The sequence below is a fragment of the Nuphar pumila genome, chromosome 3 (genome assembly GCF_984573655.1).
Source record: "Nuphar pumila chromosome 3, dmNupPumi1.hap1.1, whole genome shotgun sequence".
NCBI classification, from domain to species: domain Eukaryota; kingdom Viridiplantae; phylum Streptophyta; class Magnoliopsida; order Nymphaeales; family Nymphaeaceae; genus Nuphar; species Nuphar pumila.
Window position 1 is genome coordinate 114,111,169 of NC_143251.1, and position 72,089 is coordinate 114,183,257.

At 37.1% G+C, this 72,089-nt stretch overlaps 2 protein-coding genes across 3 annotated transcripts; both read left to right on the top strand.

The window, feature by feature from the left end:
* Window positions 1–2,375: 2,375 nt before the first annotated feature.
* Window positions 2,376–16,476, top strand: LOC149843357 (coiled-coil protein (DUF572)). 2 transcript variants are annotated; one of them, XM_089999741.1, is made up of 9 exons: window positions 2,376–2,491; window positions 2,585–2,832; window positions 2,985–3,134; window positions 3,222–3,356; window positions 3,475–3,540; window positions 3,691–3,744; window positions 3,842–3,919; window positions 15,091–15,187; window positions 15,598–16,476. In XM_089999741.1, exons 2-9 carry the CDS (start codon window positions 2,635–2,637, stop codon window positions 15,918–15,920), a joined length of 1,101 nt encoding a protein of 366 aa, XP_089855867.1. In that variant the 5' UTR covers window positions 2,376–2,491; window positions 2,585–2,634; the 3' UTR covers window positions 15,921–16,476. The 2 variants fall into 2 exon arrangements, with proteins under 2 accessions (XP_089855867.1, XP_089855868.1); XM_089999742.1 differs by having other exon boundaries at window positions 15,601–16,476.
* Window positions 16,477–20,961: 4,485 nt separating this feature from the next.
* Window positions 20,962–57,999, top strand: LOC149843358 (uncharacterized). Its single transcript, XM_089999743.1, has 8 exons — window positions 20,962–21,063; window positions 22,260–22,488; window positions 22,645–22,730; window positions 37,079–37,225; window positions 53,834–53,936; window positions 56,888–57,000; window positions 57,140–57,435; window positions 57,523–57,999. The coding sequence occupies exons 2-7, from the start codon at window positions 22,299–22,301 to the stop codon at window positions 57,230–57,232; spliced, it is 732 nt and encodes a 243-aa protein (XP_089855869.1). The 5' UTR covers window positions 20,962–21,063; window positions 22,260–22,298; the 3' UTR covers window positions 57,233–57,435; window positions 57,523–57,999.
* The last annotated feature ends 14,090 nt before the right edge of the window (window positions 58,000–72,089 follow it).

Genomic DNA, 72,089 nt, shown 5'->3' on the forward strand with positions numbered 1-72,089 from the left:
GGGATCACTGGACTATGCAAGAGCACACTGAGACCCAATTTGCATGTCAGTATGATTAGTCACTTGTGGCCAAAGCATGATTAAAGGAGAAAAGTCCATGTGAAGCCAAGTGTTACTATTTTAAACCAACTTATGAAAAGAAAGGCCTAACGTATAGGAAACTCAAAGGGCAGGTGTTTATGGAAAAATAGTAAAAATCTTTTATCATAAATGATCAATCATTCATTGCCAGCATAAGTCAATCACTTTCGTTTAGCCACTGTGAGTTGACTCCTTAGTGATGTGTTGACTCAAGAAACTTAGAGAGTCAACTCAAACATGCTTTTTAAGTATAGTTTAGCTTGAGGGTAGACTCCTGAACCAGAAGAGTTGACTATTGGGCATTGTTTGTATTATGTTTAGCTCAGAGTCGACTTCGGTGCTTGGGAGAGTCGACTCTTGAGTCGACTATGCGAAAAGTATGTTGGATTATGTGTCATTTTTTGTTGATATGTTTTGGGTTTTAGTAGCACTAGTCTGAAATAATTGTGCATTGGTTGGTTGGACATGTGTTATTGTACATTTTGATATGCACATATGTTTTTCATGGATTTTTCAATTTAACTATGTGTTTTTATCAAGTCTTTGCTGAAGTTACATTTTGAGAATAAAGGAATATGCTCTTGTAGCTATTGAAAATTGTGTATATGTAAATCTCTGTCATTTGCTACTACATCCTTCTGAGAGAACATATACTTGAGGCGCTTATGATAAAAAAATACCTCAAACTTCTCGCCATATAAATAATGGTACCAGATCTTCAAAGCAAACACCACAGTTGCTAACTCCAAGTTATGTGTGAGACAATTTTTCTAATGAACTCTCAACTGTTTGGAGGCATAAGCGATCACTTTTTCATGCTGCATTAACTCACAACCTAACCCAATACTTGAGGCATCACTGTATACAATGAAACCTCCTGCTCTACTAGGTAATGCCAACACAGGTGCATTGGTCAATTTTTTCTTTAATTTTTGGAAGCCCTCTTTACACTGAGGATTCTACACAAACTTAGCTCTCTTTTTCAACAACTTAGTAATAAGGGTTGCAATCCTCACAAAATCTTAGATAAACTGACGATAATGCTCGGTTAATCCCAAGAAACTATGAATATCTAAGATAGTCTTCGGTTATTCCCAAGACAATACTGCCTCAATTTTGATCGAATCTACTTATATGCCATTGCTAGAAATAACATGTCCCAAAAACATAACTCGATCTAGCCAAAACTTATATTTCGAGAACTTGGCATACAACCAATATTTTTTAAGTGTCTCCAACACTATTCATAAGTGAATCATGTGCTTCTTTTCATTTTCTGAATATATCAGTATGTCATCGATCAATATAATGATAAACTGGTTCAAGAAGCTCTTGAAAACATAATTCATTAGATCCACAAAAGCAGTTGGTGTATTGGTGAGTCTAAATAACATTACGAAGAACTCATAATGGTCATATCTGGTCCTGATGTGTCTTCTGAATATCGTTAGCCTTTATACACAACTGATAGTAGCAATATCTCAAATCAATCTTCGAGAATATCTTGACCGACCAAAGTTGATCAAACAAGTCCTCAATCAGAATAGATGACACTCGTTCTTTATCGTTCTACATTCAAATTTTATGGGCATCACTCCCTTGCGCAAGACGAAGCATGGTGACTTTCTAGGGACAAGGAGTAAGCCCACAAAGTTTTATGTTGCAAGACTACAATCATAAATATGGTAGGTGAGCCATCACAGTTAGGTCTCTAATCTTGGGGGCAGTTTCTCCGTGTAAACATAAAAAAAATTCCAAGTGATTATGAACCTGCTGAATACATTATTTAAGCATATTAATAAGGTTGCCATTGATGCAGAAGGATGCATTGGAAACATTTGACAACATTGTAAGCTATGTCATAGTGACACACCCAAATGGGCCCGTGTCGCGGATGACATGCTACATATCGGGCTCTCTGGTTAGGTCAGAGAGAGAGAGAGAGAGAGAGAGAGAGAGAGAGAGTAAAAAGGTAAGTAAACGTGGAGTGTGAGATGACTTGTCATCTTAAAAAATGTGATTCTTAAGAAGAGAAAATATTGTTTGAATGAGAGTAAGCCAAACCTGACTAAGTTGGACTTGGACTTGGATTTGGTAATGCGTAGATCCAACCGGGGGTGGCAGCGGTGGGGAGAACGGACCGCGAGGCCTGGCCTTTCCGAATGTGTGGAAGAGAAGGGGGCACGTGGCAAGATCCGGACGTTGGCTTGGAGGGTCAGGATGCGCATATGATGGGCACTGGGCATATGACCTGATCGCCATCCCGTTATTTTCTTTTTCACGCTCAAAACCTCAGTTTTTAGGGATCGAACACCCCCCTCCTCTGCCATGTCCTAATCTTAAACCCCACTCCGGCGAGCGTTCTCCGGCGACCTGGTCGTTCTCCAGTGGCTCCCCCCCACGAGCAGAAGTAAATCTCTCTCTCTCTCGTTTGGATTTTGTTTCAACTGAATTTTTTCTTTGCCTTCTTCTTAGCTCCGTGTTCTCTTTCTCTTCATCTCAGAAAAAAAAAAAGTTAGAGTAAAAAGCAGCTTCAGCGAGTGAAGGGGGAAGATGGGAGAAAGGAAGGTGCTCAACAAATATTACCCTCCCGATTTCGACCCTTCAAAGATCCCAAGGAGGCGTCAGCCCAAGAACCAACAAATCAAGGTGCGGATGATGCTCCCCATGAGCATCCGCTGCAACACCTGCGGCAATTACATCTACAAAGGCACCAAATTCAACTCCCGGAAGGAAGACGCCGTCGGTGAGGTAGAAGTCATTCCTCTGATCCGCTGCTATTCTCTTTCATCGAAGTTTTTTATTTTGGTTTTCTTCGTTGCTTACTTATTCCTTCCTTCTTCTCACATGCGGAAGCTTTAACTTTATTTGGGGGTTTCTGGTTTCTGGTTTCTTGTTCTTAGACATACCTAGGAATCCAAGTGTTCAGGTTCTACTTCAAGTGCACCAAATGTTCAGCCGAAATTACGTTCAAGACAGACCCCCAAAACTCTGATTATATTGTGGAATCTGGCGCGATGCGAAATTTCGAGCCTTGGCGTGCCGAAGATGAGGTATGGGAGATTCTTGGAGCAGTTTTGAATGTCATTTTGGTGTTATGTATTTTGGGATTCTTACTAGTGTATTGTTTATTTTCGTAGGCTGTGGATAAAGAAAAGAAAAAGAGGGAGTCTGAAGAGATGGGAGATGCCATGAAATCTTTAGAGAATAGGACTTTGGACTCGAAGCGTGAGATGGACATTCTTGCTGCCCTAGATGAGATGAAATCTATGAAGGTACTTCATGATTGCACATTGATGAATAGATTATTCTTGAATTGGATGTTCATTGTAGTTTACTAATTGAGTATTTAATAATGTATTCTGAATTGATCATCTGCTTTGTGTTTTGCAGTCTAGGCATGCGACTGTAAGTGTGGATGCAATGTTGGAAGCGCTGCAGCGTACATCAGAAGAAAGTGTAGGTTGCATCGATTATTATTATTATTATTATTATTATTATTATTATTATTATTATTATTATTATTATTTTGGGGTTGGGGGTGCGGAGGGGAAGATATTATGATGTGTTTTGCAATAACACATTGTAATTTCCATATGTGATTGGCAGGAGAGAAAGCTAGAAGAAGAGGATGAATCTGTCATAAAGTCTATAGTGTTTCATGTAAGTATGAAACTACGCACGATTGTGGCTATCTCATTACTTTCGTCCCTTGGCTTTGAGGTACCAAATCTTGACTAAAATTATGTTTCTGATGTAGAATTCAAAGGATTTTGTGCGGCGAATAGATGATGATGAGGATGAGGATTTTGGTGAAGACTCGAGTGTCAGCCTCAAAGTATGTTTTTCTCTTGTATTATATTAATTGATGTTACTCTATAGAGTCTATACAATAGATTCTTACTTTAGAATGTTGCCTTCTGGAGTCACATTTATGTTTCTTAAACATGATGCCCTTTGAATTATCATTTTCAAAATATTCATCAGTTGAATAAAGAGTAGTTGCAGTTGAACATCTATGTCACATGGATACAGCTGCGGATACTGGGATACCACCATTTTTATGAAGTTTTCAGTATGACTTGTATATAAAGGGATACATAATGGAAATCAAAATGGAGTATCCATGTGACATGAGCATATAGTAAATATGTACATATGATCAGTTTCATGAAAGCATCATTTGCAAAGTTGTTGCATCTGTTGTGTGACCAACCAAAAGAAAAGTTTATTTTCTTATAGTAATTGAAATCCTTTTGTTCTCTTCTTTTATATTTTTTCTTTTGACCAACCAAGTTATAACTGTTGATTATTACTTGTGAACTTTTGATTTTGAGCTAGTAACCACCATTATGTAGTACAAGAAATGTATTTACCATGTTATATAACCAATGTTGTACGTCTCGTTACTATAAGGAATATCGATATGATACACACTCGTATCGCGATATGAGTGTGTATCATACAATACAGACCCGTATCGTGCATCGTACGATATAGGGTCAACATACTTAAAAAAGGGCCGAATTGTAATTTTTCAGTTTTGGGTTTTAAAGACTTCTTGAGGGCTGACTCCCTCATTTGTGTAGAAGCCATTAGACAGGTATCCACACACCCTAGGACTTGTGAGAGTGATTTTGGGGCCAATCTGTGCGCAAGGGAGAGGGCTTTTGCGGTTTGCTAAAGTAAAAGTGCATTTTCAACATTTTTCCACTCGAGAAAATGGGTTAAGGTAAAAAATATTTATTATGAGTATAATTACAAAGCTACCCTCCAAAAAATTTATGCCTCGAGGGGGCGCTGCCCCCTACACTCCCCCGCCAACTTACGATCCACAGAAATTAAAGATTTATATCAAAGTAGAAATCAGGCTCTACACTCCTCCAACAAAGATAGCATCAGATGTTCCAACATGGTAATGGGGCACTCAAGTAATGAGTGAAAACCGATTAAAATCGAGTGCAACTATTGCCATAATATTTTTGTTTATGTAATATGAAAGCATGAGTCTTGTGGTATGTTCTTAATTGCAAGATATTTAATATTTTGCATTGTTCGAGATAGTTGATGTTTGGTGATGTCTTATGCATCTCATTGAGACAAATGCTTCATATGTGATTTTATGGTTGTATTTTGTGCATTTCATCATTGTTTCATATGTATGATTTTTTTAGAATTTTTGCTAGTTTTTTCTGATTTTCATGATTTTTTTGGATTTTTTGAAATTTTTTATTAAAAAATTATGATTTTTTATGATATGATACATATCTTATTTTGGGCCAAACCGATACGGGTAACGATACGATACTTACAACCTTGGTTATAACTTCTTGATGCAGAACATTGTTTTGGTAACAAAAGAATGGACCCTAACATAAAATATTGAAAGGATTCAGTAACTATGACGAGAGCAAAATTTAATCTAATATATGAAAAAAGTCAGTTTCAATTTTCTGATTACTCTGGGAGTCTGGATCATACTATCGATCCTTAGATGTTTTCCTGGGTCCATGCAATAATGGATCCCATGGACTTTTTCAATCTAACAGTAGTTCTTTGAAGCAGATAATCGATTATTTTGTTAACAAAAGTTAGAAACAGAAAAACCGTGACACAAAAGGCAAAAGGGACTCTGCAACTCTGGCAATAGTAGGATGTAATACTATAGAGGACAAAGTTTCATTTTGGGCTGCTTTAATCATCATTGTACCAGCACACGTCATCTATTCTTAGATGTTTTTCTTGGTCCATGTTAAGATAATTCTGCTGTCTTTTATATTCAAAAGATCATATTATTGGCCACCAGTCACGCAATCATATTGTTTGAAGCCCCCCACCATATTGATCTGTTGATGTGAAAATGCCAGGTTGGATGTCTTGAAACTAGAAACCAACTTCAGTGGTTATTATGAAACAAAATAAGCACAATTATTTAGCTCACTTGCAAATGCATTTGCTAGTCCAAGAAAAAGGTTTTTCTTTAATGTATGTTATTTCTTATGAAAGGTTTCTTGTTGCTAAAGGGTTGTCGTTTTTGTGCATAGTGATGTAACTTCATGTTCATGGTGAGGATCTAGTTAGTAGTTGAGGAGTACTTATACAATTTTTTGTATGTAATCTATGTCACATGGGTGCGGGGATTCGGCACTTCCAAAAAACCCGGGTGCGGGGGTCCGGTTGTTCGTTAAATGGGTCCAAATTTGCATTTGGGTTTGGTTGTGAAAAGCTCATAGCAGGTCCGCTTTTTTACATGTAAATGGATTTGAATATCTATCAAATTAGAATATGTATCAGATTCAGTAGCAAAAAATAATAACCATATCCGTCAAATTTGAATATAATGGGATGTCCAAACGCAACTAAATGGAATTGAATTTGGTGTAATGTGGATAAAATCCGATTTATTGGCATCCCCACCTAATAGGATGTGGCCTCTTTCCACCCAAGAGTTGGATCCAGATACAAAACCGTGACCTTGTTACATACACTTTTATATGTATTCAGGTTTTGAGTTGGAATTCAGATTTGGATTAACGGTATGGTATCTAGCCCGTATTTTGTTGGGATCTGGAATGCTTTACTGAATCCAACTAAAAGTTAATCGTGGTTGAATATTTAAATCAACTTGATCCATTGACATCTTGCCTATAGGTTATCAATTATGGGTAAAGGTCTCACTGTTAATTGTATCCCGTTTCTCCTGATACATGAAAATCCAATTCGGGTAGCACCTTTCAAATAAATTGGATCTAGAAGAAGGATACCGAACCCGGATCGAAACAAACCCGAGCTAGTTGCATGTTTACAACAGGTAGGGGTAGTTTAAACCATTTTCTCCTCAGGGTTTTAAGTTTTAACCGTCCTCTTGTGGACCTTTGACCGGCAAGGAGCTCCTCGTGAGGGCCCCACCCGTCCTTCTAGGGTGACGGCATGTCACTTCTCTCAATCGACGTCTGCCACGTTACCGCCTCAGGTATTGTCCGCCCCCAGTGGCCGTACGATCGGGGTGACCCGCTTGCGATCGGACGGTTGGCAGGACGTGGAAGGCGGATCCGACGAAGAGATGCACGGGATTCTAGAGGCTTCGACGGGGGGAGGGAACCTGATCAGTTAACCGCGGTTAATTCTTAACCACTGGTGGAGCCCCCCTCACCCCTTGCTTTCCGTCGAGTTAAGATTCCGAGGAGAGAGAGAGAGAGAGAACGAATGCGAGGGTTTCCTCTTCTTTTCCTCTCCTCCTTCCGCCCTTTCGGGATCGTTGCAGACGGAAGAGATTCTCCTTCTCTCTCTTGGTACTTCCCTCCTTTTGAGAGAGAGAGATCTTGACCGTAGGTCACTCTGAAACGCTGGCAAGATCGATGGCTGAAGAGATGACGAGTTAGCTAACAACGATTTGTTTATCGTTCCTACCCTTCTATTCTTGCGGGTTTCTTCCAGGAGTTCGTAAGATTGGTCTCTCTTCTTGTTTGTTTTCATTGTTTTGGTTTGAGGTTTTGTAGATCTGAGTGCTTTTTCTTCAAATTTATGGACGGAATTGCTATGTTTTGCATTCCGATGGTTTCGCGATGTCCGGTGCTTTTAGTTTTGGGAAGTTCACTCTTACGATTTTTTTTTTAAATTCCGCAGCCCATTTCATAGGGCGAATTTTAAAAAAAAAAATCCAAAAAATGGACCGAAATGACCCTGGGTGCGGTCAATGCACCCGGGATCGGGTTGACCGCACCCGCACCCGCGTTGAGTCGCGTTGACGCGGGTGCGGCACCCTGCTAGCCGAATCCCTGTGACATAGTATGTAATGCATTATACATACAATGAAATTCCATAATTAGGTTGCTTGATCCTTGGATGATCCTCTTTTCAACTCATAGTGATCTTTGTTAGAGGTGTTAGAGCTTGACTGATTATGAAGACATGGTGAGAAGCCCAGCATACCCTGCCTTGCTATTTGGTAAGGAGTGCTCACATCAAATCCAATCTGTCCCTCTTTGTGGAACTAAGCTTGTTGTGTGCTCCTGTCTGAATAAAAGCCAGAAAGGATTTTTTTAGTCTCCTGTAAAGAGAGGAGGGGGTCCTGATTATGAAGAAGAGATGAAAAGAGGAATCAGCAGATTGAGGTGTTGTTGGAGCTGGAGCGGAGTTTACTTTTGAGAAGGAAAAAAAGTCACTATATGGGATAAAAATTTCCCATCATATGAATGACTAAAGAAAATTAAAAGTTCCAGCATTACTGATCAATGCCTCCACTCTGTCTATGATTGATGTCTAAGATGGAGAAGATGGGGGGGGGGGTTAACAAGAAAATTAAGAAAAAGGAAGCGTATATACATGATGATAAGAAGAAAAGACAACAACAGCCTTAGGAGATCTAAAGATGGAAAATTTTCATTCTTTATGTGCAGATGATACAAGGTAAATAATGTGCAACGATAGAGGAAAATGATACTGTTTGGCAATCTCTACTTTCAACCCCTATTATGAGCAGGGCTGGTAAACCAGTTGAATGAGCTTAGGTTACCTTCTTTAGCCATTGCCTGTTTTTCCCTATAGGAGCTTCTGGCCTGTAACAGTTCAAGTTGATTTTCTGTGAGCATGAGCTGACTCATTTGGAACAAAAAAATCTAAAGAGGGGCAGTGGGAAAAGCTGAACTTTAAGACTTGTTTACATGAATTTTTGTTTTTTCAATGATAAAATGAATAAATGACCTCCCAGCCTCCTATAGAGTCATGCCTAGCAACAAGTTATTTTATGCATTATTCTCTCATTCTCTGATACATATAAATATAAAATATATAAATATTGTATACTATGTCACAGGGACTCGACAAACTGGGTGCCGCACCCGCGTCGGCGCGACGCGACACAGGTGCGCGTGCGGGTGCAGCACCCGGTGCGGTCAACTTGGGTCATTTATGTCCAACTTTTGGACTTTATATATATATATATATATATATATATATATATTTGCCGCATCCCCTCACCCAAGTTTTTTGAAAGTGCCGCACCCCCGCACCTGCACCTGCACCTGCACCCGCACCCGCACCCGCACCCGCACCCGCACCCGCACCCGCACCCACATAGATTATATATATGTTATCTGTATAAGCCCACACGAGTGAAGCCAAGCTAAACAGGCCATGTTCAAGCTCGGTAGTCGGTATATTTAGACCCTTTTTTTTAATAAGCTCGGATCATTTATCATAACGAGCTTACATTGATCTAAGAACAAGCTTATTTTACAAGCATAAGCAAGTTCATTACCAAGTCAAACCTTACCAGTCCTAATGTATGCTCCTATTTGGAACAGTGGGAGTAGCCACATCAAACCTCTGGTAAGTCGCCTAAAACCCAAGCCTTGACTCTGATTCTAGTTCTAGGCTCCCAAACCTGTTAAACTCAGCCTCAAGTCTAGCATTATGTTGCTGAGAATTTCAGAATTTGACCTGACTTCACCCTAACGTTTCTCAAAAGATTTAACCATATATTAACCTACTTATCCTTAGTCTACTCACCAAAAAATTCAGATCAAAACTCATTCTCGGTGAGGAGAATAAATCCGACATCGTAACTTATTTTTACCAAATCCCAGTTTATAACCAGTCGAGACCCCAACCCATTTTCTTAGTTCCCTTATTTTTATCTCCCTTACCTTAAAGACCCTGAATCCCAAATTTTAATCGAATCTTCCCTAGCCTATCCTAAGCCTACCTTGATTTTTTCATAATTTTCTAATTGATATTCTGAGAGGAATCAATTAATCTCTTAGGGTCTGTCAGAATCCACACAGAACCCCGTTTCTAGAAAATCCCATAACTTTTAGGAATTTTCTCTCTCAAACGGCAACTCTCAAAATTTTGAAATTTTTACCCAAGCTTTCCTAACGTGTCACAAAAACCCTCCTAAATTTTCAGCATTTTACCTGCTGTGAATTGGGAGAATCAAATTTTTTGCTAATCCCTGTCCAAACCTAAACTGAACCTCAACTTGTTTTAACCTACTCGACCTAATTTAGACTTAGGTTCAAACCCATACCTACTCATGGGCCCCAGGAACATAACAAATCTAGTATCAGAGCAAACCTGGAGCGAACCCGTGCTACATAAGCAAGGTCAAGTCAATCCACCCCCGATGAATTCCAAATTCATCAACAAGTTCGATGAAAGGACTAACACCAAATTCAGTTGTGTTCGCATGGTTGAAGTTGAAGCCAACCTTCAACAAGTCATCAACTTAGTGCAGCAAGTCCAAGTGGACATGCGAGTCGCCCGACATCAGTTACTAGATGCCTGACAACAGTTCAAATCCCTTAGCATAGGAGGAGATGTGTTCGAGAGGTGTGTCGATTTTCCGACATGCGAATCAGCCCCGTTGCCACGGTACAATGACCAATCCTACGAAAGCGGTCTTGTCGTCGTCCCTGATGCGGTTCCCAAAGAATCGATGAGGAAAGCACAACCAACCCTAACAAGATGGTGCTCCACTTCAGCAAGTGGACAAAACTCCTCCCTCTCTTTCGAACTCACATGGTGATGATGTAAACAGGCAAAGTATATGCCTAATGAATTCCCTCAAAAGTAGTTTAGGGTGCATCTTAGAATGCCCCAATGGCGAGAAGTTAGAAGGGAACCAGTGGCACGAAAGATGCCATGGAACGCCCACTAGGGCCAATCCTAAAAAAGAAAGCCTAGAAGGTTGTTTTACAAAGCACGAGAAAAGGGTGGAACGACTAAAACCAAAATTGTATGTATCGTAACCCTTATTGTTCGAGCCCAAAATAAGATGCGTATCGTATCATAAAACATCATAAATTTTGAAAAAAAATTAAAAAATATCGTAAAATATGAGAAAAAAATAGCAAAAATTCTAAGAAATCATAACACACAAAACAATGATGAAATGCATAAAATGCAGTCATAAAATCACATGTGATACATTTATGTCTATGAGCTACATAACACATCATCAATCATCATATCTCACAAGAACAATGCAAAATAGTAATATCTTCAATTAAGAACATGCCACAAGATTCATCGAAAAGCAAAAAAACAAGTTTATGAATACTTAACAGTTACAAATTACAATAAATAACCAAGTTTTTAAGAAGTATACCATCAATAATCATTATCTTCATCTTCTTCTCCTCTTCCTTCAACATTCAAATCATCTCTAATATACTTGGTTTTTTTACCGTAACCCACTTCCTTGAGTGAAAAAATGGTGGAAATGCACTCTTACTTGATGAAATTGCAAAAGCCCTCTCTCTTGCGCACGGATCGGCCCCAAATTGCTCTCACGAGTCATAGGGTGCACAAACATCTAGGGTGCGCAGACACCTCTGTAATGGCCTCTACACAAATGAGGGAATCGACCCTCATGAGGTCTTTAGAACTCAAAAATGGAAAAATTATTTTTCGACCCTTTTTAAGTGCGCCACACTCGTAGATACGGTACAACATGGGCCCATATTGTGTAATACATACGATACGGATACAATACACACTCGTATTGCGATATGAGTGCATATCATATCTTTTTTCTATATAGTAACGATACAAAAAACCTTGACTAAAACCTTCCTATCACATCAGAAGAGTGTATGGACCAAGGGATCCCTTGCAACTTTGAACATCCCACTGTGTCCTACCATGACCATAATGTGGACAAACAAGGCGTCACTGTGGAATCCAAGAAACTGAGGTCATGTCCTCTTGGCCTAAGCCCGAACCCCCTAAGGCCTTGAAAAGGGTCTTTGGAACCCTCGTGAGTGGTCAAGGAGGTGAAGTAAACGATTGAATCTTTGCTTTCCCTTTGAAAGCAAGGTTAGAAGGGGATGCCATCGTTGTAGCGGAAGGAGTCAGACTCACCCTTGTGGCACCCAAGAAAGCTATATGCAAGACTCCCTTGTTCATCGTACCCAAAATCTCTGAAGTGTTCATTGTGGAGACAGAAGGGTCTGACATTGAGAGAAGAGCTCATTCAATGCTAGAAGGCCACTTGATGGCTTTCGAAAACCTTGCCAACCGTGCCAAGGCTTTATCGTTGAACATGAAGAAATTGAATGTCTACAAGTTGACACGTGGGGAAAGAAGATAAGATCCTTGTGGGAGGCACTACGTGAGCTTCCAAAGGCTCACAGATCTGACATGCCTCAACCCCACTACAAATAAATTGGGTCATAGAATTCCTCAACTCATGGGGCATTGTGACTCGAGTTGTTGGACACCAGAGGTCTTAACCAATTAGAAGTGGTGCATACTTGATGCTGCTAATCGGCCAGACCTCGTTCGTTGTGTGCCACACCCGTATATGGCAACCCAACTTCCTTGTGTGCATTGTTTGCCATGGTCGAGTGTTAGGGACTCGTGCCCTGATTGCCGTTATGCCAAAGACCTTAAGGCTATAACTACCACGACAAGGTACTATGGCAAGGTAGTTGAAGTCAGAGTGGCACAACGAAAGGAGAACATAGGTCCTTATATTGTTCCTCGACAGATCGTGTCTCAAAAAATGTGCACTATTGATAATGTTGTTGCAATTGCCTATGCACCACTGAGTTGTCATCTCAAGAAGACGAAGTGCATGGTATCCTTTGTCATGCCTTATCCTGAATTTTTCTCATGGTCAAGTGCTCATCGTGACTTGAGTTTGAATCTCAATGAAAGCACCCTCAACGAGAAAATGCAACTCATAGTGGTTGGATCAAACCTAATCACTATTTTTTATTCGGGTTGAGGCTAACATCAGATCCACCATCAACGAAGTGAGCTTTCCCTTCTCGAGGCTCACAAGTGCAGACAATTCATGTGTTGGAAGGACACATAGGTACCAAGTGGTGTTCAAGACTGGAAGACAATCTGCCAAGTACTATGAAAGATCGCACCAACATTATAGATGGATGACAACCTTCATTAGCGAAACTTTGCCTAGTGGACTAGGCAATTCTCAAGAGGGAGGGGATGATACGATCCAAATTCTAGAGGACCCTGCTCTTGATCCATTGCCTTGTCAAGCAAAGCGGATCCCAGTGTGGAAGACCTGGATTCACCCTCATTGGCCCAAATTGATCTAAGTATGACATACTCAGATCCAAATCCGTTATACCAAGTGATTTGGGTGGATCCAAGCATTACTACAGTGCCAAATGTTGAAGACCCGAATCCAAGCTCTGTGGTCGAAGCAATTGAAGTTGACCCATTTCTTGCAGATCCAGATCCAAGCTTCATCTTGTTGTAGGACCCACTCCTAAGGTGCCACATCAACATTTGCAGTATCCTCAGCCAAGTGAGACATTTGATTTGGGGCATCGCTGCATTCCATATTTAAGACCCGGATCCATTTCGGTGTTAGATGGGTGAAGCAAGAAGGAACCGAACCTGTTTGGATAGACCCGGATCCAATAAGCAATCAAGGGCCAGCCAGCTAGGTGGGCCCCAATTAAGGAGGTCGACCTCCCCTTCTGAAGAGGCATGGATGGGTGTGCCAAGCCATTTATGTGAGGAATTGGGTGTTATCTAAGGCCCTAGAGGCTCTACCTATGTGTCTCTTAGGTTTTAGCATTTGAGTTATTATTTCTTGTTAATTGTAATTTGAGTTTAATGCTTTTGTAAAGCCTACATATAGGGCCGCTGTCTTGTAGGGCAAATATGAGATATGAAATCAGTTGAATGGAGTTGGAAGTTCTTCACTCTCTCTCTAACCCGGCCCCCCTAAGGATGTCCCACTCTCTCTCTCTCCCCTATCTCACTCTCTTCTACCCCCTGCCCCCTAGGCCCTCGTCTATTCTCAAGTAGGCTCCCTCCTTTGAGCGTAGACCTCTTGTAGGTCAACCCCAACCGGTCTTGGTGCAAACTTAAGTCTAGACCGTGCAACATAATAAGTTAACTCGATAGAATCAGCCTGCATCAGCCAAACCAACTTCCCCGGACCATCTGCCGGCCTTGGACCCTTAAAAAAAACCTCTAACCAACCCTTCAAACCTGTGGTATAAAACCCAAGCCTTGACTCAGAGTCTGGTTCTAGGCTCCCAAACCCGTTAAACCCAGCCTCATGTCTAGCATTCCATGGCTGAGAATTGCATAATTTGACCCAACTTCACTCTAACGTTTCTCCCAAACCTGACCTAGTCCAAGCCTGCAAATTTAACCATATATTAACCTATTTGTCCTTAGTCTACCCACCAAAAATCGGATCAAAGCTCATTTCCAGTGAGGAGAAATAAATCTGACACAGTAACCTGTTTTTACCAAATCTCAGTCCAGACCCGAACCTGTTTTTTGTGTTCCTTTATTTTTATCTCCCTGATCTTAAAGACCCTGAACCTCAAATTTTAACTGAACCTACCCTAGCTAGTCCCAAGCCTACTCTGAATTTTTCATAATTTTCTTATCGGTATTCTAAGAAGAATAAATTAATCTCTCAGGGTTTGTCAGAATCCACACAAAACCCTGTCCCCAGAAAATCTCAGAACTTTTAGGAATTTTATCTCCTAAACAATAGCTCCCAAAATCCTGAAAATTTTACCCAAGCTTTCCTAACGTGTCCCGAAGCCCCTCTTAAATTTTCAGCATTTTATCTGTTGTGGATTGGGAGAACCGAATTTTTTACTAAATCCTGTCCAAACCCAAACTGAACCTAAACTTGTTTTAGTCTTCCCGACCTAACCTAGTTCTAGGTTCAAACCCAGACCTACCCATAGGCCTAACGTAATGCAACCTCGTGGCAGTCATCTTGTGGTAGCTTGGTAGTATAAAACTAGTTACAGTTAATGGCAGGAAGATAGATGTATATGAAGAGGTTTCTTTTTTCTACAAGTGTCTCCTCTTTTCCACTTTTGGTTTATTTATGATAAATGCAAACTTTATGCTGACCTTTTGCTTTTTGTTTAGCTTGGTTTTTTCCTATGTTGAAGTAGGTATATTTGTTGTTTTCTGATATTGAATTTAGGACTGAATCTGATTTTTGTTTTTCTTATTTCGAATGTTAGCTAATATTTTACCAATTTCCTGCAGAGGAAGAGAGAAACCGAGCCTTCAACCAGTGGACTTGAGCGAAAACCAACAGACATGTTAACCACGGCTGGTATTGTTGAAAAACCTAGCACTAAAGGTCAGTTACAGTTAAAGTTGGTCCTCAGTAAGAGGCTATTTTAAAGTTTACTTGGGTGGTGGCTACCGGGCATGGTGTTCTTTGTGTGTTTTATGCTGGGAATATTTCTTGTTTGTTCCATTGAGGAGCAGCATAGTTTTGTTGCTTAATTCATTATTTTCATGTCATTTTCCATAGTTAATAAGAATTTGTGAATCACATGTGACTGGATGTAGCGTCCAAGGTCCAGTAGTGCTGGTTTTTGGGCGATAATTCTTCATTGATCGTGAATAGAAGTTGGTCATAATCCTTTGTTGTTTATCATACTCATCTGCTGCTCATTTAGACTTACATTCTGAATCTTACTCGTATGCAATATTTCTTCATTGCTATGTATGCTTGTTCATTTATTTTCTTTTTCTGATTGGCAGCAGTTGACACAAGCAATGGTCTGCGTCAAAATGAGAGATTTGTTTTCAAATCAAAATCTGTGGCTGTTAAAATTGTCAAAAAGCCTCCAGCGCCAGTTGAAAGATCTCAACCCAAGGAAGGAGAAGGGAGTGATGTCACCAAGCATGATGAGTTCGTTGGTGGCGAGGTGGGAGCAAGCAAAGATACCACTAAACATGAACTTGTTACTCGTCAGGAAGGAGCAACCAGTGATATCACCAGACAAGAAGAATCCACAGGTGGTGTTGCTAACACTGCTCTACAATCCCTTTGTGACAACTACAGCAGTGATGATGATGAGTGAATGCTAGGTCACTCTATTGTTCATATAGACAAAAGAGTGCTAAATTAGATCTAGATTCTAGACAGGTGAGAAAGTGGTGGGCTATCTATTTTTTGAGGAAAACAGAAAGTGAATAGCGAGAACTGGCATTGCTGTTTTCCTTCAAGCATGATCACTGGGTGTACAATTGAATCCTCAGAAAAATCCTTTCAGGTGATAGAATCTTGATGTGATTCTAGCTTTCTCTGCTGATGCAATTTATAGAAGAATCTCAGAGATGACAAGAATTAAGAACATTTGTTACACAACCCGACTGCTTTGTAGGAGGTATTCAAGCCTGAGGGGCCACAAAAGTGTTGCATTGTCTAGTAATCCATAGCAGGTTGTCATTATCAAATCCTTCATATCTGGATCCTCTTAGCAAGGCAGATGCAGTTTCTGCACCCTTGCATTTTTTTGTGCTGTTATCATAATCACATTTTCCGGTAACATCTTTCTTCCAATTTCATGTTCATGAATTACAATTTTATGGATATTCTTTTTCATTATAACTAGTTTCTAGGATGTCTTTGCAAAACATGTTACTGCACTACATTTGCTTTCTTTCCTTGTGTTCCTCATTAGAGCAGTCACTGGTAAGCAAGTTATTGAAGAATTGTGTTACAATCGATGGTTTTACAGTTCATCTGTCTGGAGAATTTTTGGATATTTTTGTTTCTGCAGGTAAAATAATGCTTCTACGATTGTCGTGGGATCATAATGCTTAAAATGTGGCAATGAAACTAGCCAGCAAGACGGGTCTGGAACCTGAAACTGAACCCAGGACACTGAAAATGCAACAATCTAATAAGCTGCTGAAATTAGTTTAGAATCTTCTTCAGGCTCTGAGCCTACCACAAAGGTTTTCTGCAGCATATGAATTTTATGCACCCACAAATGTTAGAGACTACTTGTTTGGTAGAGAGAGAGAGAGAGGTTAGCCATTGAATTCAAAATAAACATTTTTTCGCGGTTGGTTTCTGTTCAACTGCATTTAAAACTCTGCAGTTCTTTTTTCTTTTTGTTACAAAGCTTGCCTATTATTTATATTTGGAGCTTTATTATACTATCTTGAAATCCCAAGATTTATAGAGAATTAAGTGAAGAGATTATTTCAAGCTCATGTTAGTAATTTGAGTCAGTTTTAAGAAATGATTAGGACGTTCTCTAGATGTACAGAATGGCAATCCAATTGGAATTTGTTCGTGTAATCTTCAAATGGTGATGTTATATAATGTGGTAAATTATTTATTATCAATGTTTTAATACGGTTCAGGCCGGGCTACGCATTGCCCAAGCATCTAACCGGCATAAAAAACAGGCCACGCTCAGTACAGGCCCTAAGCTCATCGGTTGAGCCCAAACCAAGCATGGACCCAACCTAAAGAACGCCAGTCCATTTGCCTCGTCTCACCAATGAGGCTTAGCCTCTGTTTGGGAGCCTTGAATGGGAGTCCTGTTGATCTTTCCTCAGTGCTTTCATACTCTCCGACTCTTTGGTGTCTGTGGTTGCCAAAACACTTCATTGTAAATGGAGTTGGCGGCCCTATCACCACATTTGGACACCATTCACAAGAGGATGTCTTTGGTAATTCTATCCTCAACATCACATTTTGGCAATGCATGTAAATGGTGTTTCCATCCCAAAGGAAGACTCTCCAATCGGATATGCTATAAGCCCTCAATTCTCTTATGATTCAAGGTTACAAAGTGGAGGATCTGATCATGCTCATGCTCTGCTCTGCATTCATGTTTTTGTAGTCTCTTCCCCTATCACATCTAATGAACGCCTTTGGTTCTATAGGTAAGATTTTGTTTTGCAACCAGTTGTCTTGATGTTGCAAAAAGGCTAATGTTTTCTTTCATTTCCCTCCCATTTCTTACATCAATTTTTTCATTGTTCTCCCAGGCTTTAAGGTTATTCCATTAGTATTATTGATATTCATACGAAATGGTCTGATCCATAGCAAAAAAATCACTAAAGGTTACCCATGACAAAACTCGTCAGTGGTCACCTGCCCCCCGTGTGAAGGCCAATTTGAGGTTGAAAAGGAACATTACAATATGTGGAACCACTGACAAGAAAAAAGCCAGACATACAACCGATAATTTATGAGAAATTATAACAGCAATTGATAATGAAAAGCGTGGACAATAGTGGATGCAGATAATTAAGTTGTCCCCTAAGGGTGCGTTTGATTGTTTTTTCAAGATTGGACAGAACAGCAGAACATAATAGACAGAACATGTGTTGTCTTTTCTGTAACAATTGTTCTTCATCCAGCATTTGTTTTGACTCAAATAAGAAATCATATTTTTGTTATTTGAAAATAAATAAACTACAAGAAAATAAATTATAAATAAACCCTAAACTGTAAAAAAGTAAATCATAAATAAAACAAAAAATCATAAGCTACAACAAAAATAAATAATAAATAAACTATAAAATCAAAGAAACCATAAATTTAAATATAAAAAGCCTTATTTCAAACCCAATCAAAGAAAAAAAGCCTTAACCAAATTAAACATAAAAAACTAATTAAAAATTTGTGATTCTATCAAAGAAATTTCTTATTTTTTATATTTAATTCAAAAAACCCTAATTCATAACTTAAATTTTTATATTTAATTTTATGTTTATGATTTCTATAATTTTATGGGTTTTTCTTGTTGTTTAGGGTTTTTTGGTTTATTTATAATTTATTTTTTTGCATTTCAAGGTTTTATGATTTATTTATGATTTTTGAATTCGTGTATAGAAAAATATGAATTCTTATTTTTTCTCAAATTACCAAAAATTTAAACATTTTTTCCGTACTGGGATCTAGCTTGAGATCTATATTTGGGGCTAAAATCCATAACTTTTTGATAAACTTTCATATTTAGATCTAATATAATATCGATTAAAGCATATATATATATATATATCAAAGAAATATCAATTCTTATTTTTCCCAAATTATCTAAATTTCAAACAATTTTTTTTAGATCCAACTCAAAATCTACATCCCAATTTTAAACTTCTTAATAAACATATGAAAACACTTATATGGTTGGCCAGATCAAGTTGTACTATCCAAAACAAAGTTATATGATCCATTATCCATGTGTCCAAGTTATCTGTACAGTTTAAAAATCAAATGCTAAACATAAGGAATACAACTTCTTGTTCAGTTGAAACAAACATTGGACATAATACAATTGTTACGGAACAAACAAAACATATGCCCTGTCTTTTACCTTCGGTTGTTCCATCCAATTTTGGGTATGCCATCAAATATACCCTAAAGCAACTAAAACATTCATGATAACAATCTTAATAATGGGCCTCTAGACTTGAGATCTCAATTTTATAAAATCATGTTTTTGGCTGAAGTGTTCCAACATGCCAAAATGGTAAAGATTAGCACTTTTAAAATGGAGAAATAAAGTCGGTCAGAATCATACGACTAAAAATAACGACTCACAAGAAATGAATTGTTATGAAGAAAAGACCAATTAACTCATTCTGACGTGATATAAATTGGGCTTATTTAGAGTCCAAGTCACACACAAAAAAAATTGAAAAAATACTACAGATATAATCCTTTTATTTAAAAGCTCGCTGGGTCAACCCAATGACTCGGTTGACTCGGACAAGATCGCCCAATCATTGGGTCAAGAAATAGGTTGAACTCTGCTTTTTACAAAACTTAGGGCAAGTCATGCATAAGTATACATATATAATATATTATATATATAATTATATATATTATATAAAATATAATATAAATATAATATATATGATATATATTATATATATTATATATAAAAATATGGTTATACATGTATTAATAAAATTATACATTAAATATATTATAAAAAATATCATATAATACGTATTGTATATAATATATTGGTAAAATTACTATAAAATATAGATAGTATATGCATATATTTATATATTTTTATATAAAATATAAAGTTAACATGCCCGCCGAGTCACCGAGTTAACCCGGCTGAGTCACGAGTCACCCAAGGATGAGCCGAGTGATGAGTCATTGGGTTTTAAAACCATGGTTTCTTTTTTTTATGTTCTCCCAAGATCAAAGTCCTAGTTGTGCTGTCCCTACCACTGTAAAACTTCATGGGCTTAGAGTCGCCATGCTTGGGCTTGTGCAAGAGGTAACACTCATGGAATTTGAAACTATACCGCCTCCCTAGTGGCCTAGATCCCAATCCCACTAAGACAAACCCCTTTAGGGCAAATACATTTCATAGTTAATATGGGATAATTAAATTTTAAAAAAATGTCGACAAGGTGCTAACGATTATAATGATTTTTTAAGCTATCTACATATGTAAGAATCACAGTCCCTTGGAGTTTGGCATCGGGTCCAACCCAAATACGACTAATGTTGTCTGATCTGGATAGTACATGTATCTGAATCCGGGTCAGATGAGAACGAAATATGGACGGGCGTAATTGGATTTGAGTTGAAATTAGGTCTAACAAAGCCCATTTTAACTTTTCTACATGAAATCATTATAATTTACTCGTTTTCTTTTGTGGATCCAGTACCACAAAAACTGAGATCATAGCTGGATTGGGGATTCCATTGCGAGATTCGAGTCAGATGTGGATTCATAAACAGGCCCATTCTTTCAAATTTGGATTTTAGTTTATGAACCCTTTGCACCCTAATTATGCTCTAGCCAACCGAACCCATCAAAGGTCCGGTCTGGGTTGTACAAGCGGACCCGGGTACAGTGATTGGCACTACCGGCATGGATCCAAATAAGCCAAGACCAAACCGAGCAATGTTGGGTTCGTGAAAAAGAAGACCAACACTCAGAGATGCACTACGATCGGTTCGGATAATGGATCCGGTACCCGCTTCAGATGCCTACACGTGCGTCCAGTGGCAAACATAAGCACGTGCGCATTGCATGTGAGACACGTGCGAACCGCACGGTGCCATCGCCGCTATATAGATCCCGAATTCGAGGCGTCCACAGCTGCAGCAACCGATAATGTCTCAGCCGGAGATCCCACAAAATCCCGATTTGGAGAGTTCTCGGCTCACCAAGATCCCGAATTTCATTGGGATTTCGCAAAGCGCGCTCTCGGATTCATGAAAACCAGGTGATTTCTGCGCTAGCATTTCGTGTTATTTTATCCAAAATTTCGGTTTTCTAATTTTCCTTTTATCGGCCGGGGGTTCGATTCCCGGCGCTCCATTTCGTGGTTATCGATCATGTCGACCTCGATTTTCTTGTAAAATATCATGAACAACGATCTCGATTGTCCTCAAAACGTGTTTTTTTTTAAATTCTTTTCTGTTGGTATTTCATGATTGATTTGGATAGAATTGTAGAGTTTCAGAAGTTTGCGAATTTAGGTCTTCCGATGGTTCGCATTCATATGATAATTTGGATTCTGAGCTTTTCTTTTAAACTCATTTTGTATGTTATTGTTTTACTAGCTATGATTAATAGCAATTGGGAGAGATGTTTTAATTGTTTGAGAAATTTCGTATTTCCACATCGATGGTTATTCTATTTTTCATGGGAGAATTGATGAAAAGTGTCTCATAATTGAATGGTATGCGAAATAGTCGAAAAGTGATAAATTTTCAAGTAGCTGATAGACTTTACTTCTATGGTTGGTTGGTAAAAGCAAATTGATGTGAGTCATTTGGATCAATGACGAATTGGTTAAGCCTTTTATGGCTTAGATTAACTCGGGCTGCCACCTGAGTTCATTGGAGTTATCTGGTGATTGAATCGTGGAGACCAGGTTACAAACGATGGTTTGGAGAGTTTCGGATTCAGCTTGGGTTGCTACCTGAAGCTACATTGTGATGGAATTTTGCTGGTCGTCGATGGACTTGAGCAGAGGAGCTAGTGGATGCAGTCAATTATGTGTGCTTATGTATGACGATATCGTGTATATGCCTATGATGGTGTTCAACCACTCTCTCCAAGCATGCTAGACGTAGAATGGTTATTCATAACAATATCCTTTACTTTGATTACATTTCAATGAAAAGATTTATGGTATCTACTAGAGTTTGATGGTGCATAAATCTCATATTTGATACATGATATATATGCATTTTGCCTGTCTTCTGATAGGTATAACATCTAGGTCCTCTGCTAGACAAAAGGCTGTTTCACCTAGTTGTTTAAAAAAAAGGGATAGCATGTACAGTTAGTATTTCCCTGCCCAAATATTCTACTCTGCAGAATTTTAAGTTTCATTTAAATGGTCAACTGTGTTGACCTTTTTGATAATGTGTGGTGCAGCAGATTATTGATCAAGAAGGTGTTTCAATGCAGTTGGCAGCAAATGATGATCAAGCAAAATTGCTTTCCAACATGGAATCAACTTTGCACATGCCCAACTCCATGTGCAGCTCCACCGAGCCTCTATCTTCTAGTGAAATTCGACCTACGGATACTGCTGTTCTTATGGAAGATGATGCTGGACAAGTTTTTGATGTTGATGAGCATAGCAATCTCATTAGCACAGACCAACGGCAATGTCGGATTTGCCTTGATATCGGAGGTCCCTACTAAGAATTTATGACTTGTACTTTAATTGTCATCCTGTTACCAAGTGAGACAGCAGTTCTCTTAGATAAGCTGTGAACAGTGTCCTCTGAGCATTAATCCCTTACACAGCATGTTTTTTTTTATAAAGAAATGTTGTTTCTATTTGTAGGTGAAGATCTGATTGCCCCCTGCCATTGCAGAGGTACACAGAAATATGTCCATAGATCCTGCCTTGATAATTGGAGGTCAACCAAGGTATTCATCTTACTCCACCTTTCATATCTGTATGTTTTTGTTGCATTGGTGGTGTTCTAATATTTAAAGAGTTTTGTTTGCTGTTTTTTTTTCTGTTGATCACATATTGGTAAGGACAATAGATATTATAGGTTTCTGAGCAGTTTGCTTAGTATGCAGCTACTTCCAGATGCATATTAACTATTTCATTGAGGATTGAGAAATTTGGTTATTTTTGGAAATGTCTGTTAAAATGTAAAATACATATATATATATAATATATTTATATATTATTATTATATATATTTTTGTAAATATAATTTTTATTTTTTTATTTTTTCTTTCATTTTCCTTTTATTTATTTATTATCTAGTTCTCATGGAACTAGATAATAACTATTGGTCAAGTTTCAATTGGAACTTGACCATATGCATAGTCGTTGGACTCTAGAAACAGCTACAAGGAGAGCTCCTTAAGAGCTCTCCTCTAACCCCTTCTCACTTGTATAAACAGGGGTGCATCCCCTCATGTAAAAATACTTCCAATGCTTGTTAAGCATTTTTTTGTTATTAATAAAGTTTTATTATTTCTTTTTATGTTATTCCATTTATACTCTTTTGTGGGTCTTGTCTAAAGTGTCTTTTAGACACTTCTTTTGAGTGATTCAAGTGCATTCGTGGAAGACCACAATTTCATTACATGGTATCAAAGCGAGAGAATTTTTAGATCTTGAAAAGCTTCTGCCTTGATTTCTGTGCTTCACTTGCAAAGGTGTGTTATCACCTTATTCTTGCAAAGAGTGTTTTATCACTTGCCAAAAAGTGTTTTATCACTTCATTTTCGACTACAAGAAGATTCATTTGAAGAAATGAGGACTTGAGCTACAAAATAGTATTGTATTCTCTCTCTCTTCTCTTCTCTCTACTTTCTTTCTTTTTCTTCTCCTATTTTCTTCACAAAGATGAATGACAATGATAAGATCACCATCATACCCATGAAGTTGAATGATACTAATTATGTAATGTAGACTTCAATTATAAAGCACCACATATGGGGAAAAGGTTTATGGGGAATAGTGGATGGTTTCAATTCGGAACCTAAACTATCATTCAACAAGAAAGAAAGGTGATAAAGAAGTTCTTCTAACGGAAGACGAGAAGATCAAGGCTTTAGCCTCATATGAAAAAAATGGAAAGAGTGGAGGATGGGTCTTGCAAAAATTATGTCATGGCTTAGTAATAGCATAGACATTAAAAAATGCTCTAGCCTCGCTAAATTTGAACATGCCGATAAGGCATGGGAATACCTTAAAAACATGTATTCTCTTAAAGATATTGCACATGTGTGCAATCTATAAGAAAAAGTTCGGACAATGACTCAAAAAGACAAATTCATTCATGAATATTACAATGAGTTATCCGAACTTTGGGAAGAATTGACTCTTTTTTCCTCCATAGTAAGTTCTTTTAGAGCCAAAGTGGTATTGTACCGAGGATATCGAGCTTCGCCAAAAGTAACTCGATATGAAACACTTTTACCAATTTGGGAATGGTTTAAGGTCGAAATTTGAATCCACCAAATCGACCCTTCTTCATTGTGGAAAAATTTCTACTATTGTGGATACTATTGAAGAACTTACTATGGAGGAAAATTGACTAAGAAAACATACTTCAAAAGTTGATGATGATTCTGTTCTAGCAGTGTCTAGACCAGGAAATCACACTCGCACTTATAAGCCGCCTCATTTTGGAAGACAGAGTGGTGAGTTTGACAAAAAAAAGTTATTTGTCATTACTGTCATGAACCAGGGCACTATAGGCCTCAATGTCCAAAATTAAAAAGAAGAGACAAGAAGAGGGCCACATCTGTTGAAACCGAGCTAAAAGATCAAGATGCACCTGTATCTATGGCTCAACTAATGGAGATTCTTCAACTTCTTGTCAAAGGGGTATCCTCTTCAACTGAAGCCTCAACTGGAGTGGCAGTCGCATCTGTTTTCGGTCCAGGTAACTTCCCTTGGCTTTTAGATTTTGGTGTCTCGTTTCACATGACCTCAAATGAAAAAATTCTATCCGAATGTATTAAAAACAACTCTCAAGTATATCAAAGGTTTTTACAGCAGATAGTCTCTTGAAATAAAATGAGTAGGATGTTTTGAAAGTTTTCAAAAATCCATTTTTTTTGTATTCTAGAGGTTAGATATGTTCTTAAACTAAATTTGAATATCTTATCTGTGTCAAAAATATCTGATTATGGATGTAATATCTCCTTCTCTTCTAATGGTTGTTGGATACATGACCGCCAGTCAGGGAAGCTGATTGGGGAAGGCCATAGAGAAGGAGGACTATATTACATGGACTTTTTGGAATTACCCAAGAATGTATTTTGCTTAAATGTTCAAAAATTAGAAACAGAGTTATGGCACAAAAGACTTGGCCATCCTCATATGTCTAAAATTCAATACTTTCTAAATTTAAGAAAATTTTGTAATTCTGAAAGTTTTTCTTGTAAAGACTGCATTCTTGGTTAAATGAAAAGATTATCTTTTTCTAATAGAACTTTTGTCTCTACAAAACCTCTTGAGTTAACATTCGGATGTTTGGGGACCTGCACCACTTATCTCTAAAGGCAGTTATGCCTATTATGTCATCTTTGTTGATGATTTTTCTAGACACACTTGAATTTATTTTCTTAAACATAAATCCGAAGTTTTTACTCACTTTCAAATATTTCATAAGATAGTTACAAACAAATTTCAAAGTAATATTTTCATTTTTTGCACTGATTCAGGAAGAGAATTTATGTCTAAAGAATTCAAAGACTATCTTAATCTACATGGCATTACACATCAATGATCATGCCCACACACTCCACAACAGAATGGTCTGCCGAACGTAAGCATCGACACATTATGGAAACTACTAAAACCTTACTAGTTGCAAGTCACATTCCAAAAGGGTTTTGGGTTGAGGCTACTTTAACTTCCACCTATCTCATTAATAGAATGCCATCTTCCTCATTAAGGAATTTACCTCCAATAGAAAAACTTCTCAATTTATTTCCTGATTATTCTAAATTAAGAGTCTTTGGCTACAAATGTTTTGTATTTAAAAAAAAATGATAAATTTTCTTCTCGTGCAATTTGATGTGGCTTTTTAGAATATGCTAAAAATAAGAAAGGCTGCAGGTGCTTTGATCTTCAAAATGGAAAATTATATGTATCAAGAAATGTGTCTTTTTTAGAAAAAGAAAGTGCTTTTGAAAGTGAGAAATCCAAGGATATTACTGAATATTCCTTTTTAATTGATTTAACTTCAAAATCTAGTGAATGGGATTTTGAGTGTGACTTTGACAATGATCAAAGTCTTATTACCTTTGACAATGATATTGATAACGAAGACCAAACCTACAGGGATGTTGGTTTACAATATTCAAGACGAAGAGACGACGAGCAAAACCCTCCATGTGCATTAGAAAAGTATTCTGAAGTTCCCCCCAGAAGGACTTCTAGAATCTCTAGACCCCCAGGAAAATTTGTATCTTACGAATCTTTTTCACCCACGTATAGGGTAGCTATTGCATTAGTACAATCTTATGATGAACCCTTATCCTATTTTGAGGCAAAAAATCATATAGAATGGATTGAAGCCATGAAAACAGAACTGGATGCATTAGAAAAGGCCAACACATGGTCTATTCAAGACATTCCTCTAGGAAAGAAACCAATAGGCTGTTGATGGGTCTATAAAGCCAAAACCAAAAGTGATGGGACCCTGGAAAGGTATAAGGCCCGATTAGTGACAAAAGGTTATGCTCAAGAATATGGCGTTGACTATGAAGAAACCTTTGCCCCTGTGGCCCGTATGACCACTGTTAGAACTCTAATTGCCTTGGCTTCTATTAGAAAATAGCCTATATTTCAAATGGATGCCAACAATGCCTTTTTGAATGAAAGTCTTGTGGAAGAAGTTTACATGGACGCCCTGCCTGGTGTTAGTATTCCTAAGGGTAAAACTCTTCGTCTTGAGAAGGCCTTTTATGGCCTTAAACAGGCACTAAAAGCTTGGTACGACAGATTTAGTCATGTTATGATTGATATTTGATTTTACTCTTTTTTTATTGACACTGCTTTATTTATTAAGAAATCTGATGCAGGTATCATCATTCTTCTTCTTTATGTGGATGATATGATCTGTTAAAATGGTCTCTTATATATATAAATATAGAAAGATACACACATATATATATCGTGTGTATATATATATATATATGTGTGTGTGTGTGTGTCTATCTAAGTATATATACAACAATAACAACAATAACTACGCCTTTATCCCAAAACAATTGGGGTTGGCGATATGAACCAAAAAAAGAAAATCATTTTGGGTCTTCCACATGAATCCTTCTCATCCAATCATTTCTATCCAATGCCATGTCCTTGGTGAGGTTCAAAGCATTCATATCCTTTCCTATCATCTCCATCCAAGTCTTCTTAGGCCTACCCCGACCTCTTTTAACTAATATATTTTCTCATTTCTCCATCCTTTTAACTGGAGCATCATTAGGCCTTCGTCGAATATGTCCAAACCACCGTAAACGATTCTCTCTCATCTTATTTTCAATGGGTGCAACGCCTACCTTCTTACGTATCTCCTCGTTTCGAATCTTATCTTTTATTGTATTTCCACACATCCATCTCAGCATACGCATCTCAACTACACTCATTTTTTGAATATGATGTCTCTTGGCAGCCCAACATTCCGTACCATATAGTAAAGCGGGCCTAATAGTCGTCCTATAAAACTTTCCCTTCAACCGCAATGCCATTCTACGATCGCACAACACTCCAGTTGCACTCTTCCATTTCATCCACCCAACCTTTATCCTATGATTTACATCTCCATCAATTTCTCCAAACTTTTGAATGATAGATCCCAAATATTTGAAAGAATCATCCACCGGTATTTCTTGCTCACAAAACTTCACTACACTCCCATCTCTATTTCGTTGCTTACTAAATCGACATTCCATGTATTCTGTCTTACTCTTACTCAACTTAAAACCTCTTGCTTCCAATGTCTGTCTCCATAATTCTAACTTAGCATTAACCCCAGCTCTAGACTCATCAATCAAAACAATATCATCAACAAACAACATACACCACGACACATTTTCTTGAATTGATCTCGTAAGCTCATTCATCACTATAGCAAATAGGAAAGGGCTTAAAGCAGATCCTTGATGTAACCCAACCGTTATAGGAAAATTGGTTGTCACTCCTTCACAAGTGCGGACATTGGTTACTACTCCTTCATATATATCTTTAATTATACTAATGTACTTGAGAAAAACACCTTTCTTCATCATTGTCCACCAGAGAACGTCCCTAGGTACTCTATCGTAAGCCTTCTCCAAATCAATAAAAACCATATGCAAATCTTTGTTCCTCTCTCTATTTCTCTCAATAAGTTGTCTAAGAAGATGTATAGCTTCCATAGTAGATCTTCCAGGCATAAAACCAAATTGATTCTCCGATATCATGACAACCTTCCTCAACCTAGACTCAATCACCTTCTCCCAAAGTTTCATAGTATGACTCATGAGTTTTATACCACGATAGTTTGTGCAATCTTGTATATCACCCTTATTCTTATATAGAGGCACCAAAGTACTCTTCCTCCACTCATTAGGCATCTTATTTGTCCGCCAAATCTTGTTAAAAAGATTTGTCAATCATTCTAAACCTTTCTCTCCCAAGCATTTCCAAGCCTCGATAGGTATACCATCTGGGCCAACTGCCTTTCTTGATTTCATTTTCTTCAAAGCCTCTGCAATTTCTTTCTTTTAAATCTTGCACATGAAGTCACGATTCATCTCATGAAAAGGAATGGAAAAGTCTCCAAGATCCTGAGCATGACTTTCATTAAATAGCTTATCAAAATAATCTTTCCATCTCTCCTTAATCTCCTCATCTTTGACTAAAACCCTTTGCGTTTCATCTTTGATACATCTAACCATACCCAGATCCCTCGATTTTCTATCTCTCATCTTTGCAAGCCTATAAATATCCTTCTCGCCCTCTTTGGTATCCAACTTGTCATAAACCTCCTTATATACCTTATCCCTCGCATTTCGAACTACTTTTTTAGCTTCCTTCTTTGCTATCATATACTTTTCCAAATTCTCATTATCACGACTCTTAGATTTCTATAACACTCTCTTTTAACCTTAATAGCAAATTTGACATCCTTGTTCCACCGTGATGTATCCTTACCTAGCGGTGCACCGCCTTTAGACTCACCCAATACCTCCTTAGCCACCTTTCTCATGCCACCCACTATCTTATTCCACATTGATTATGAATCCTCCTCGAGACACCAATCAGCTTCCTTAACTACCTGCTCTACAAACATTCATTGTTTAGCTTCTTTCACCACTTAATTCTAGGATCTATTGTATGTCTATCCCTTTTGCGACATTTTCTAATTCTAAGATCTAAAATTAAGACTCTATGTTGTGTAGCTACACTTTCTCCCGGTATAACCTTACAATCGATGCAACAACCCCTATCTCTCTTTCTAAGTAGGAAAAAATATATTTGACTCGTATTAACCCCACTTTTAAATGCTACTAGGTGAGACTCTCTCTTCTTAAACCAAGTGTTTGCTAAGATCATATCATAGGACAAACCAAAATCTAAAATCCTTTCTCTACTTTCGTTTCTTTCTCCTATACCATAGCCTCCATGGATACTCTCAAATCCATCCCTACTAATGCCTACATGTCCATTAAGGTCACCGCCGATGAAAAGCTTTTCTCCATAAGATATCCCTTGTATTACTCCATGTAAATCTTCCCAAAATTGACACTTAATGGAATCATCTAAACCTACTTGAGGTGCATAAACACTAATAATATTAATAATATCCGTACCTAATACTAATTTAATAAGTAAAATCCTATCACCCTTCCTACGGACCTCAACTACATCATCTATAAACTCACGACTAATAACAATCCCTACTCCATTCCTATTTATTCTTGTATACCAAATCTTATATCCCCAAGGTTCTATCACTTTTGCTTTCTCACCTACCCATTTGGTCTCTTGTAGACATAAAATATCAATCTTTCTCCTACACATAACATCTACTAACTCTACCAACTTATCAGTTAAAGACCCTATGTTCCAAGTGGCTAACCTAATTTTATGGTCTTGAACTATCTTCTTTACCCCCACCCGTCTAACAAAGTGAGGGAACCCTTGCCTATTTGACACCACACCCAAGCGCCGGTGTGACGTGTCGCTTCTGGGCGACAACCTAGCAACCCTTGCCCATTTATCACTACCTCCGGGCCTATAGAGTACAACGTGTCGCTCAGTAGGGAACGCCCCAACGAAATTCTCATATTGGTTCATATTCATAGGGTGTGACTAAGTTTTTATGCTGGCTGTCACTGGCCTACCGCAACCCTCCTCCTTTATCCGAGCTTGGGATCGACAGTGTATATATATATATATATCAAACCTGATAAGGGTATTTATGTAAATTCATGTATTTTACACATATTCTCACTTGAGAATATGATTGTACCTTTTTTATTTTTCAATTTCTTTTTGTATTTTTCTTTTTACCTTTTTTTATTTTTACTTTTGGCTGATGTGACATGAGGGGGCCCTCAATACACATGTTGGAGCCCCCCTCCAACGGTTACATTTCTAACCGTTGGAGGGGCTCCAATGTATGTATTGGAGCCCCCCCATGTCTCCAATGCTTATAAATTGGGGTGATCCTTTTTAGATTTTTCATGCTTTGGTAAAGCCCCTTTTGAGACCCAATATATTGAAGTTGATATTTTTTATGCTTTTGTGCATGTGTATCCGTGCCTTTGTGCACTTGTAAGAGTTCTCCGTTGTGCCCTTTGTGCACACTTCGTGTTTCTAGCATTGTGTTTATACACAAAATCTCTTTTTATAGAGATTCACATGGTATCAGAGCAAGGTCACTTGGAGAAAGAAATTTGTGCCGTTCTTCGCAATATCAAGTGCCTCAAGAAGCGTGCCTTCAACTTTTTGGTGATTGGCATAAAGACTCCTCTTTATCCAATATTTTAGAAGATTACTACAGGATTTAATATCTTATTGTGGTACATCCCTTTTTCTCTCATCTTACCTCTCTAATGGGTGAAAAAGACTCCCATTTTTCTCTTGGTTTCAAGTTAAATGGCTTCAATTATCACGTATGGGCCGGAAATATGGAAGCCCACATTAAAGGAAAAGGGCTTTGGGGTTACGTTCAAGGCTTGATTCCTGAACCGAAGCTTAAAATCACGTTGATTAAAGAAAGCAAAATCAAAATTCTTGAGGGAGATGAAAGAACTAAGGCTCTTGAGGAGTATAGTAGAAAACATGAGTGAGAAATGAAGAACTTCAAGATCTTGTCATGGATTTTTTTCTCCATTGAGACAAGAATTAACGCCAATATTATAAAGTTTAAAAAGGCTTCTCAAGCGTGAGAGTACCTTGAGAAGATGTACACTTCTAGAGATTTGTCCCATAAGTATTACCTCCAAAAGAGGGCGCTAACCCTTCTTCAAGGGGAGATGACTATAAAAGAATATTTTGCCGAACTCTCTTCCATTTGGGATGAACTTGTTATGCTTGAACCCAAATGGAGTGGAGAAGCCATAGAGCTTCGTCATAAACAACTTGAAGAAGATCGATTTTTCAACTTTTTGAATTGGCTAAATCCCGAGTTTGAGCAAATTAGATCTTCTTGCCTATCCTCCTTCACCTCTCCCTCTCTTGAAGACGTTATTACGAAATTAAGTGGAGAAGAAACTCGTATGGGCATTAGTAAGCAAAATCCAAGTGTTCTTGCAATGCTCACAAATCAAGAAGAATGTGATGGAGCAAATGTTGTTTCTAGGCCCGGGAACAACTTGAGGACTTACAAACCTCCTCATTTTAAAAGCCAAAATCAAGGTGGTCAAGGCGGAAGAAGGGACTATAGCAAAATTGTGTGTCACTTTTGCAAAGAGTCGGGTCATATCAAACCGGTTTGTCCTAAGTGAAAGAAATTACTGGCAATGACCACCACATCTCACCACAAAAAGAGGAATCTACAAATGAAGCTCTCTCTCTAAATCAAATTGTGGAAGCTCTTCAACCTCTTCTTAAGGGAGCTATTTTTGGTGCCGCTGTGTCCACTCCTCCTCCAGGTAAAACTTCTTGCCTTTTAGATTCCGGTGCTTCATTTCATATGTCTCCAAATATATCCTCTCTTTCCAAATATTTTGAAAGTTCATCACCATCTTTTGTTTCAACCGCGGATGACACTTCTCTTGAAATTAAGGGAATTGAAAATTTTAAAACCCAAAACTTCTTTATTCCTAAAATTAGATTTATACCAAAATTGAATTTGAACTTACTTTTCATCTCTCAACTCTCAGAACTTGGGTGTGACATTCAATTCTCATCTAATAAATGTTTAATACAGGATCACCGGTCCGGGAGGTTGATTGGGGAAGGCTCTAGGAAGGGAAATTTATACTATGTAGACTCTCTTCAAATTCCTAAAACCCCTTTTTGTAATGTGGCCAAACATAAAAACATAAATGTTTGGCACAAAAAGCTTGGTTATCCTAATATTACTAAGTTATCCTATTTGGACTTTGCTAAAAATCTTTGTAAAAATATTTTCTTTTATAATGATTGCATTCTTCGAAAAATGAGAAGTATGCTTTTTGAACAATGATCTATGTTTACCACTAAACCTTTTGAAATTATTCATTCGGATGTTTGGGGACCAACACCTGTCATATCTAAGGGAGGTTTTGCCTATTATGTGATTTTTATGAATGATTTTTCACGATATTGTTGGATATATTTTCTCAAACATAAACATGAAATCTTTTCATGTTTTAAATCATATCATATGATGATCAAAAATCAATTTAATAATAATTTAAAGATATTTAAGACCGATTCCGGAGGTGAATATCTATCTAATGAATTTAAGAAATGTTTTGAAGACTATGGTATTGTCCATCAAAGATCGTGTTCTAAGACCCCACAACAAAATGGTTTGGTCGAAAGAAAGCATAGGCATATCATTGAAACCACTAGAACCCTTCTTATTTCCTAAAGTATTCCAAAAAAATTTTGGGCCGAGGCGGCTCTTGCTTTCGTCTATCTTATCAATCGTCTTTCATCTAAAAATTTAGATAAATCTCTCCTTTTGAGACTCTATATGAAAAAGAACCCGATTATAATAGATTGAGAGTTTTTTGTTGTAAGTGCTTTGTCCTCACAGATAAAAATGATAAAATCTCACCAAAAGTCATTCCTTGTACTTTTCTTGGCTATTTCGAAACCCAAAAAGAGTTTCGATGTTATGATACTAAGAATGATAAGTTGTATGTCTCAAGGAATGTAACATTTTTGGAAAATGATAGTGGTTTTGAAAAGAATAAATCTCATTTAGAAAATGCTAACTATTCCTTTCTTTTTGATCTATTATCTAAAGATGATGACATATCTAGTGATGATGAATCAATATATAATAGTGACAATGAAGTGGTTGAAATCAACAATAATTCTAACCCTACTACCTTTCAAGAAGAAAATATAACTAGAGACCCTATCACCTATACTCATAGAGATAGACACACCTTTAGAAGTGCTATTGAGAAATACAGTGAACCTAGCGAATCTATCTTCTCACATGATTCAAACCTTAGAAGAACTGAAAGAACTAGAAGAACTCTCTCTAGATTCGTATCATTTGATTCTTTCTCTCCTAAATATCAGGCTTGCTTAAGTGTCATTCACTCATATTTTGAACCGGAAATTTTTGAAGATGTCAAACGATGTATTGAATAGAGAGAAGCCATGGAGAGTGAACTTAAAGCGCTTAGGAAAGCCAACACTTGAGAATTTCAAACGCTTTTCAGTAGAAAGAAAACTATAGGATGTCGATGGGTGTTCAAAGTCAAAACCAAGAGTGATGGATCTCTTGAGAGGTATAAAGCTCGTCTAGTAGCTAAAGGGTATAGTCAAGAATACGAGATTGACTAAGAGACATTTGCTCCAATAGCTCGTATGGTTACTGTCAGATGTCTCATCACAATTGCTTTCATTAAAAATGGACTATTTACCAAATGAATGTCAAAAATGCTTTTTTAAATAGTGATCTTAATGAAGAAGTCTACATGAATGCTCCATCTAATATGAAAATTCCTAAAAATAAAGTTCTTCATTTTCGTAAAGCTCTTTATGGCTTGAAACAAGCTCCCAAAGATTGGCACAATAGGTTTAACAATGTAATGACTGAAAATGGTTTCTCTTCATGCTATACTGACACTGCATTGTTTGTTAAGAAATCTGATGTAGGAATTGTTATATTACTGTTATATGTTGATGTTATGTTAATAACAAATGATGATACCAAAGGAATCAAGAGCATTAAATCTATCTTGATTTCAAATTTTGAAATGTCAGACTTAGGATTTCTGACATATTTTTTAGGAATTGATGTTGCCTATTCTCACATAGGCTATTTTTTGTCTCAAACTAAACTTGCTTGTGAGATTCTTGACAGATCAGGAATCACAGATGACAAGGTCTGTGAAACTCCTGAAATAGTAAGTGCGAAGATGAAGATTGATAATGGGATTCTCCTAAAAGATCTCATACCTTACTGACAACTGATTGAATCTTTAATGTATCTCAGCATTACGAGGCCTGATATTTCTCATGCAGTACATGTTGGTAGTCAATTTCAACATGCACCTACTACAGTTCATATGAGCGTCATTCTCCGCATCATCAGATACATAAAGGGTACAATAAACAAGGGGATATTTATATCTTCTTCTGAATTGAATTTAATTGCTTATGCTGATTCTGATTGGGGAGGTGACCCAAATAATCGTCACTCCACCACTGGTTTTTGTATTTTTCTAGGGGAATCGTTAATTTCTTGGAGATGCAAGAAGCAACAGAAAGTATCGCTTTCATCCACCAAAGCTGAGTATAGAACCATGGCATGTACCACCATGGAGATTGTTTGGATTCACAGCTTGTTGGAAGATATGAATATTCAAGTTATAGGGCTCACAAAATTATGTTGTGATAATAAAAGTATAATCTGCATTGCCAAAAATCGCACATTTCATGAGCGCACGAAGCATATTGAGATGGACTGCCACTATGTTTGTGAAAAATATTGAAGAAGAACCATTGACTTTCCTTATGTTACATCAGAATATCAACTGGTAGACTTCTTCACCAAGGCGCTGTGCTCTCCAAGATTTAACTTCCTTTTTGGCAAACTTTCAGGTGTGACACCCTAAGTTTGAGGGGGTGTTAAAATGTAGTCTCTTATATATATATATTCATATATATATATATATATATATCGTATATATATGTGTGTCTATCTATGTGTGTATATATAAATATATATCTCAAACCTGATAAGGGTATTTATGTAAATTCATGTATTCTACGCATATTCTCACTTGAGAATATGATTGTACCTTTTTTATTTTTCAATTTCTTTTTGTATTTTTCTTTTTACCTTTTTTTATTTTTACTTTTTGGCGGATGTGACATGAGGGGGCCCTCAATACACATGTTGGAGCCCCCCCCCATATCTCCAATGCTTATAAATAGGGGTGATCCCCTTTAGATTTTTCATGCTTTGGTAAAGCCCCTTTTGAGACCCCATATATTGAAGTTGATATTTTTTATGCTTTTGTGCATGTGTATCCGTGCCTTTGTGCACTTGTGAGAGTTCTCCGTTGTGCTCTTTGTGCACACTTCGTGTTTCTAGCATTGTGTTTATACACAAAATTTCTTTTTATAGAGATTTTCACAATGATCATCATCGAAGGCGACAAATAAGGAGTTGCCGATATCAAAACTCTTCTTAAAACTCATTTTGAAATGTCTGACTTAGGATTATTAAGATATTTTTTAGGATTTGAAGTTGCTTATTCCCCTCGTGGGTATTTGATATCTCAATCTAAATTTGCTTTTGATATTGTTTCCAGGTCTGACATTACTGACGATAAGAAAGTGAACACTTCAGAAGTGGTCAATGTTAAAATGAAAATTGATGATGGAGAGCTTCTTGATGATCCTACTCCGTTCAGACAGTTTGTTGGAACACTTTTCTATCTCTCTATCACTCGGTCAGGCATAACACATGTTGTACACACAGCTAGTCAATTTCAGCATGCTCTCACTTTTGTTCACATGGGAGTTTTTTACGTATTATTAGATATTTAAAGAGTTCTTTCTCACAAGGCCTCTTCTTGTCTACGTCATCATCATTAGATTTAATTGCTTATACTGATGCTGACTGGGGAGGTGATCCTAATAATAAGCATTCAACCACTGGTTTTTGCATGTTTTTAGGTGAATCTCTAATATCATGGAGGTACAAGAAGCAGCAAAAAGTCTCTCTTTCCTTCACTGAAGCTGAATATAGAGTCATGGCAACCATCACAATAGAAGTTGTTTGGCTCAGGCGACTGCTTGCTGACATAGGAGTTGAAGCAACACAAGCCTCACAAATGTGTTGTGATAACAAGAGTGCAATCTAGCAAGCAACCAGACTTTCCACGAGCGCACTAAACACATCGAGATGAATTGTCACTATGTCAGAGAAAAATACTTACATGGAACCATTGATCTGTCATATGTCACATCAGAATATCAATTAGCAGACTTCTTCACCAAACCTCTCGCGGCTCTTAGATTTCACTTCCTCTTAGACAAACTTTCGCTCATTGTACCGTATGTTTGAGGGGAGTGTTAAAATGTAAAAAATATATATATAATAATAATATATTTATATATTATTATTATATATTTTTATAAATATAATTTTTATTTTTTATTTTTTCTTTCATTTTCCTTTTATTTATTTATTATCTAGTTCTCATGGAACTAGATAATAACTATTGGTCAAGATGGATAGTCATTGGACCTAGTCCAACGGCTACAAGGAGAGCTCCTTAAGAGCTCTCCTCTAACCCCTTCTCACTTGTATAAATAAGGGTGCATCCCTTCATGTAAAAATACTCTCAATGCTTGTTAAGCATTTTCTTGTTATTAATAAAGTTTTATTATTTCTTTTTATGTTATTCCATTTATACCCTTTTGTGGGTCTTGTCTAAAGTGTCTTTTAGATACTTCTTTTGAGTGATTCAAGTGCATTCGTGGAAGACCACCATTTCATTACAATGTCTATTCAATACGGTTTAATAAGAAACCTTACTATAATACTCCTTTTGTATGTGAATCACTTGTCTATCCTGTTGACTTACTCTCTCTTTATTCTTTTTTATTTTTCCAGGAGGGATTTGCTTTTGCACATTGTACTGAGTGCAAGGCAACTTTCTATTTACGAGCAAATGTGCCTCCACAGCGCTGGTGGTTGAAGTTGAAGTTTCGGTTGCTTGTTATTAGAGATCATGCTTTGATTTTTATAATTGTTCAGTTGGTAAGGCTCTTACATTCATCATTTGAAGTCAAAAGAATGGTTCAGTAAATCATATTTCATGTTCATTGTATTTATGGTTATCTATGTGGATTTTGTCAGCCCATTAGTAGTTGTGCTTGCCATTCAAGTTTGATGGAATAGATTAAGGAAATCAGTATGGAGTATACTGATATCTGTTCTATTCTGCACTGACATCCAACAAATGAAGATTTTGTGTCGACAATATTAGGATGGCGTAGTTGTTGTTGTAATATTAGGATGGCGTCCTTGTCAAGAGTTATAAGAACTGTCTCGTCTGGTAAATGAAAGGGATATAATAGAAATAGTGACGCATAGAGTGGTAAAGAATGTCTAGTTTTGGGTGACTATTTTTAGGTCTAAGCAGAAGAACTAAAGTCTGCTGCAACTAGGTTTATCTAAATGTATGTAAACCAGATTGAAAAATAGAGTTCTACAAAAATAAGCTTGAAAGAAGACGGTCTAGATCAAGATTATGAATTTGATTATGATGAATTCTTTAGTCATTGAAACCATAGTCACAAATATCACCAAGAAAATCTCGTGATATTATTGCATTTTATTCACAACTAGTAGAACGCCGTCCAAAGGATGGGACTGACAAAGATGTTCATCACTATGCTTATAATAGTTAACATGCATACATAGGACCTGTTCATCAACTGCTTCACAAGTGAACCAAACCAACTAAAAACCCTTGAGTTTACACCCCATCATTCTGGAACCTTGGCATTCATACTTCAAAACTGAAGTGCTGTGATAATGTCGGGCATGTTAAAAAAGACAATTTGTAGGCAAGCGGGTGATCTGAAGCCCAATCTAATGGGGATCTCTCCAAAAAAGCGAACCAAACCATCATTTGAGCTGACCTACTGCGAAATTCACACACTTAGTCCGCAGAATGCAATGTGAGGCACAAACCCCCCAGGTTCCCACCACAACACACTTAAAACTTTGTAATATTGGATCAATACTCAATTGAGACCTTCCCTTAGTCCATATCCAATTAATATCACTTGATGCAAACAGACTCAACCACAACGCTACCAACTCAAACTGAATCTTGCAAAACTAAGCAAACTAAGATCCACTCACTTGGGTCCATAGGAAGCCTGCTTACTGGCTTCTTGAGCCTCAATTGACCTAGTTAAAAAACAAAACAGAGTTAACCAAGCCTACTGAAATGCTCAATGTTTGGTTTGTAATTGTTTTGTATTAGAAAACCCTTTATTTGCGGTTCTTTGTTCAAATCTGTTATGATTATTTGGGATTATATAGATCCAGTCCTGCTACATTGGATTGATGTTTGGATTCAGAATTTCTGCCCAATATTTGGATTGATTTTGGATCTCTCTTAGATCTGGATCTAAGATCCTCATTTTAGGCCTCACCACCCCTTCCCCCAATGTAAAAGAAAAGAAAAATCCATGGATCTAAAGTCCGATGGCAGGGGTTTCAGACAAGATCTAAGGATCTCTGGTTAAGATTCCTTGGATCTCAAGATTCAACACACCCTATAGTGCCCTTGAAGACCTTGCAATCATCCATTAAAGCCAACAAACCTAGAAAACGATATCTATCTTAGATGCTCATAAACTAATCTATTTGAAGGAATGGAAATTTCAAGATTGACCAGTGTGAAGATACACCAGGTGACACATTACCAAGACATCTGAAAACAAAAAAAGTAATAGATACATAAAAAGATGCTATAGCAACATGCTCAAGCTAATCAACAAAAAAGACATCACTTAGCAAGCAATGTAGCTTGGTGTTCTACACTATAATATTTTGAGGAAAATCTACATCCACAATACCCAACTCATACTTGATAAACAACACAAAGATGCTTTATTGGTTTGGTAGTGGACATTGGATAAAAGCAAAGCGTTACTCAGCAATTTCCTTAAGCTACAATAACTTATTTCATCTTCAAAGTACAAACATAAGAATTTTGAATTCTGTGGTAATAGAAAGTCGCTATAAAAGAATAATTTCTTTCCTAAACTTTATCACTTCCCAAAATTCCATTCTAATCTTAAAATATAGATGTGATATAACAGAAGGCGTACCGAACCCATGTATCTGCTGATACAAGCAAGGATGATTGAAGCTAAAAGCCTAGCAACAGTCCCCTCAACACTCACAGCTCCTTCAGTTCCCCTAGGGACTACTTTAAATGTAGTTACAAGATACCTATCATTAAAGCATGTTCTGAAGAAGTCAAGATCTTCCATCGTATTATATAAAACGTTGCATTTTCAATGTGTGCATGTGCAAATAAACATGAATGGAGATTTTCAGTGACTAGGTAAAATGACCTGTTCAAAGATAACAAACAACATACAAAATGGTTGGCTTTACCAAGGCATAGAAATAATAGTAGGGTGAAGCAAAACACAAAAGCTAGTTCTGAGGCTCTTGAAAGGACTTACGTGGTCTTCTCATATGCCTTGCCAATCTCACTGGAAACTGTATCACTCAATTTGGTACAGAAGCTTGCAACAAACCCAAGTTGCCACAGTCCAGAGAATGCTTTTCCGCCAATCCCCAATATAGATAAGAATGCACAAGCACATCCAGCAGCACTGGACCCAATAACACTTCCTGGGCCTTTCCTTCCTATGTTTTTCAGCAACATCTTAAGCTTCCTTTTGGGCAATGTTCCACTTTGTTGCAGCAGTGGCCTGCATAGGAGGGGTATCTGTGGCAACAAAGCAAGAAATAACCACGTAAAATAGGACCATCAAAATACTCAGTAAAGAAAACTAATAGGAAAATGGTGATGATGGTTCTTAATTCTTACACAGGAAAAAAATATTTTCTCCATTTATGCCACTTGTAGGCTTCTTCAATGTTCAGTGCATGAGTCAAATACCATTTCACATAACTAACCACCTAGTTTACAAACTATTACAGACCCAAAAGAAGGTGTGGAAGCAAAAAAACAAGAAAAAAAATACCTGTTGTGTCTCCTTAATTTTTCAATGGTGTCTTCGTTTCAGCTTTCAAATAATGCAGAACAGAAAGAAAGTGAATTGTCAATTGGTAAAAGTGGGAGAACACCGACCAAAAAAAGATGAAAACCTGCCAAAATATGGAGAGATTTATTTTTACCAAGACATTCTAATTTCTAAGGTTTTGTTTTTGTTAGTATTCAGTTTCCATTTTTTGAGTTTTCTTTTTTAGAACATTATTTTTGGTTGGAAATTTGAATCCTTAAGGAAATCCAAAGACTTGCATTTTTCATTTTTTCTTTTTGGAAAATATGATCTGGACGTGTTCTAAATGGCTAACCCAAAAAACACGTTTTATAGAAAATGTTTTGAAAGAAATGCTGATTCACTCGATTTTTTCCTTTTTCAGTTTTTTTGAAAAGAGCACTGTTTAAATCGGAATTTTGCTAACTATGATATTAGCTTTAGGTAACTAATAATTTATTACCTTTTAAAAGAGAATAGGAGAGAGAGAGAGAGAGAAAGAGTGAGGGTGTATAGCACAGTGTTACCGGAAGTGCCATAGGACTTGGGGAAGTGCGCTTTCCCGAAGCGCGTTTCGGAAGCACGAAACATGCTGGGAACAACAACAACAACAACAACAACAACTACGCCTTCATCCCAAAACAATTGGGGTCGGCGATATGAACCAACAAAGAAAATCATTCTGGGTCTTCCACATGAATCCTTCTCCTCCATTCATTTCTATCCAATGCCATGTCCTCGGTGAGGTTCAAAGCATTCATATCCTTTCCTATCACCTCCATCCATGTCTTCCTAGGCCTACCCCGACCTCTTTTAACTAATATATTTTCCCATTTCTCCATCCTTCTAACTGGAGCATCATTAGGTCTTCGTCGAATATGTCCAAACCACCGTAAACGATTCTCTCTCATCTTATTTTCAATGGGTGCAACGCCTACTTTCTTACGTATCTCCTCGTTCCGAATCTTATCTTTTATTGTATTTCCACACATCCATCTCAGCATACGCATCTCAGCTACACTCATTTTTTGAATATGATGTCTCTTGACAACCCAACATTCCGTACCATATAGTAAAGCGGGCCTAATAGTCGTCCTATAAAACTTTCTCTTCAACCGCAATCGCATTCTACGATCTCACAACACTCCAGTTGCACTCTTCCATTTCATCCACCCAACCTTTATTCTATGATTTACATCTCCATCAATTTCTCCATACTTTTGAATGATAGATCCCAAATATTTGAAAGAATCATCCACCGATATTTCTTGCTCACCAAGCTTCACTACACTCCCATCTCTATTTCGTTGCTTACTAAATCGACATTCCATGTATTCTGTCTTACTCTTACTTAACTTAAAACCTCTTGCTTCCAATGTCTGTCTCCATAATTCTAACTTAGCATTAACCCCAGCTCTAGACTCATCAATCAAAACAATATCATCAGCAAACAACATACACCACGACACATTTTCTTGAATTGATCTCGTAAGCTCATCCATCACTATAGCAAATAGGAAAGGGCTTAAAGCAGATCCTTGATGTAACCCAACCGTAATAGGAAAATTGGTTGTCACCCCTCCACAAGTGCGAACATTGGTTACTACTCCTTCATACATATCTTTAATTATACTAATGTACTTGAGAGAAACACCTTTCTTCATCATTGTCCACCAGAGAACGTCCCTAGGTACTCTATCGTAAGCCTTCTCCAAATCAATAAAAACCATATGCAAATCTTTGTTCCTCTCTCTATTTCTCTCAATAAGTTGTCTAAGAAGATGTATAGCTTCCATAGTAGATCTTCCAGGCATAAAACCAAATTGATTCTCCGATATCATGACAACCTTCTGTTAAAATATGTTGTACATATATATATTTATATATATAGATCACGACACATACACATATATATATTAATTATATATATGTCTATGTGTCTATCTACATATATAAATATATATATATATATATTTATATCTTTTGTAAATAGACCCATATAGGGGTAAAACAGTCTTTTTACTTCTTATCGCATATTGTATTTTTTCTCCTTTTCTTTTATTTCCTTTTTTTTCTTTCTTTTTTATTTTCTTTATTCTTTTCCTTTTCCACCTTGGAATGGGCCCCACCTAGGGGGACGTTGGAGCATCCAACGGTCATATTTATGACCGTTGGAAGGGCTCCAACGTCCCTCTAGGAGCCCTTCCAAGGCCTCCTCTTTTGTCTATAAATAAAGGGGTTTCTCCCCATTGTAAAGCATGCTTCTCTGAAGCCTTTTGAGTGGAATATATATTTTTCCTCTTCTTTTGGGTGCCTTACCACTTTAAGTGGTTGTGTTGTTCTTTTGCCCATTAGTGGCTATTTGTGTATGTGCGTGCTCTCTTGTTTTGCTCTTGGAGACTTCATCCGGCACTTCATTACATGGTATCAGAGCCTTGGTTGATAAAGCTTCATCGGATCTTCTTTTGACAAGTAATATCCTTCTCTTTCGTGCATTTATATTCCTCTTCTACAAATGGCCAACAAGGATGCAAAAATCGACCTCTCATTCAAATTGGATGGGACCAATTATCGCATGTGGGCGGCCGCCATGGAAAACAATCTCAAAGGTAAAAAACTTTGGGGTTATGTATGTGGAACCATTCCGGAACCACAATTGAAGTTGACTAAGTTTGAAGGTAATGAGGAAAAAGCTTTGAACGAAGAGGAAAAAGAGAAGGCTATTCTTGATTACTCTTCTAAATTAGAAGATTGGGAAAGTGAGCATGCTAAAATTTTAGCATGGTTCATGAACAATGTTGAATTAAAGATTTGTGCAAATCTCGCCAAATTCAAGAAGGCTAATGAAGCTTGGTTCTTTATGAAAGGCATGTACACTCAAAGAGACCTTGCTAGGCATTTCTTCTTACAAGAAAAGGTAAGAGCTACTAAACAAGGTGATATGAGTATTAGGGACTACTATAGTGCCCTATCTTCTTTATGGGATGAACTTGTCCTTCTCGAACCCCAATGGGAAGGAAGTGCTATTGCTATGAGGCAAGAGCAAATGGAAAAAGAAAGATTTTTCCAATTTATTCATGGGCTTCGCCCCGAATTTGAGCAACTTAGAGGATCCCTTCTCCATAGGGCCTCTACTCCTCTAAGTGATATTTTGGCCGACTTATGTCAAGAAGAGACTCGTTTGGCATTAAAACGAGATGTTGATGAAGTTCATGCCGTATCTAGACCCGGCAACAATGTAAGGCCATACAAACCACCTCATTTCTTCAAAAATAATGGTGGTGGAGGAAGGAAAATCATTTGCCATAATTGTAATGAACCGGGCCATATTCGTCCGGATTGCCCAAGATTTAAAAAGAAGGTGGCCTCCGTTGGTGAAGCTCCTCCAAATGAAGACTCAAAGAAAGATGGTGACATAAAAGAGTCTCTTGCTCATCTTACCGAAACTCTTCAACAATTCATGAAGATGAGCTCCTCTCAGTTTTCTTCTACACCATCCACTTCCGGCGCCGCTATCTCCTCCTTCCCAGGTATGACCTCTTGGATTCTTGATTCGGGTGCCTCCTTTCATATGACTCCAAATGCATCACTCTTATCAAAAACAAGTCTCAACAAATTTAAATCTTTTGTCTCCACTGCCGATGGAACATCCTTGGATGTTGAAGGCATTGGGAATCTTGAGAAAACTTATAATGAAAACAAAGAATTTTTTGTTCCCAAAATTCGAATTATTCCAAAACTTAATTTAAATCTATTTTCGGTTTCCCAAATTACCGATTTTGAATGTAATGTCACTTTTTCACCTACCCATTGCTATGTGCAGGATCTCCGGTCCGGGAAGCGGATTGGGCAAGGCCATAGAAGAGGGGATCTTTATTATATGGATTTTTTGTCATTGCCAACCAAATCATTTTGTAATCATGTTCAATCCAAAGATATTGAGACTTGGCATAAAAGACTTGGACATCCTAGTGTTTCTAAATTGTATCTCTTTCCTTTTTTGGAAAAATTTTGTAATACAAATACATTCACATGCAATGATTGTATCCTTGGAAAAATTCATTCGCTTCCGTATTCTCATAGTAATTTTGTGTCAAAAAGACCTTTTGAGCTTGTGCATTCCGATGTATGGGGACCGGCACCCGTTCTGTCCAAGGGAGGCTACTCTTACTATGTTAGTTTTATTGATGACTTTACTAGATATACATGGGTATACATTATTAAAAATAAATCCGATGTCTTTAATAATTTTAAAGAATTTCATATTCTTATTCAAAACCAATTTCAAAACAATATAGCTATATTTAGATCCGACTCTGGAGGAGAATACATGTCTAAAGATTTTCAAAATTATTTCAAAACAAATGGAATTTTACATCAACGATCTTGTCCTAAAACCCCACAACAAAATGGTCTTGCGGAAAGAAAACATAGACATTTAATTGAAACTACAAGAACACTTCTTGTTTCTAAAAATGTTCCTAAAAACTTTTGGGCCGAAGCTCTTCTTACCGCAACATATTTAATCAATCGTATGCCCTCTGCTTCTTTAAAAAATGTATCACCTTTTGAAAAATTATTCAAAATTACTCCAGATTTTAATAGATTAAGGATATTTGGATGTAAATGTTTTGTGCTTGTTCAAGGACAAGATAAACTATCACCTAAAGCTATTGAATGTGCATTCATTGGATATGGTGAGAATAAAAAAGGTTATAGATGCTATGACACTCGAAATAATAAACTCTATATATCAAGAAATGTAAATTTTCTTGAAGAACAAAATGGATTTGATGTTCACACATCTAGAGAAAACCTTGACTATTCCTTCCTATTTGATCTTGCTCCTAGAATTGAAACACCAGATGCAAGTACTTGCGATAATACTTGTGATGGCATCTCCCATCATAATGATATACTTCAGCATGGTAATGATTCTCAAGTTGAGAATCTTAATGAAATGAATGTATATACCCGGCGGTCAGGAATTGAACATCAACCTGCTCTTGAAAGATATTCTCAAGATCTCTCATTAGAAGAACCTATTAATGCACCTAGGAGATCTTCTCGTAATAGTAGACCTCCACAAAAATTTGTATCTTATGAATCTTTCTCACCTAATTATAGGGCTTGTCTCATGTTAATTCATTCATATCATGAGCCTACTTCCTTTAAAGAAGCTAAAGATCATCCACATTGGATTGAAGCAATGAAAGTTGAATTAGAGGCTCTTAACAAAGCTCAAACTTGGAGTATTATTCCCCAACCATTAGGAAAAAAGGCAATTGGGTGTAGATGGGTATATAAAGTTAAAACTAAGTGTGATGGATCTCTTGAGAGATACAAAGCTCGTTTGGTTGCAAAAGGCTATGCCCAAGAATATGGAATTGATTATGAGGAAACCTTTGCTCCCGTAGTTAGGATGACTAGTGTGAGAACTTTAATTGCCTTAGCCTCCATTAAACAATGGCCTATATATCAACTTGACGTTAAAAACGCCTTTTTAAATGGAAATTTATATGAAGTGCTTATGGATCCTCCGCCAGGTCTTGATATTGGTAAAGGAAATATTCTAAAGTTAAATAAAGCTCTCTATGGTCTTAAACAAGCACCTAAAGCTTGGTATGATCTTTTTAGCAAAGTAGTTCTTGATAATGGTTTCTCCTCATGTTATACTGATACTGCTTTGTTTGTTAAAAATTCTAATGATCACATTACAATTCTGTTATTATATGTTGATGACATGATTATCACAGGTAATGATAAGAGAGGTATTAACCTTATTAAGAATATTCTCAAAGAAAATTTTGATATGTCTGATCTTGGTTATCTAAGATATTTTTTAGGTATTGAAGTTGCATACTCTCCCAAAGGGTATGTCCTCTCTCAGATGAAGCTTGCCTCCGACATTATTGACAGATCTGGACTGACTGATGACAAGAAGGTGGAGACGCCAGAAATAATCAATGCCAAGATGAGAGCTAGTGATGGCACTCCTTTAGCTGATCCCACACCTTATCGTCAATTGATTGGGTCGCTCACATACTTATCCATCACTAGGCCCGATATTTCTCATGCAGTTCATAGTGCAAGTCAATTTCAGACTGCTCCCTCCACCATTCACATGGCTGCTGTCATGAGAATTATCAGATATCTGAAAGGCACCATAACAAAAGGATTATTCTTACCCTCTTCTTCACCTCTTACTTTACTTGCTTATACTGACTCTGATTGGGGTGGTAACCCCGATGATCGTATTTCTACCACAGGGTATTGTGTGTTTCTTGGAGAGTCACTTATCTCTTGGAGGTGTAAGAAGCAACAGAAAGTTTCACTCTCTTTTACTGAAGCAGAGTATCGTGCGATGACCACTACCACCACGGAGATCGTATGGTTAAGAAGTTTGCTTAAAGATATGGGGGTCTCATTCTCAACTCCCTCAAAGCTGTGCTGCGACAACAAGAGCTCTATCTACATTGCCAGCAATCACACCTTTCATGAAAGAACAAAGCACATTGAGATGGATTGCCATTATGTTCGTGATGAGTTCCTACGAGGCACCATTCAATTGCCTTATGTTCCAACCGAGTACCAGTTGGCGGACTTCTTCACCAAAGCTTTGCCATCGCCTCGTTTCTTCTTTCTCCTTAGCAAACTCTCGGTGATCTCACCGTGTGTTTGAGGGGGGGTGTTAAAATATGTTGTACATATATATATTTATATATATAGATCACGACACATACACATATATATATTAATTATATATATGTCTATGTGTCTATCTACATATATAAATATATATATATTTATATCTTTTGTAAATAGACCCATATAGGGGTAAAAACTTCATCCGGCACTTCATTACACCTTCCTCAACCTAGACTCAATCACCTTCTCCCAAAGTTTCATAGTATGACTCATGAGTTTTATACCACGATAGTTTGTGCAATCTTGTATATCACCCTTATTCTTATATAGAGGCACCAAAGTACTCTTCCTCCACTCATTAGGCATCTTATTTGTCCGCCAAATCTTGTTAAAAAGATTTGTCAATCATTCTAAACCTTTCTCTCCCAAGCATTTCCAAGCCTCGATAGGTATACTATCTGGGCCAACTGCCCTTCTTGATTTCATTTTCTTCAAAGCCTCTGCAATTTCTTTCTTTTAAATCTTGTGCATGAAGTCACGATTCATCTCATGAAAAGGAATGGAAAAGTCTCCAAGATCCTGAGCATGACTTTCATTAAATAGCTTATCAAAATAATCTTTCCATCTCTCCTTAATCTCCTCATCTTTGACTAAAACCCTTTGCGTTTCATCTTTGATACATCTAACCATACCCAGATCCCTCGATTTCCTATCTCTCATTTTTGCAATCCTATAAATATCCTTCTCACCCTCTTTGGTATCCAACTTGTCATAAACCTCCTTATATATCTTATCCCTCGCATTCCGAACTACTTTTTTAGCTTCCTTCTTTGCTATCATATACTTCAAATTCTCATTATCACGACTTTTACTTAGATTTCTATAACACTCTCTTTTAACCTTAATAGCTAATTTTACATCCTCGTTCCACCACGATGTATCATTACCTATCGGTGCACTGCCTTTAGACTCACCAAATACCTCCTTAGCCACCTTTCTCATGCCACCCGCTATCTTATTCCACATAGATTCTGAATCCTCCTCGAGACACCAATCAACTTCCTTAACTACTCGCTCTACAAACATTCCTTGTTTAGCTCCTTTCAGTGCCCACCACTTAATTCTAGGATCTATCCTATGTCTATCCCTTTTGCGGCATTGTCTAATTCTAAGATCTAAAATTAAGACTCTATGTTGTGTAGCTACACTTTCTCCCGGTATAACCTTACAATCGATGCAACAACCCCTATCTCTCTTTCTAAGTAGGAAAAAATATATTTGACTCGTATTAACCCCACTTTTAAATGCTACTAGGTGAGACTCCCTCTTCTTAAACCAAGTGTTTGCTAAGATCATATCATAGGACAAACCAAAATCTAAAATCCTTTCTCTACTTTCATTTCTTTCTCCTATACCATAGCCTCCATGGATACTCTCAAATCCATCCCTACTAATGCCTACATGTCCATTAAGGTCACCGCCGATGAAAAGCTTTTCTCCATAAGATATCCCTTGTATTACTCCATCTAAATCTTCCCAAAATTGACACTTAATGGAATCATCTAAACCTACTTGAGGTGCATAAACACTAATAATATTAATAATATCCGTACCTAATACTAATTTAATAAGTAAAATCCTATCACTCTTCCTACGGACTTCAACTACATTATCTATAAACTCACGACTCATAACAATCCCTACTCCATTCCTATTCTTATTTATTCCTGTATACCAAATCTTATATCCCCAAGGTTCTATCACTTTTGCTTTCTCACCTACCCATTTGGTCTCTTGTAGACATAAAATATCAATCTTTCTCCTACACATAACATCTACTAACTCTACCAACTTACCAGTTAAAGACCCTATGTTGCAAGTGGCTAACCTAATTTTATGGTCTTGGACTAACTTCTTTACCCCCACTTGTTCAACAAAGTGAGGGAACCCTTGCCTATTTGACACCACACCCGGGCGCCGGTGTGACGCGTCGCTTCCGGGCGACGACCTAGCAACCCTTGCCCATTTATCACTGCCTCCTGGCCTATAGAGTACAGCGCGTCGCTCAGTAGGGAACGCCCTAACGAAACATGCTGGGAAGCGCTAAAAAAATTGGGAAGCTCGCTTCCCCTTCTTTTTTCCTTTTTCTTGTTTTTATTTTGTTTTTCCCTTTTTTCGCTTTCCCCTTGCTTCCCCATCGCTTCCTAGGTCGCTTCCGGTTCGCTTCTCTTCTCGCTTCCAAGACGATTCCTGGTTCGCTTCTAAGACATCCCACACTTTCCGCTTCCTAAAATTTTGGAAATGCATTGCTTCCCGCTTTCGCTTCCTGAATCACTTCCCGCTCCCGCTTTCCCATCTGACAACTCTGGTATGACACCTTTGTTTTTAGGTAACTATCTTTTACAGGAGAATAGAAGAGGGTGAGAGAGAGACATAGAGAGAGAGAGGGTATATGGCATCTTAGTTTTAGGTAACTAATTATTTTATTATACTATATTATTATATACTACCTTATTACCTTTTTATAATGAGAAATAAGAGAGAGAGAGCATGTACTTAACACTTGGTTTTTTTACAGGAGAATAGGAGAGAAACGTAGAAAGAGAGAGTATGTGGCATCTTCGTTTTAGGTAACAAATTATTTTATTGTACTATATTATTATATACTACCTTATTACCGTTTTATAAAGAGAGAGAGAGAGAGAGCATGTAAGTAACACTTGTTTTTTTTTAAAACAAAATACAAATGTTTTGACAAATGTCATAATTACATACCATAAGAACATGTCATGAGAGTCATTTTAAAAAAGATTATAAAGAACAAAAAAATTGGCATTGAATGCCCTTGCTTTTGCTTTTATATATTGTATGCTATGTAATATTGACTCTTCTAACAGGGCACCACACCCACGTTGCACCCACACCCATGCAGGTGTGACACTTGGGGTGCGGGTGTGACACTTGGATAGGGCTCCCTTTGTGTCAGGTGAAGTCAACCACACTGAGGTCCATTTCTGTCTAAAAGTAGATTCAATTAACCCTAACCAAGTCTAGTTTTATCCATATCATATATATATATATATCCGTACCTCCACACCAGTGTGATGTTATTTTTTATTGATGAGGAATAACAATTGTAGATTGTTAATTTGATTTATTGCGTGAATTGATGATATGATAATTGTTTTTATTTCATTAGTGTTAACTTAAAACTGTTAAAAATTATATATATACCCTCCCCGCAACCCCACACCCAAGTTTTTTTAAAGTGCCGCATCTCCGTGTCTGCACCTGCATCCGCACCCACACCTATGTGACATAGATTGTATGATATGAAACATGAGAATCCCAATACAAGGTGAAATTTTCAAAATCTTGCATGTTTCGAAAATACCATGATATTATCACAATTTTATCATGATGTCTGAATGATAACAAACAAAATAAAAGGTACTTATTATAAGCAGGGGCATATTTGTAAATGAGTGAACCTGCAAACTCATGCTACATTAAAACTTAAAAACATTCAAAAGGAGATCAAGTTGGAAAATGCACGTAAACACACAAATGTGAATACCAAAGAGGTACAAGAGGCCTCTTAAATAGAAAGGGTGGGCCAAATTTTGACCTCTTTCTAGATATGGGACTATTTCTTGAAGAACTTCATAATAAGTTAATAATGTGCCCAACCAAAGTACAATTAACAAGGTAATAACCTACTTGCTATTGAAGGGAAGGTAATATCTTTCCATTCATATTACTTGTTGTCTATTTGTTAAAATTTTTACCAATATTTTTATTACGTATTTATTTATAAATATTTTATCAATTATTTATAATATTTTTTATCAAACTTTTTTTTGGTGTTTTCCATAAAAAATATTGAAATCTATTGTGATGTTCCATTCTGAGAATGACATTTGTGTCTATGGTTATGACATGCTCTCTTTAGATCATAGTTACCTGTATCGTTAACGGTAATTTCTTGGCGAGGGTATTTCTCGGAGAGATTTTCAAAAATTGATAAATTTCGGGAATATCTCAGGAGTTTAAAAAACTGAAAAAATATAAATAACAACAAAAAGTTAAGAAAATTATAAGTTTTGCATTATTTTTCTTCCAAAATATAAAGAAACATGTTTTAAAGGTTTCAAAATATAAAAGAAACAAAAAAATAGGAAATACAAACTTTAAAAAAAAGAGTTGTTCCAAAAAATATTGTGATATTATCATGATAATATCACGATATTTTGTCTTCTGGCGATATTTTGAAAATATCGCGAGATATTACCTTTAATATCGGCTACCTTAAAATATCGGTAGTTCTCGCGATATTTTCAAAATATTGCTGATATTGGTGACAGTGCTTTAGATAACGATGCTACTACCACAACCCTTGTTTTGCTTAGCGTACGCCACCACCAATTCAACACCAACCAATACCACCATGGTAACCCCAAAGGCCCAAACTTCTCAGTCAGCCACATCCATCTCCATCACTAAAGCCATCCCCATTAACCATGGTTAAAGGGAGAATAGTTGTTGTGGACGTGGGATAAAACTAGGTGTTTTTTTTGCATTACAAGTTTCTTAGATATGATTTTGAATCATAAAACAAAATCAGACATGTTTTTGCAAATAACCTAAAAAAAGGTGCATCTGATCTAGGGATGGCAGTGGACCGGGGGAAAGCGGGGCCCCGCCTCGCCCCGTTTGGACCGGGGATGAAGGGTATGAAACGGGGATGGAGGCGGGGGTGGAGGATAAAATCCATCCCCGCCGCGGAGGCGGGGCGGGGGTGGACGTGCACTTTTCCCCGCCCCGCCCCGTCCCCCCCACGATCCCCGCCTAATCCCCGCCCCAACCACTTTTCCCCGCAATATCCCCGCCCCGCCCCACCTCATCCCCGTTTGGACCGGGGATGAAGGGTATGAAACGGGGATGGAGGCGGGGGTGGAGGATAAAATCCATCCCCGCCGCGGAGGCGGGGCGGGGGTGGAAACCTTGTCCCCCGCCCCGCCCCGCCCCACTGCCATCCCTAATCTGATCTCCTTCTTTTTTCAATAGGTAACAAGGTAAAAAGGGTTCTTTAGGAGAGCTGCTGCAAGATGTTCATGAATTTTTCCGTGTATGACTTTTACCATGTCAAATATTATTTATCCAACAAAATATTGTGCAACCAAAGAATGAAGCATGTGAGTGCGATCAGATTATTCCTTCCATATCAAAGGGTTATCAATTTCAGGGCTATATAATTCAAAACTAATCTGGTGATGACCAATAGATTAGCCATTTCTGGCCTCTCGAGGTGTTGGTTTTGGCTGTTCTTTGCATGATGAGGCTGTTGGATTGGCTGGTGTTCCCTGTACTTTGAGATTGACAATGGAATATGTGATATTTTATAGGAAACTATGGTTTTATGGTGCAGCAGAAAGCAAAAGACTTTTCCATGATCTAGTTTAGATGATGAATATGGAAGAATAATTGCAGCTTGGTTGTCATGGATAACCATGCTATCACATTATTGCTAAAAACAGTAGTGATGAGTTTTATTACAACTAGACTGCATTGGCAACTGGAATGTGGTAGTTATCAAATCCAGTTTTTAATGCACATACAAAAGGGAGACAGTCTCACCTCCTTTTCCAAATGCATAAACTACCTCCACATTGTGATTCTCCCAAACAGACACCACCAAGGTAGTTTGACCAAGTTTTTACCAAATGCATAAACTCCCATCCCAGCTACCAGTTCCCAAACAGAGCCTTAAGATGATCGGAGACAACAAATGAAATAGGATCAGGTTTGCAAACTCTGACCAGCTGGCCTGATTGAGTGTGGAACTTGAGTTTTCCAATCAATTTGAGGCAGTCACTTCCATTCTAGAGCCAGCTCAAATATGGCATGACTAGTGAAGTTTACTGAACATGCATACACCTGGAGCTGGGTCAGGCAACACAAATACAACTATTTGGAGGTTTGTATATAAATCTTAAATAGAGCTTTGAGTTACCAGTTGATTCTTTTTCCCGTCACACAAGTTGGATTAGCTAGATAAGACAGAGTTCAATGTGAGCTATTGGATAGGTATGGATCATGATGTCATTACAGACTGCTGCACAACCAACTCACTTATCTTATTTTTGATAAACAAAAGGAAAACTTATGGAAATCTAAAGTAATTTCATTGTTGGATCCATATGGATCATTAAGTGTTTTAAGACTGCAGTCTCAATCAACTCAGTTACCTTCCTTTTGATAAACAGAAGAAAATTGTGAGAATTGAAAGTAATTTCAATGTATGTTAAGAAAATAAGGGATCTGAATGTATCTGTATTTGCAAAGAAACCAGATGGTGCAAACATTCCACTGTATGGTGGCTTGAGTAATCTATACTTCATATGAGGCACGATGGGAAATCATGCCCTACTTGTGCTGTCAATCAATTGTTGGAAAGAAGTAGATATCTAAAATGCATATTTCCTTTGTAAGATTGTTTAAGGATAGCTCATTTACTTTCCTTTTCTTGCTCTTTGCATGCTGTACTTAATCACAATAGCTCACTGGTGATATTGAGTTAACTATGCCCGTGCTAGAAAAATTGGATATAATGGCACATGACAATGTTGGCCTAATTCTGTTCAAGTAGCAGGTTTTTTGCCATTTCCCCATATGGTTTTTTTATGTTCTTGTTTTCTCGCCGAGTTCTACAAAGCTTTTGCTATTCCCTTGCCTAATTTTTGTTCCTATTTCTCTTCTGGAGAAGGTCAATGATATGTTATGAAAAGCTTGGATATATACATGTGACAAATATAACCAATAGATAGCGATTGCCTTGTGAAAACTTTTGAGTTGACTTCAATTTTTTTTCTTTTATTGTTCATTTATGCATGTATTCAATTGTTTAATCTTGCTCATATTACTCCTTGATATAATTGGATTTGCAACATTATGGTTATAGGTCGTGGCTTTATTTAGCATGCTGGTGTACAAGTTCTATGGTGCAGAACTACGCGAAATGTTTGGCTATGAACGGAACCATGTTGCATTCTATATCTTGGCAGGTAAACTCATGCTTAATGCATCACACTTAAGCTGCTACTCCTTAGCATGTGCATTCTTACACAAAGAGGTCCATGAATGCAACCTGGCTGTAATCACAGATATACTTCAAGATGTCCATACATATGTGTGGTTATTTCTCCATATTTGTGCATGAATACGAGTGCACAGATGAACATCAAATGTAGATGACTTATGTGGCACAAGGAAAAACAGATGTGGAGATTTCTCTTTTGTGCAGCACACACTGGCAATTCATGAAAAGACTACTTGATTTCATACTGCTAATGTGGAACAACTGCAATTATACTTCATTCTTTTGATGGCATGTGTATCCTCCAAAAAATAAAATAAATGTCAAATAATGAGTATTTTGAATCATTTCTGTTGTTGAACTGTTGAAATTTTGGATATTGGAAATGCTGAAACAACAGATTTTGGTATTTTGTGGATGTCAGACATTTCCAATTATATATATTTATTTTGTATGAAATATGGATCATATGGCCTTAGATGATGTTATTTAAAAATTATATGCATTTTAAGATGATGGAAATATTTGTTCTTACAATTCTATTGATTAATTAATTAAGATTGCTCAATTATAGAAAGAACTGGATTATTTGCTTGTTGATATTGAATAAGCTATTCTTTCTTTGCATGTTTGTAGTTACTAGTCCTCCCATTTGAATGTGCTAGCTTCACGTGTCTTACTTCTCTAATGCTAAACCCTTAGTTCCTCCATATTCTTTCTGAAGTCTATCATTCTTCCCCATCCCCTATCCCTTCAGCAGTTGGTCCTTTTGTACATGTTATTTCAAGTTTCTCTTGTATGCCTTAATTTATGTAAATGACATTTACCCTGCACTGTCCTCTAAACTGCAGATTCTTTTTTGTGCATTTTCGTTTATGCATCTATCTTAACATATGCATTGAACAAGTGTCTTTATCTTTTTGTTGCTATGCACCATGTGGCAGTGCAGGTCATATTCTTATCTACAAAATATTCCTCTAAATGTGCTTATGCACAAACCTTGTCTCCTCTTTATCCAATCTGCATGAATTCTGCTGATGAAGTCTTCACAACCCTGTCAGGAAAATGTTGAACTTCATGCAATAATGTTCTGAGATATTTAAAATCTCACATTCTACTTATTTCTAATATCACAATATCTTCAATAGTTTATAGGTTTTTATGTATTTTTACATTTTTTATTTTTATTTTTTAAATGTATCATAAATTTTCCTCAAAAATGAGATTTGTGATATATATATATATATATATATATATATATATATACAACAACAACAACAACTACGCCTTCATCCCAAAACAATTGGGGTCGGCGATATGAACCAAAAAAGAAAATCATTTTGGGTCTTTCACATGAATCCTTCTCCTCCAATCATTTCTATCCAATGCCATGTCCTCGGTGAGGTTCAAAGCATTCATATCCTTTCCTATCATCTTCATCCAAGTCTTCTTAGGCCTACCCCGACCTCTTTTAACTAATATATTTCCCCATTTCTCCATCCTTCTAACTGGAGCATCATTAGGCCTTCGCCGAATATGTCCAAACCACCGTAATCGATTCTCTCTCATCTTATTTTCAATGGATGCAACGCCTACCTTCTTACGTAATATATATATATATATATATATATATATATATATATATATATATATATATATATATATATATATTACATTTGCTTTTCAACATACATTTTGTTTTTTAAAGTGAAAAATAGAATAAAGAACTGAGGAAGGAGGAAGGAGAGTGACAAGGTGTCACATGCCACAGAAAAGGAAAATGCGTCACGCCGCAACAATGTCGACTTGGACTACCACTTATGGTAATTGGTCAATCTTTGAGTGCCCTTTAGGCTATGTTTGGATGAAGCAGAAACAAGGTTACCAGACTAGGAAGCAGAAGCGGGAAACAATATGGGAAGCAAAAGCGAGAAGCGATGCATTTTAAAATATATAGGAAGCAGGAAGCGAGGAATAAAAAAAAGAATATAAGAGTTGAATGAGAATCGAAATGGAATGCAATTAAAAACTAAAATAAAAGTGGTTATTATTAAATTTCATATTTTTTAGTGTAAGAATTAAATTTTTAACAAAATCTAAAAATGATAACTGCCAATTTATAGAAAGCACATGGAAGCAAGTGAGAAGCCTGAGATGAAACACATAAAAAACATGGAAAGTAGAGTGATAGAACATATAAGAAGAATAGATGAAGCATGTGAAAAGCATAGGAGAATCAAGATTCTCATCAAGTTTCGGAAGCGAGGAGTATCGCGCTTCTGAAGCGAGTTTTCGGGAAGCGAGCTTCCCACTTATCTAAGAAGCTTCTGGTAACTCTGAGCGGGAACCATAATGAAGGGAAAGCAAGTTATATATACTTCGAATTACAGCAGGCACCTGGAACGTGTCTGTGTTTTACTCTTTGTTTGCTGCTGTATGGCTTTTTCAACTTTGTTGATGTCGGTGGTAAATGGTTTCCATTTACCACCAACCCAGTGCCACCTTCGGTCCTATCTTTGTTCAAATGTATTGCATGACTGTTCTTATAAGGTGAGGCACATTGTATATACTTGCTTCAAAGTTCATGGAAAGGTAGGATGCCCTAGTTGCTAGTCTGGTCTCCTGAACGACTTTTCCTGCCGAGAAGCTTAAAACGTGATAAGTTGGCAGCACCTTGCCTCGTGAAAGAGAAAAGAAAAAGGTGGTTGAATAAGTGCCTGCTTGTTGTGTATAATGACGTAATTGCTTTATTGATAAACAAAATTTCAATTCTAGAGAACCGTATTTCAGTATTTTCTGTTGATAGTGGCATACATACTGCACACTCGCATTATAATGAAGCATTGGAGCTGTGTTTGGTTTTAATTTTTGCGCTATCTTTCTGTATCTTTACATTTCTTCTTTATTTGATTTGACTAGCCGTGTCTATCGTCATGGTCGGACTGCTCTATGGATTCTTCATAGCCATGATATGTGGGCATAAGATCACTGAACGCCATTATCATGTTCTTGCCAAACAGGAACTAACAAAGGTGATGCTCCATTTCCCTGTTTTACGGTTGGGATGCTTTGTCAAAAGCATACTATTATTACATCTCATGTTTCTTGTGTTTATGGATTCGTGAGTCATTGCTTTGGAGAACTCTGATGATAATATTGAAACAACATCAGGAATATGTGGTTGAAAATCAGGAAGACAATAAAGATCCTCCTAAACTAGACTCTGAACATGTGACAGAGCTAAGGATGTTGGGACTTTACTAGAACAGTGGCAGAACATTGGCTTGGAAAATTGGTTAGTATGCTTTTTATGATTTTAATTGTGAATATTTATTTCTTTCTCGTCATGTTTGAAACAAATGTACCAAAGTAGTAATTGTCATAGAATTTACAGCGGCTTTTGCAAATTAATAGATCATGAAATATATGGATCTGTCCTTTAGACATTGAAAAAAAACTAATGGAAGGTTAGCTTTAAAGAACAAGGTGAATTTTCCAAATCGGCTCCCTTTTTGTTTAAAGGTTTGAAACTGAGATTACAGTTAATCTTTCAGGTATTTGCCTGCTCAAGCTCGCTCAGATGTTCGCACTTGTTTACAAGAGATTATTCTTTGCTACATCAAGAACAGAACCATAGGGAAGAAATTAGTTCGTGGACAAGTTCTTGCTATCTTTGAATTGATAGGAGGTCCTTAAAATCTACAGTTTCTCCGCAAATCCTGTCCTGTCAATAAATTTGTTCTGTAAATAGCTGTGCAAGCGAAAGAAACACTAAATTGTTGATAGAACAATTACATGGGTAATTAATTTCTCTATAGGTTGAAGGCATGCCTGTGTTCGGTTTTTTCAATACAACATTATAAGTACAGAAATTAAGGCCAAAATGCAAATATTTCTACCTAAATGATATCCAAAATGCACAAATCAAGTGTGAATCCAGCACGGATTAACAATAAGCAGAGCAGTCATACTAAACTCGATGAGAAATGTTCTGCAATAAATTAGAATTTTTCTTTCTTGAGAAAAAAAAACATGTAATATTTTAGAATTCTAAAAAATACATAAACTTCAAATCTAGAAAGTTATCAAAAAATATCTTAATGTGATAAACAAACAATTAGGTGTTGCATAACCGAAAATATGTTGAGGCGACTCTTAGAAAGAACAATTTCAACTTTAATTAGGTGTAAGTGGGGAGCTTGTCTCATGGAAGAAGAAGCCCCCTAACATAGCCAACATAGGCTGATTGTTTTTCCCTCAGCAGTGTCTATCTTGTAACTATGGTGTTTTGGCAATAAAACGAAAGGAACCTTAACTCCCAGCTGATTCTCATTCTAAAAAAGACTTAAGGTGTAAGAAAAATATTCCCTTTAACTCTTTCGCAACCTAACCTGATGCCAGAGAACCTTTTTTTTCTTCATCTTTGTTACTTCAGATCTAAATCGGGGATGATCTTGTGCAAATCTTCCTTTCGGCACCACTTGACTAAACGATCGCATCCGGAGACATACAAATGATGAAATCGTGGGAGGAGTTGCACCCCATCCTGTAGGGAACTCAACTTTGGACATGAATAAATGTAAACTGCTTCAAGTGGGGTAAGACCTGTCATTGCATCAGGTAGGCTGCTCAACTCTGGCAGCTTACTGAGCCGCAGTCGTTTAAGTTTGGATAATCTGCCCAGCCAATCTGGCAAAACAGTGAGCTTGCTGCTGTCCTCAACTACCAAATATTCGAGTTGGAGTTGTATCCATTCTGGTAATGAATTGAGACCAGGCAACACCCTGATGGTTAAAGCATCCACCCTGTTATTCAAGCCTACCAACCCACTCAGTTTGTTGCTCATCTCCAGAGTCTATGACCAATGAGCATGTGAGGAACGTTCTCCATTGTCAATCCTGCAGTCTCGAATCAGCTTAGCAGTCATTTTCCAAAATGCGAAGCTTGGGAAGATGATGTTGTTTCAAAACATGCACGATAGGCACCAGCTCGGGGCAATCTTCTATAACAAGCACTTCAAGCCGATTCATGTCTGTCATCAAGCTCTTGAACCACCTCATTTCCAGGTCATGGACACCGCCGATTCTCACTCAGTCTTGTTAACTTTATGCTCTGCAGAAGGCCCCGCACTTGCGCAGGCTGGAGCTTAGGACCCAGGTGCAGCTCTTTCAGTCCTTTCATGTTATCCAACAATGTCAAAGGACTGCAAACAACATTGTTATCCAACAACGTCACTCTTGAACCTTGTGTGGTGCAACCCATCGGGTAGTTAAGTAAGATTTGGTCAGTCTTCAATCCTCAGTGACTCGAGTTTTGTCAAGCAATGAAAACTTCCTCTTAGTAACATATTCAAGTCTGACGTGACATAGAACCAAAGACCTGAATTCTTTCATATCTTGCAGCCTTTCGGGCAGCAGCGCGACTTTACATGAATCGATGATTCCCAAGTCCTTCAAGTTCCACAGCTCACACTCAGCGTCCCGTAAAAAGCATGCCCTGCTGCATCTTTCTATTGACAGCTTTGCTAGTGCAAGAGTGGCAATTCAACCAGCTGATGGCAATAAGTGATCCTCAAGTCCTCTAAAATTGGACAACTGGGCAAGTGCTTCAACTTTGAATGAGGCCGGCCATCAATATCCATCATTTTCAGATATGGCATCTTTCTTTCTTCTGCCATGGGCCAACCATTCCAACTATTCATATCTCTGACATCTAGTTCCTCGGTTGAGAAGAATGGTAGTACCCTTAAAAGTGGGCAATCATGATTTTTTAACCATCGAAGGCGAGGCATGGTTTCTTTCCCTTCACTAAGTAACTATTCCTCCAAGCTCGGCATATTCATCAACTTTATTTTTTCTAAATTGGGAAAACCAACTTGTTCACCAAAATGGTCAGAAGTACCATCAAAGACCCTAACTGTGTCAGCGTCACTTATTTCCAGCCTCATAAGGTTGTGTGGTTGGTGTAACAATTAATAATGGTATGTGAAAGGGTTAAAGTACACTCGTAACACCAATCACACAAATTGGAGATCTATATTGATCTTAAAAATAGTAGCTTTAACGAATTTGTGTCATTGATGTCTCGTAAAACTGGATATGTGAAAGAGTTAATGATCCTTCGATATAGTTATTCTCTTAACATAGATAACCAACATATATAGATAAATGTGTTGAACGATGATGATGTAAAATTGATGTTATTTAGTTACAACATTTACTTAATTACTCGCAAAGCTAAAAAATAGTTGTTGCTTGCGAAGTTAAACAAGAAGCAGTTGAAAGTGATGTATAAGAATGAAATGATGAGAATCCTATAGAGGACTGTTGAAACCTGTCTCTAATGCTTTACCCAAGAAAAACTCAAAACCTGGACCGACTACCTTCCCTGTGATGAATAGTTCTACAATACCTCTTATCACTCCTTCATTATATGGGCAAACCCCACCCAAAATCATAGCATGTAAAGAAGAGTCAGCCAAGTCGAGGTTGATCAACAATTGAGGCAAAAGATATAATCTTGCTAGAATTAAAAGAGAATTTGGCTAAGGCATAAAATTGGATGAAGTAAATTTATGCCAGGAATATGAACAACTGAGAATCTCAACCAAGAGATTGAGTATGGATCAAGTGAAGATCTAAAGAGCAAGCTCAAATTAAGGAAAGCAACTACAAGCTTTTCCTACGATACCATGGACCGTAGCAAGTGATTGAGTGTATCAAACCTGTAGCTTACAAACTTCGGCTACCTTTCACCACCCAAGTCCACCTCGTGTTCCATGTAATCTAAGTCGAAGGCACATCATGGAGTTCACCCCGAGGAAAGCATGGCTACATCAGAGGTCATTAGTCCCAAGATCCCAATACAAAATCTCAAAACCTAAAAATTGTGGATCAATAATCGGAGGGTTAAGAAGCACTTAGTGTTATCTCATGCATCATCCATTTATCAAGCACAATCTTTTGGCAAACATTCAACTGTCTCAACTAGTGAATGATATTGATGTCTCAAACATTGAGCTCAAGCACACAAAGGGTATGTAGTTGCCCGAATCGATTTAGGGATATAGATTTTCGACAGGCAAGCAATGAAGAACTTCTATGAAAAATTGATGTTGTACATGATCAGAGAATCACTGAAAAAAATGTTAAATCACATGGATAAACCAGTGACATCTAGTCTTTCAAGGCAAATGACAATGCGAGGTACAAGTTGAACTTTGTAATTTATGCTTGAGATATAGGTGTGTTGATGGATGTTACATTTTTATGGTTAATCTTGCAAGTTAGAAATGCAGTAATATTGCATGCATGAAAGCAAAGAAAATGATAGATATGATAAATTTTGATTTAGTTTGTGCAATAAAACAGTCAATTAGTGGTAACATCGATGACATATATAGTGAAGAATTAGATGATATCGATGATGATTATACCATGCCTGTTGAGATGAACTCAGAAACGATAAGAGAGGACAAAGACATCGATGACATTGGACAAATAATGATAGTTGAAAATGTTGCATAAATGATAATTAAAAAGTTGAACCCTTGGTATATTGTATAAGCTATATGGGCATTTGTTGGGCTGTAGAATTATTTTATGTTTTTACATTAATACAACATGGTTGAACATGTTCATTCAATGTATTCACATACAATGAAGAACAATTGAAAATCATTGAAGTGGAAACATCTCAGTTGTATAATGAGTTGCATAACAAAAAACTTAATGATTGTGAACATTTTTAGTGTCAAATAATGGGCTCAAAGAATTAAAATTTTATTTTCGACAAAAGATTTAATGATTTTCAACATTGTTGTGAGTTTTTAAAAGATGAATCAAAATTTTTGAAAGGCTGCAATAACAGAGTCAATGTTGTATGCACAAGAAAGAACCCGCTGATTATGATTAATTTTCCCTAAAAGATCCATTGCACAAAGGTGTATGGAGCAACGTTCTTTTAAGTGAATAAGTATGAAAGCGAGCATACATGTGGTAGATCATTGGGTAATCTTATAGTAGAAAAAATGTCTTTCAAATGAATTTCAAGTGTTATTCACAAATGTATGCATGATAACCCAAAGTTGGCTCCAAGAAAAATCATGAATGACATTAGTCGCGAGAAAAGTGTAGATGTTACAAACAATCATAACATAGACAAGAACAAATGAGATATGTGCTATATGGTTCATTCGAAGAGTCCTTCAGGATGCTTTCTGCCTATTTCGATCATTTGATGAAGGCTAACCGAGGATCGCTAGGGTACATTCAAACTTATCAAAAAGATCAATTTAAGTACTTGTTTTTATTCTTTCGTTCATGCATCAATGGATTTTTGAAAGAATATCTATCAATTCTTATGATAGATGACACATTCATAAAAAGAAGATATATGTCCATATTGTTGTCAACCCATAATATTGATTCTTTTGGTGAAATATTTTTGGTAGCATTTGTAGTTGTGAATAAGGAGTCAAAAGATTCATGGGTGCCACTTTTTAAGCATGTGAAGGAAGAGTTCACTATTTTTGATTAATATAAAGAGAGATTTTAATTCACAATTATCTCAGATATGAATGAAGGTCTAAAATATATTGTCTCCTATAAATGACTCATATATGTCATGTTGGATATTACATGAAGCACTTGACAGATAGTTTTTCTAAGAAATTTAGTTTGCCACTCAGTGTACTTTGGTGGAATGCAACTCTAGCTACCACGAGATAACAATTTACTTATTTTCTTCAAAAAAATTGAGAGCAAGACTTAGTCGCATACAGTTATGTTGTCACTGATGTGAAACCAAAATATTGGGTTAACAATCACTTTTCAACAAAAAGATATGAGTGATTAACATCTAATATAGCAGAAAGATTCAATTCATGGATTCTCGCCATACATGACAAGTGCCTAATTCATCTTATTGAAAGCTTTTGTATCATGCTGATGAAAAATTTTAAGATAAGAAAAAATATCAAGCAAAAAATGTTAGGTGTTGTGGTGTTTGAGGTTAAAGAAAAGATAGTGGCACTTAAGAGAAAGGCACAATATCTACGTATGTAGGTATTACATTGCTACCGACGTTGGTAGGCACTTTGTGGCCAATCTCACAGTTACAATATTGATCTTGAGAAGTAGTTATGCTCTTGTGAAGAGTGGCAAGTTAGTAACAACTTCAGAGTGAGTCAATGGATCAAACTTCTTCCTTCTCCTCTCTCCTTAAATGCTTTCGGGATGAGATACATGATTGTAGAGACAAACTTCTCTACCTTTTTTTGGAAGTGTTAGTTGTTGTTTGGCTAACATTAAGGGTGTTAGTTATTGTTTCTTGTTTAAGCATAGATTTCTAGGTTTCTGACTAGTGACACTACATTTTCTATGGTAAATATCAGACACTTAGACTTTTGGCCACTGAGCAAGCTCTCGCTCTACCCACATGTCAACCTTACTCTATACTCATAGTAGGATGCGTCATGATTTTTTTCTTTGGCATTTTTTGTCATGTTCCAACACTAGTAGATAATATCGGTGTGGACCTATCTGAGACAATCTTCTCAATCGCTATATTGTAACAAATAAATTCAAAATTTTCCGCAATAACAAAATGGGTAATACAGATAAATAGACAGGACACATAGACAAAACATAGGCTATTGCAAAAGTATTGCAAAAAACAAATAGAATACCCTATTCATAATGTCAAAACTTGAATCGTCAAAGAAACAAAAAAAATAAGCAGTGTTCTTTAATCATGTTTATAATACAAGATATGCAACATATAAACAACAAAAATGAAGGATAGAGGCAAATGAATCGTTAAGGAACTAGTTAAACAAATGGACACTCATATTTAAATGATTTAATCAATGAAAAAATATAATAGGCTATTGAGCATGGAAAGATAACTTGAAAATCATGCAATTCTTTTATAAAATAATTAACTCATGCCAATGTTTCAAAAAAATAACTGATTCAAGTCGCTATTTCAAAAATAATTGCTTCAGCTGTTAAACATGTGCTTATTGAAAAAACTCACCGTCAATGATTTTGAAAAGCTTAACAAAGAATTGTTGTTAATGATTCACTGAAAAAAGTTCGAAATTAGTTACTAGTATTAGTGGCCAGAAATTATGGTCAGGGGAAATCACGTTGAAGACCGCACAAAAACCCCTAGTTTATGCTATAAAATAGCCCTTAGTTGCAGACAATTAATTTTTAAATAATTGAAGGGTCAAATTTAATAATCATATGAAACTCTGCAAAAAGAATAAAACTTACATTTTATGCATCCTCAATATTTGTGATATTTCTAAAAATTCATAAATTTGTCAAAAAATCTACATATAAGGAGTATATTCACAATGACCTTATTTGTGAAGTGAGTACATTATTTGCAATAGTTATTTCGGAGGGCGAACATCACAGAACTTCACAATGTGTTATGTGCACAAATCACCACATATTTGCAAATGTGATGAGTTTGTTATCATAAGCAAACATGTTGAGGACCAGACCATGGTTTTTTGGAGTATGATGCCTTTGTCACCACTATGCTCGAGTTGTCTTCACCCTCATACAATGAGGTCATGGGTCTCTTGCAAGGACAGGAGACCATGTGATCTATCCATGCTTTGGAAGATGGTATAAACCAAAACACATCTTTCGTTAGCCAAAGAGTGAATAAGCAACGATATAGACCCAATAGAAAGTAACAATTCAACTCCAAGGGGTGTGGCTTCATGCAGGCTAGCCAAGCAGGTAGTCAGTCTAATCAAATTAAAGATGGATCGAAACTTAAGAATTTAGGTTCTAGTCAAACAAGGAAAAACTTGGCAAGGCAAGGAGAAAGGAGTCTTGTCAGATATGCAACAAACTTAATCACAGTACTCTCAACTGTTGGCATCGATTCAACCATGCATATCACGCAGAGGACATTCCCTAGGCACTAGCAGCCATGAAACTTACAGACAATCGGGATCAAACGTGGTTCCCAGACAGGAGCCACAATTCATATCACGACTGACTCAGGTAATCTCAAATCTTGCTCCAAATATTTTGGTTAAGAAAAAATCAGGTAATGGTGCTAAACTGGATATTACACACATTGGGACAACCATGGTTTGAGATGGTGCTCAGTCACCAAGACTGAGTAACATTTTGGTTGTTCTCGATATTAAGAAGTATCTTGTCTCATTGAGTCAGTTAACTTCTGACAAGTCATGCATTTTTGAATTCTGGATAATTTTATGACTAAGGACAAGAGGATGCATAAAGTGGTGGCAACTGAGAGTAGAGTAGGTGATCTTTATATGGCTTTGATAGTCCGATGAATAAAGGCATGTGTCAAAGAGGTGTTCTTCTCCTCGAGGTTCAGATACACCAATTGGGATATGTGGCACCAACGACTTGGGCACACATGCACAAGTAGTTGATTTTTTTTGCTAAAAAAGGTTTTATTTTAATAAAATTGAAGTCTATTAAAAATATCATATGCTCAAGTTCTCAAATGGGAAAGATGTGTCGGCTTTCTTTTTTACCTATTAAAGAACATTGCAAAGAAGCTTTTGAGAAAATTCATTGTGATGTGTGGGTGCATGACCCTTTCGTCTCCTAGCAAAAAATCATATTTTATGTTGTGTTTGTTGATTTGTATTCTTTGTATACATGGGTTTTCCCACTTGCATAAATATGATTTCTTTTCCAAATTTGTTGAACTTTATAAGCTTGTATGTACCCAATTTGGGAAAGAAATGTTTTTTTTTTTTTCAAACCAATGAGGGAGGTGAGTTTTGCACTCATGAACTAAGAGAATACCTAAAAGATAATGTTATTCTTCATTATAAAAGTTGTCCCAAAACACCAGAGAAGAATAATATGGGCGAATAGCATCACTGAACTAGGCCTCATTATGATGTTTCATGCCCAGACTCCAGTTCAGTTTTGGGTTGAATCATGAGTGTGAACGTATGTTCAATAATGAAGACCCACCTATTCTTGAAAATCAAGATTCTATCAATCATAATGGGTCAGATCATGTTGAGACCCATGCTATGGCTGAACCAAATGTGTGAGCTACCTTGGAGGAATCTTGAATCAACTCTTACCCTGCCGTGAATACGTTAGGGTCTCATCACATGGTTACCCGCATGAAAGATTGGATTGTCAAACCAAATTCCAAGTATTTTATAGCCTTAACTACTACTCTTGAACCTAGAACTCAAGGTTGCCTTAGCCCACACGGGATGGTGTGATGCTATGAGGGAGGAAATGAAAGCCTTACATGAACAATATTTGAGAACTTGTTATCAGAGAAAGTATGCATGTTATCCGTAGTAAGTTAGTGTACAAGACCAAGTTAAAAAGTGATGGAACCCTGGAAAGGCTAAAAGCAGGACTAGCGGTTGAAGGATTTGATCAAATCCTGAGAATCAATTTTATGGAGACATTTTTTCCCGTTATAAAACCTGTGCACCATACGCATCTTGTTCACCTTGGCATTCATGCATAACTGAGATATCTTGATGTCAAAATTGCCTTTTTGCATGGGCATTTAAATGAAACTATGCTTCTTGATCATCCTCTTGGATTTCAAGACTCATGCAAACCTGATTTTGTTTTCAAGTTAAAGCGGGCCTTGTATAAGTCAAAGCAAGCACCCCGAGCTTGGTATGATTGATTTGGAACCTTTCTGTTATCCCTAGTTTTTTTTTTGTAGCATTGTGGATCCATCGTTGTTCGTTTGTCGAAGACTGTCATATGACAATCGTGTTGCTACTATATGTCGATAATATTATTCTCACTAATAATGACTCCAAATTTTTGACTAAATTTATTGAGCAAGTAAGTCGAGAATTTGCTATGAATGACCATGGCTCTCTACATTTTTTTCTTGGGATAGAGGTTCAATGGTTTCATGAACTCTTTTTTAATTTAAAAATGATATGCCTATGAACTAATCGACAAAGCTCAAATGGTTGGTGTCAAACCTGCTGCCACTTCCATGGTGACCAATGTGAATATCACAAAAGATAGAGAACTCCAATTTCATAACTACTTTTTTACAAAACTCTTGTGGGGGGCTACGATATCTCACTATGACTTGCCCTGATATTTCCTACAATGTCAATTATGTGAGCCAATTTAAGCAGAATCACACTAATTAGCATTGTCAAATGGTCAAACGATTTTTTTGTTATGTTCATGGCACTATTGATCATGAGATTAGGTTACTATCCAGGTCCTCGCTGAAACTATACGCCTTCTCTGAGGCAGAATGGGTCGGGTGCCCTCTTACCAGACAATCTACATTTGGTTTTTGTACCTTTTCGAAAGCCAATTGCATCTACTCGGGCACCAGAAAGCAACACAATTTTTAGGTCTAGTTATGAAGCCGAATATTGATGTACTTTTATTCTTCGTGATATCAGTGTCTACCTTTGCCATCCACCAACATTGTTTTTTCAACAATTCAGCTTCTGCATACTACTATTAAACCTTCTTTCACTCTCTGATGAAGCACGTAGAAATCTATTATCACTTTGATACAGAGAAAGTGGTGTTGGGCACTCTCATTACCAAGTATGTCACTTTTACAAAGTAGATTGCTGATACTTTTTACCAAGGCTCTTTCCTGTTCATAGTTTGTTGATCTTAAAATCAAATTGGGACTCTCTGTTCCTCCCGTATCCAGTTTGAAGGGGGCATGATAGTAAGAAGATCCATATTAAAATCCATGATCCATATCAAATCCAAGGTGGCACCAAGATAAGGTTCACGCCCAAGTTGAAAACCCATTATGATAAGGAAATCTACAAAGAAAAGCAACCTAGGAAATTGGGTTTCCTTCCAACTCAAGAAAACCACGTAAGGAAGGACTTCATAGAGATGAGAAAAGAGGGTGTGTTGCCAATTCTAGAGATCCATTGGATCTCATGAAATGCTAAGTTTCTTCTTCTTGAGGACCTTATGTTTAGGAGATAATGAAGAAAGTTGATATCTGTAAATCTCCTAAACACTACCTTGTAAACAATTATAAATAGTGGACCGATTTTCATTGGGTGGAGTTAACCCATCGTGAACGTAGGTGCTAGCCACACCGAACCACGTTAAATCTGGCTTTGTCATGTGACCCTGATTTATCTTTATATAAAAGAGGGAGAGCATATACATAAGCAGCCCACACAACACATGCTGGATGAGTGTCTCTCACTGGTTTGGAAAGATAAAAGTTATCCCAAGATTCCATCCGAGCTTGAATTTTCTGTTCTAGTGATGCTCAAAAAGATTGATTAGGTCAAACTTTTAAGATCTTGAGACCAAGATAATCCAAAGGGAAATCGGAAATGCAGCAACCAAATAGTGATTCCACGAACCTTGAACCAGAAGGAGTTGAATTAATAAAGGCAAGCATGCATTTACCTTCACTTACCTTGAGGCCGGACAGATCTTCGAAGTCTTTTATAAGGATCCAAAACTTGGCCATTTGAGAGGGACTTGCCAAGCCAAAAATCAAAATATGGGAAGCATATTGAAGCATACAAAACTCTTGAAGGCCTAGTAGGAGAGGCAGTTGATCAATGAAGCCATTTGAAATGGCCATCTTGAAAAGAGAGTTGAAGCTTTCCCCCACCACATTGAAGAGAAGGGGGGAAAGAGGGCAACCTCGGTGCAGTCCTCTTTGATATGAAAATACTCACCTGCTCACTGTTCACCGATTTGGGCGGTAGAAACTAGCTCCATGATCCATTGAATGAAACGGTCACCAAAACCCATTTCCAATGAACATTTTAAAAAAAAGGCCAGCAGACGCGGACCATGTCGAATGCAAAGATATCCAACTTAAGAATGAAAAAAGATTTACCAATCCCCACAAAGAGTGGACAATTTCATTTGCGAGCATAATACCATCCTGAATAAGATGGCCTTTAATGAAGGCAGACTGAAAAGGCGATATAATATGTGGAAGCACCTCTTTTAACCGGTTCGCTAACATTCTCATGGAATTCAGAGGGCATCAAACACAAGTCATCTTTACAATGCTACCAGGAAACCTAGAAAAAATGAGAGGGATACCCATCAGGACTAGGTGTTTTTGCTGGAAAGCAATGACCACAAGGCCACTTTTAGTTCTTCTTCTGAGAATGGAACTTCCAATGATGATGCTTGAGATACATTAATGTGCTAGAAGGGAAGGCTGTTTATAGAACCAACTTCATCAATAGAATATGAAATGAGGGATTTAAAGAACTCAGTGATTGCAAGGACCATCATATCCCTCCACAGTGAACTGGCCAATCCGTAGAAAAGGAATCCTATTGAGGCAGCTACAATGAGAAGCCTTTAAATGAAAATGCTTAGTATTTTGATCCCCATACCTCAGCCATTGAATACAGGATCTTTAACATCATTTAACTTCTTCCCGGAGATGTCAAGACTGGATGTTCTCACTAAGCTTTGCGAGCTGAATAAGTAAATGGTCTCTGTTAGGATCGTCTTGAGATTGAACTGAAGTCATTGATTCTTCCCACTTATGAACATCATCGAGTTTATTTCTCTCCTTATTACGAACCCAAATTTTAATGGCTCTTACATGGGCCTTCGTTGCTTTTATGTCTAGCATTAGATGGAATGGAGGGTCCAGCAATGTCTTCCATGGAGAGGTAGAAAGATATCTCACATTACTAATTGAGAGATTCCCCATAACATTAATATCAAATGTATGTGAAGATTACATGCCCTGATACATTGGATTTTCCTAGATGAGAGAGAAACAATTACAATAGAGAAATAGTTTCTCAGTAATTGTACATGATACACTAAGGGGCCGTTTGGATGATACCGCAAACACACCTCATTACAAACTAGGTTTTGAAAGTTAAACCTAAATTTAGGGCTAAAACCTGGTGTATGCATTGTTTGGGTGAACAAACTGGGTTTACAAAACTTGGTTTTGCCCTACGTCTCCCTCAGTTTTTTCATTTAGCTAACTTGGTTTGTCGAGGTTGAGGGAGGAGGGAGGGCATCCCTTTCCACCACACTTTCTTCACCCCCTCTTGACTATTTTCAACCGAAAAAATTGCCAAACTAGTTCCAACTGACTGTCTTGGCACCATTCTGAACATTTTTTAACCAGTTACCAACCAAAAAATAACCTCTTTTTCTTTGAAAAAAATGAGTCATCTAGCCATTTTTCGGCAGCTACTACTCAGAAATGGTCATATCTCGTTCCTTCCACCGACCGAAAATTGGTCGGCTAGTGGTTGTTTGGTGCTTGCTACCAGTTCAACCATTTTCCTACCAATGGTTAACGGGAAAAATGGGCAGCTCTTTTTTTTTTTTTGATTTATTCATCTAAACATTTTCAAAATCAGGGCTTTTAGGTTTGCCAAAAAACTTGGTTTTGCACTCTTTTATCCAAACAGATCACAAGGCAACCAGACATTCAAAATCATTCTTTGGGTTTAGATCACATCCTTTCTTGCACCATTCTTTTTGTCTCCTTAGCAAACTTTTGAGCAATGAATTGGAAGGTTCCTTACTGTGACGGGAAGGAAACCAGATTTGACTCACCTACGAAAGTGGGGGTCAGTTGTACATGCTCTAATTCCTAGGCATCTAAGGAATAAACTAGACAATAAAATAGTTAGGCGTATTTTTGTTGGGTATCATGAACGTTCAAAGAGGTATAGATTGTATAACCATAAAAAATGTTTTATAGAGAGTAGGGATATTGAATTCCTAGAAAAAATAATTGGGATTTGATCCTCAAGAAGATGATGTACCATTTGATATCTTAAATTATGATGGTGTGTCATTGAATGAACCAGAAGCCTCTATGTTATTTATAGGAGATCAAGAGCTAGTTATAAATGACGAGTAGTCTCCATATTGTATAATTGAACATAAAAGGTCTAGAGTTCCTCCATCCTATTTGGATGCTTGCTATGTGTACCTGGCAGACGAACTGTATTACTCCATTAATTTAGATGAAGTTTTTGATAATCTCAACTTTCAAGATGTGATTAGTTCACATGAATGAAATGAATGGATTGGAGCAATAAAAGATGGATTTGACTCAATAGAAAAGATTGTAGTATAGGAACTCGTAACATTGCTTAATTATCAGCAGGCAGTTGCTTCTAAATGAGTTCTAAGAAAGAAATATAAAGTTGATGTGACCATTGACAAATTTAAAGCAAGATCGATTGCAAAAAGATACTCAACGTGAGGACATCGATTATGAAGAAACTTACTTTCTAGTAATGAAACTTACTTTCTAGTAATGAAACTTACTTTTATTCAAATTATATTGGCATTAGTGGCATTTTATGACCTTGAATTACATTGAATGGATGTAAAAACAATCTTTCTGAATGGTGAACTAAAAGAAACTATATATATGCAACAATCAGAGAGATTTGATATAAAAGGTTAAGAGGATAAGGTGTCAAGGTTGAAAAATCTTTGTGTAGGCTTAAACAATCACCCAGACAATGGTATATGACATTTCATAAAGTGGTTACCAAATTGGGTTATGTTGCAAATAGTCTAGACTACTGTGTATATGTCAGGAAAAGTGAGAGTAAGTTTACCATTTTATCCATATACATTGATGATATTCTCATAACAGAGAATGATATGAGTATGGTTAATGAAATCAAGACTTGGTTGTTTGCTCAGTTTGAAATGAAAGACTTGGGTGAAGCATTATACGTGCATATAATTAAAATCACAAGAGACAAAAATTCTAGATTATTGTACTTAAGTCAAGAAAAATACCTTGATTACATTTTAAAGAAATTCAAAATGAACAATAGTAAAACCCAGTTAACCTTATTGTGAAAGAAACAAAATTAGGTAAGAATGATTGTCCAAATGATGGACAAGAAAATTTTGAAGTTCTATATGCTCAAGTGGTTGGTAGCTTGATGTATGCTATATTGTGCACTAGACCCGACATTATCTTTGTTGTCAGCTTAGTGAGTATATACTAAAGTAAACATGGCATTCCGCATTAGGAAGCGGTGAAATGAATCTTTAGGTATCTTAAGGGAACTAAGAGACTTAAGTTATGCTACTAAGCAGAAAAGCTAAAACTTATTGGTTATTCTAATGTTAAC

Excerpts from the sequence above, each read along its gene's own strand:
- LOC149843357 (XM_089999741.1), top strand. The coding sequence starts at position 2,635 with ATGGGAGAAAGGAAGGTGCTCAACAAATATTACCCTCCCGATTTCGAC. Across the intron at positions 3,135-3,221 it reads CTTGGCGTGCCGAAGATGAG|GCTGTGGATAAAGAAAAGAA; the intron begins GTATGGGAGATT and ends TTATTTTCGTAG. Across the intron at positions 3,541-3,690 it reads AGCGTACATCAGAAGAAAGT|GAGAGAAAGCTAGAAGAAGA; the intron begins GTAGGTTGCATC and ends TGTGATTGGCAG.
- LOC149843358 (XM_089999743.1), top strand. The coding sequence starts at position 22,299 with ATGGAATCAACTTTGCACATGCCCAACTCCATGTGCAGCTCCACCGAG. Across the intron at positions 22,731-37,078 it reads ATAATTGGAGGTCAACCAAG|GAGGGATTTGCTTTTGCACA; the intron begins GTATTCATCTTA and ends TTATTTTTCCAG. Across the intron at positions 53,937-56,887 it reads TGCATTCTATATCTTGGCAG|CCGTGTCTATCGTCATGGTC; the intron begins GTAAACTCATGC and ends TGATTTGACTAG.